The 60948-nt window shown below is 35.0% G+C and overlaps 3 protein-coding genes, 1 long non-coding RNA gene and 2 pseudogenes across 12 annotated transcripts; 1 reads left to right on the plus strand and 5 right to left on the minus strand.

Moving 5' to 3' along the window:
- Window positions 1–1192: 1192 nt before the first annotated feature.
- On the minus strand, window positions 1193–7860 carry LOC147409027 (xanthotoxin 5-hydroxylase CYP82C4-like; annotated as a pseudogene). The gene is made up of 2 exons (XR_015172387.1): window positions 6859–7860; window positions 1193–1974 (listed from the first exon to the last, which is right to left on the minus strand). The product of XR_015172387.1 is annotated as a xanthotoxin 5-hydroxylase CYP82C4-like (transcript).
- Window positions 7861–10657: 2797 nt separating this feature from the next.
- LOC147409028 (cytochrome P450 CYP82D47-like) lies at window positions 10658–15243 on the minus strand. Its single transcript, XM_086459063.1, has 2 exons — window positions 14333–15243; window positions 10658–11396 (listed from the first exon to the last, which is right to left on the minus strand). Exons 1-2 carry the CDS (start codon window positions 15230–15232, stop codon window positions 10773–10775), a joined length of 1524 nt encoding a protein of 507 aa, XP_086315189.1. The 5' UTR covers window positions 15233–15243; the 3' UTR covers window positions 10658–10772.
- Window positions 15244–24259: 9016 nt separating this feature from the next.
- LOC147409029 (cytochrome P450 CYP82D47 pseudogene) lies at window positions 24260–33722 on the minus strand (annotated as a pseudogene).
- A 4788-nt stretch (window positions 33723–38510) lies between these two features.
- LOC147409030 (cytochrome P450 CYP82D47-like) lies at window positions 38511–46652 on the minus strand. The gene is made up of 2 exons (XM_086424731.1): window positions 45649–46652; window positions 38511–39160 (listed from the first exon to the last, which is right to left on the minus strand). Exons 1-2 carry the CDS (start codon window positions 46603–46605, stop codon window positions 38537–38539), a joined length of 1581 nt encoding a protein of 526 aa, XP_086280857.1. The 5' UTR covers window positions 46606–46652; the 3' UTR covers window positions 38511–38536.
- A 4914-nt stretch (window positions 46653–51566) lies between these two features.
- Window positions 51567–58798, minus strand: LOC147409031 (uncharacterized). Of its 8 annotated transcripts, none has more exons than XM_086424757.1 (8): window positions 58240–58796; window positions 58059–58143; window positions 56040–56482; window positions 55170–55306; window positions 54927–55082; window positions 54718–54833; window positions 52300–52385; window positions 51567–52153 (listed from the first exon to the last, which is right to left on the minus strand). In XM_086424757.1, the coding sequence occupies exons 2-4, from the start codon at window positions 58113–58115 to the stop codon at window positions 55291–55293; spliced, it is 516 nt and encodes a 171-aa protein (XP_086280883.1). In that variant the 5' UTR covers window positions 58116–58143; window positions 58240–58796; the 3' UTR covers window positions 51567–52153; window positions 52300–52385; window positions 54718–54833; window positions 54927–55082; window positions 55170–55290. The 8 variants fall into 8 exon arrangements, 4 of the variants coding, with proteins under 4 accessions (XP_086280883.1, XP_086280884.1, XP_086280882.1 ...); XM_086424758.1 differs by having other exon boundaries at window positions 56179–56482; window positions 58240–58788; XR_015172411.1 differs by lacking the exon at window positions 56040–56482 and having other exon boundaries at window positions 58240–58765.
- LOC147409032 (uncharacterized) lies at window positions 52149–53997 on the plus strand. The gene is made up of 2 exons (XR_015172414.1): window positions 52149–52280; window positions 53764–53997. It is a non-coding gene; the product is annotated as an uncharacterized LOC147409032 (long non-coding RNA).
- Window positions 58799–60948: the final 2150 nt, after the last annotated feature.

Below are 60948 nucleotides of genomic sequence, written 5' to 3' on the forward strand. Positions count from 1 at the left end.
ATAGATACATTTCGACAATGACAACAAAGTTGAGCTCATACTATTATTATTTTTTATTTTTTTGCAATACATAATTATAAGGTTACACATATAGCCCAAGTGGGAGATTGTTGGATTCTTAATCCAACGTTGGACTTATATGTAAATAATTATGTGTTACAAACTGTTATATAAGGTTAAACCCATTTTAAAAGAGATCTACTAAGGTTCAAGTAATTTGGGCTTTAATGTATTTGATAGAGTGTGAGCCTTTAATATGTAGAAAGTTAAGGGTAATTTCTATGTTTATGATGGGCTAAAATAAAAATATTAAAGAATAATAGTGGTTAGTTATATATATATATATATATTTATATAGCAATTATGGTCTCAAATTACATGTTCTATTCCACTCTTTCTGACTTCCCATTATTAGAGAGAGAGAGAGAGAGAGAGAGAGAGAGAGAGAGAGCAAAGAAAAAGCATAAAAGGATTCTCTAAAAAAAACATGTTGATCTGGAAGGCCAATCGCTTGGCTCTAAAGAGTAATTGGGCGCTATGGATTCAAGCACGCTTCCGCATATTCGTCTTTCATTCTCTTGGTGATTTGACATAGAGGATCTTTGATAAATTAGTTTTTTTTTTTTTTTTTTTAAATTTTAAATTAAGGTTTGGGTCTTGTTTTCTATCAAAGGCTAGTCTGACTCAATTTGGAATTGCCACCAAAATTTGAGACGCCATTGGAGATGCTCTTATAGAGCTTTTGGGGAATTAGGAGAGTGCCACGTCAACCAGACATTAAAATCACAATGTTGAAAATTGATTGTAAATTGGAGGTTCACTGACAGTCCATTTTTGAAGTCGTGGATCATGTGAAAAAAAACTCTTTTTTTCGATTTTTTTTATTAAATCAGATCTAGGTCATTAACATCAGAGGGTCACGGTGTTATTTTTCTTCAATGTTTACTGTCAAACTTGTATAAAGTTCTACAAGGAACAAAAGAAAAATTGTCTACAAAGTATCTGCACCCACCAACAGATAGGGTGCCTCCATGGAAATTTGCTTAGTAAAGAAAGTGTTTTTCTAAGTACTTTTATTGCTAAACAAGACGAAAAAGTACAGTGCAGTTCACATACAGCATAGAATTACTAACAAAGATAGGAGCTACAACAAGTTCACAACCTTCCATAATTAATCCTCTTACTATTTTAATATTTATATTTAGAACACACTAGCCTCAAGCATGGGTTGAGGTCCATCAAACACATGGTCTAGATTCTAGGAATTCTTGAGAAAGAAGTACCCAAGGTTCGGCTAGTGTTGGAGAACCTCAATCATGGGTTGGGCTAGTGTTTTCCCATATATTTTTATCATTCATAAAATTTAGAAGGGAGTCGCGGGGTGATTAGAACTTCAAGTGGGGTTGCTTTTTGATGACTGAAGCCTGGACTCTCGGACATATCAATTGATTTATTTGATGGTGTCTTCAATTCAAACCCATGTAGTAGACGTGCGAGAGTCAAGTGCACCACTCGAAGGCCCAATGATATCCTTGGGCATGACCGTCTACCAGACCCAAAAGGGATCAATTCAAAATGCCGTCCCCTAACATCCACGTTTGCTTGGCTTGTGAGAAATCTCTCTGGTTGGAATTCAGTAGGATTGGACCATATGCGCGGGTCTCTTTGAATTTTCCAAATATTTACTATTAGACGTGTGCCTGCAGGAATATGGTAGCCATCTACGGTGCAATCCTCAATGGCCTCATGTGGTATTGACAATGGAGTGGGTGGATACATGCGCAACGTTTCCTTGACAATGGCTTGGAGGTACACAAGTTTCCTTATATCTGCTTCATCCACGGGTCTGTCCCTTCCAATGTGGCAATCAATTTCATCTTGAGCTTTCTTCAAAATGTGTCGATTGTTCAGTAATAAGGAGAGTGCCCATGTTAGAGTGACCAATGTGGTATCGCTCCCACCAAGGATTAAGGTCTGCAAAGCCAAAGCAATTTTTTAAAAGAAAATCATGTGGCTGGTCAAAGCCTCAAAAATTTGGGGGTCAAGATATATTTTCAGTTTTTTTCCTCCTGTTTTGGTTGATACAATAATAGTTGACTGTCCTAGAGTCAAGTCAACTTGTCCTTTTAACTTTTAAAGAGACCTTTTGGTTCACAATTCAGTGATTCACACATGATAGTCAATGTTGGATTTTACTAAGTCAATCGCTTGCATGAAGTCGTGTGTGTTGAAGGAATCCCCGATTTACAAAAGTACCAAAATTAACATGAGTGAATTATGGTTATACATGCATTAGTTTGCACTTAGTCTATGTCGTATGTATAGTACTTAGCAGATTGGAATACATACTTCCTATGCTGAGCACAAAATACGATTTATACCCATCTAAAATGGTAACCAAAGAGAAAATAAATGAAGTATATTGTAAGAATAATGCTGAAGTCACATCAGGCTGGAACTTCACATCACACTTTTTAACGTGAAAGTGTATGAAAATAAAAGATGCTTTTCATTGAGATACGGCTGAAAAAGCATCTATGGTTCTTATCCACTTTCACGTCAAGAAATGTGATATGAGGTTTCAGCTTAAGGTCACTCTAGCACGACTGTACCTCAAATTTGAGAAAGAGTGTCCTGGGATGACTTTAACATTGTCCTTCAAATCTCATTTTCTCCATGTGGGAGTGTGCAGGAATCATAGGTGCTTTTTAACTCAAATTGAGAAACTATTAATGATCTATATGATTTAATTCATAGGGATATGTGTCCATCATACTTAATCTCAAGAATGATCAGGGATGGAGATGATACGTCTTTTAAAGAAAATGGAAGGAACCAACAAATAAATACTAGTAAATATCCTCCGTGTTCATGAGTATTTTTGTGTGGTAAACTTAAAAAGTACTTTTACATTGGAGGTCCTTTAGTAGGTGGTATCATACCTAGGACTAGGAGGAGATCAAAGTAAGAGGAAGAGTATAATCATAAATCTTGAAGTGTGAGGATCTAAAATCATGACCACAATAATCTACAATTAGATATATTTGGAACAAAACCAAGTGGATAATAGATAAAACCCATTGATTAAAAGAAGTTTTATTATTATTTTTAAGAGAGATTTGCGGACGTATTTGTTGTAATTATATTACAAAAACTCCCTTACTTTATCAAGTTTGTTACAAAACAAAATCTTACTTTATGAATTAGGCTAGCATGACTCAGTAAGATTTTCAATCTTCCTAAGGGTTGTTGGGCCCACATGGATTATCCAATTGAAAATCAAACATACAGATTTCTAAATTTCATGAAAAAATTCAGATTAAAGAATTTTTTTTCTTAAAAATAGTTCCTTTTTTATCTTTATCCTAGGTGTGGAAAAATGATGGCTAACAAACTCCCAAATTTAAAACTAAAAATTAACAGTGAAAATTAACTATTAGTTTAACAAAAAAATTGAAAGTTCTTAGAATTTCTTCCTGTATAACCTTGTGGCATTAGATCATGTTTTTAAATGGCACAAATTAATGTGGGTAGGATCCACTCCAAGGTTTGTTGAGTAACAAATTTATCCTCATCAATTTAAATTTTCCGACGTGGATTCCCACTTCAAGGTTTGTTGCATAACAAAATACATAAAGTAAGGTTCATTAGGTAATGAACTTCATAAAGTAAGGTTCTCTGGAGTTGTCAAAACTCCAAAAGAGGTTTTTGTAATAAAAATGCAACACTTGGGTCTGCGGGGTAAATCTCTCTATTTTTAATTCATGTATACTTTTTGTTATCACTAAAGCTCGAATGACACAAATCGGGACACAAGGGTGACACAAATGACATGGTGGAATGCACATAATCGTAGGTGCATTTTCACTCGTATCTCGCAAAAAAATATCTTCAGTTATGTGTGTGCCACCACGTCATTGTTTGACCGTTGTGTCCCTATTTGTGTCATCTCAACACAGCTCTTTTGTTATTTAAGACCTCTTATTATTTCATGAAAAAATAAAAATAAAAAGAAGGGAGCCTACAAGTAGGCATAGCTGGCGGAGACAAGTCCACGATTAGTACTTTATTTAAAATGGCATGGGGATGCCTTCAAAACAAGCGGGCTAATCAGATTGATCGATCAAATGATCCCATGAGATCCGTGAGGAAAAAGTTGGTGAGAAAAAAGATTTCACTACTACTAGTACGAAGTGAGTGGAGCTTTCATAAGTTAAGTAGTCACAATTGGCAGAGACAGCTAGTACAAGTACGAAGTGAGTAGGATCAGGGTTTTAAAATACGTTTAGACGTCTCGAACGAGACAAATTCATCTCAGACAAGTTTATCAATACGTTTGGACGTATCTTTCAACAATGTGAAAACAATTAATGATTTTAAATCTCATCTGATATGTTTGGCTATTCTATCGGACGATAGAGAAACGTATCGATTTAAAACCATGAATAGGACTACTTTTCTAATCTCAAGTCAATGTAGGCCCACTTTTCCATTCAGCATTACATGTGTTATTGCATGAGGTAGGAAAATGTTGAAGTGACACTAAAATTGACATCGTTTCACATATTGCTGATGTGGAGGTGTGTTCAAAATCAAAGATTATTTTCACTCGTATCTCGATGAAAAATATTTATGATTTTGTACACACATCCACATCAACAATGTGTGAAACGATGCCAATTTTAAGGTCCCTCCAGAACTACTCTATCAAGATAAGAGGAGAAGCACAAATTTCCTCATGGAAAATGTTGGAGTAAATTAACATTCACAATGTGAAAAAGCCTAAATTTGATGATCTTAGGCCACCAAATTTTCATAAAATTTGACAGACTAAGGGTCGAATTTTTCATTGTCAATTTTTTTTTCGACGGTTTGAAACTGTCAAATTAATGCAGGCTGATAGAATTTCGACAGCTCTAAGCTATCAAATCTGGGAGCATCAATAATTTTGACAGTCTTAGACCGTCAAAATTTAGTTTCTAAAATTCGTAGGCCTTCGCCCATCAATTTTTTCTATTGAATTTTCCAATTTTCACGTAGTGATTGTTTCACACATTACTAATGTGAATGCATGTACGAAACCGTTGATAATTTTCATCCAGATACGAGTGAAAAGCATTTATGATTATGTGCGCATCTGCACATCAACAATGTGTGAAACGATGTCAATTTTAATATCAATCCAGCACGACTCTTTCTCATTTAGTGATGTAAGTAAGAAAAAATCTAGTGTCCAACGTGTTGAGTGTATATTTTCTTCCACTCTCGGGTGAATCATATACCAATTAAGCCCTGTGACCCTCTTGTATTAATACTTCTCCCCCTCTCCAATAGATCGATCTTTTGGATTAGTTGGTTGATTAACAAATTATCAGAGAATTAGGTTTGTATAAGTTATGGGTTCGATTCATTCCACCCTTATGGGTGAGAGGCAGATCGGTCACTTGGAGTAGTTGGTTGGTTAACAAAAAGAAGCTTGTAATGGGGGGGATAAGTATGGTCTTCCTAAGATTAGTAAAGCTCTCTTTCAAAATCAGTTTTCCTATATTATCCTCATGCACTAAGTTTTCTATAAAATAAAAAAATGAAAGAAATTGGCAAAGAAAAATGGAATTGAAGAAATAAATAAGTCTATAGTGTTGTGTAAATGTTTTGTATTCTGTTGCGCTATGCAGAACTGCAGGGGTGCACTAAGTTTTTAAGGGTCACGGAAAAGACAATCGTATAATATTTTCTAAGGGGTTTTTTCTATTTTTGGGAGTTTTTGTTTTGAGAAGTTTTACATGTTTTGATAACTCTCGATTATATAAATAGAGATCTCTAGACCTGTAAAACTTATGAGAAAATAGTGATTGTTCCTATGCCTAAGTAGCTAAGGGTCTAAATTTGACGAGTTCATCCAGACCTAGGTCTAATGACATATTGGTTTAGGTTCCTAACACTAAGAAATTCTTTTAAAATCCTTAAGAAATCTCTTCCTATCTCAATCTTTGGTACATAAAACATTAAAGGACTTTTCTAACAATATTGTTAGAGGTTCTTCATCAGACAAATGGTTACGGCAGACCGTTTGTCTAAGATGGAGAGCCTCCAAGGTTGGTTGAGGCTGTGTTTTGGAATTTTCTAGCATCAACCCACAATTGAGGTTCTCTAATAAACATACGGTTGAGATAAGAGGAGAAAAAAAAAAAAAAACAAATTACATAGAAGATTAATTTGTGGCTGTCCTATAAGGATCAATACAATTTGTTCAGGATTTTTTTTTTTTTTTTTTTTTTTTAAGCGGGGTTAGTGGTTAGCATGAGAAGGGGTTCAAGGGGTTTTACCCTCGGACCTTGGGAACAACCTCCACACAAGGTCTTACCATTTAGCTAAGTGATCCTTCTCGGGAGAGATATTTTTCTTGGGAATCCCAAGCATCTCAACCGTTTATTTGATGGGGAGCCTCAACTGTGGGTTGAGAGGTTGAGGCTAGTGCTTATCCTTTGTTTTCAAAAGTGGATCAAAATGCACAAAACCTAAAATAAACTCCCCATTTATGTTTCGAAAACACAATCCTCGACTCATGTTTGAGGCTCTCCACCAAATAGATTGTTGTTGAGATGCTAGCACATCCATATTTTCCTCTTATCTCTGCCGTCTGCCTGATGGAGAGCCTCAACCACTGTTGAGACTAGAAAATGATAAAACTGACTTCCTACAATACTGCGCTGATGTGGTACTGTGCATAGAACAATATATGCTTTTCCTTGAGATACAATTGTTGTACACTCGAGGAAAATTGATGTGTCTCTATAAACACAGTGTTGTAGGAAATCAGTGTAGCACGACTATTCGTTTTTACCAAAATGTACGTACCAAGCTTGTTGCCTTAGTAGCAATATGGGCCTCATAACCAAAGAGCTTTGCACCCTTAAGGATTGACAACATCACGTCCATGAAGTCTCCGTCCCTTTGTTCATCTTTTGACAATTTTTTTTGTTGATGCTCCGGTAGCCATCTCTCAAGAAGATCATCCAATTCTTTTGCAGTTTTTTTCATGGCTTTCTTATGACCTTGCACATCCAACCACCCTATGAATGGCAAATAATCAGACAGCTCAAACGTCCCCACAAGGTGAAAAAAATCACTCATGGCTTTTTGGCACTGTCGCGCCTCCTTCTTGTCCTCATATGCAGCGCTACCACCAAAATATCGATATCGCTTTCCAGCAACCATCCTAACAACCATGTTGAGGATCAAATCATCCAACCATTGCTTCATCTCCACCAAAACACCATTGCCTTGTTATTCTTCACCCACAATTGGTACAACCCCTTTATACACATGTCAACCTCGGAAGCCCGTGCATGCTTGAGCAACTCGAGCCTATGTTCCGAGAGAAGCTCGAGTGTGGCTATCTTGCGCACTTCACGCCAATATGGCCCGGAAGGGCATAAGGCAACTATGGAGTTGTTGTAGCCCATAATCTTCATGGCCACTGAGCTTGGGCGGGTGGCAAAGGCCTTATCATTAGTAGTGAAACACTCTTTTGCCACCTCCCAACTACTCACCACTAGTGCTCTACGTACGCCTAGATGGATTGTTAAAGCCGGTCCATACTTGTCGGCCATGGCTCCCAATGTAAAGTGAGGAAGGAGGTGGCCACCTAGCATAGGAAGATGACCGATGATCGGCCATGCTCCACCCACTTCCGGAGCCTTCTTACTCTTACTGCTTGCATTTCTTCTGCATAAGAATAGATAACAGAGAAAGAAGAGGAAGGCAAAGAAAGAAGTCATAGTAGCAATGAATGGGTAGTGATGAAAGGAGTCCATGGCTTTGTGAGTACTTCAGTTCAGTATGAGCACTACTTCTTCACCTCATTTTATAGCTTTGAAAAAAAAAAAAAAAATTAAAATCTTGAATTTGTTTATAACTGAGATTCTTAAAATATTAGATTAGACTTAAACCATTAGTCCATGTTCTCAATGTTCCCCTCATGAAAATTAACATAAAATTTAAAAATCTAAACTTTCGTATTATATCATGAACTTATTGTCTACTTTTTTTTTTTTTTACCAAATGATGTTGACAATTGAAAAAGTTCCTAAACTGGCCATTTTTTCTCCTTTAATTACCACGGTATCCTCTTATAGTCTAGTGAAAAATGGTCTTAAATGCCCTCATCTCTAACCTCCGAATACCTTTGGTTTTTCTCCTCGGGAAACATGATTCCCTCACAATACCTTTTTTTTATGGGAAAGTGCAGTTGTGTATCATGAGGAATGCAGATATATGATTCTCAAACCTGTCATGTCAGAGTAGTCAATTGAGTTTGCGATGTTCGGTAGTAAGATTATCACAATTCAAGAAGAATCGTGATAATCTGACAACCCCACCAAACAGTGTTTCCTGTGATTTAAGCATATATGTGCATTGAATGACATTCCTAATTTACAAAAGTACCCTTATTTGTTATAAAACTACCTTTGCATGCTTGATGTGACATGCACTGACGAGTCTGTGAGCAAAAAAAAACACGTCTTGTTTAAATTGTCCAGATTAGCACGTTGGAGATTTCAGAACACGTTTTTTACATTATTTGTTGAAAGCACTTAGGGATAGATCTTTATGTGGCATATTAGATGAACTTCAGAAAAATAAAATATTGGTAAAGATTTCTGATGCCTGATGATATTATTACTTCCAAATTAAGTATAAAATCAAATAATTCAAAATCTATAACAGAACATCTAATGGGGATTCATGACAATGTTATCAAACAATAAAAATTGCGATGATGAAATTCAAATAATGATGATATGATAAGAAATAATCAGACCATAGTAGGGAAATCAAGGTCAAGCTTGGTATATTTAATTGTGAGCATAGGGAGAACAACTCTGCTGCTCCTGAGAGGAATTGTATTGGCACACCAACTTTTATTTACAACACACCAATCTTTTAGAAATTGAATATTAGGATTGATGTGTTATAGTAAAAGTTGGTGTGTAAATATATTGTTCTTATCACCTGTCGGGATTCTACGATGGGCATGTCTTGGTATTTTGAGTTGGAAAATGCTGAAGTAACATTGAAATTGGTATCGTAGGGGATATTGGTGTGCACAGAACCACAGATGCTTCTTACTTGTATCGAGATGCTTCTCACTCTTATCTCAATGACAAGCATCTATGGTTCTGACATATATCTATGTCAGCAATGTCCCCCATGACGTTCCTCAGAATGTTATTCCAAGATTCTTAAGTATTAAGGATCAAGCTCTGAAAAATTTTGAGTTCTTCATGGCAATGTGAAATATTATTATTAATCCATATGTGAATTAGTCTGCCATAGAAGCAAATTAAGGAGATGGTTTGGTTTTGATAATGTTGAAAGGGTGCTTTCTAGCCTACCATTTGGCATGTTTGAAAAGAAAGGAATGGAAGGAAAATGCTGCAATGACACGGGGTGTGTACTGGGATTCTGACAAGTCTGATGAGAGATGTGCACATAATCATAGATGTGTTTCCTCGCGATACGAGTAAAAATCATCTTCGGTTATGTATGCATCTCCACGTCAGAATTGTGAGAATCGCAATAAATCTTGTGTCACCCCAGCACGACTCATCATGGAAAGAAATCTATGACTATATGTGCACTGCCACGTCAACGTAGTATTGAAATTTATGGCTATCTGGCTATAGTGTTTTTTTTTTTTTTTTTATTGTATCTCAAGTTTGACTTACTCAAGTCATATAGCATGAGTCATTTTTTCGCACACGGTGCTTATCACGTCAAGCATACTAGTTTTGTTACTAACATAGGTATTGTAAATTAGTAATGCCATCCAATACATATGGGGATTGAGGATCCCAGATTTTTGTAAGCAAAAAGTTTTTCATTCAAGATTTGGTGCTCATAGTCAAATGTAGAAGAAAAAAAAAATGAGTGCAAAGTTCACAAAAATCTGGGATCCACCAATCACATGTACTCATGTCTATTGAATAACATTCCTATTTTACAAAAGTACTATTGTTAGTTACAAAACTACTTTGCATACTTGACGTGGCAAGCAAGTCTGTAAGCATAGTGAGCAAAAATTCTGTGAGAAGAAAACGACGCGTCAAATATATGTTCAAATATCTGGATGAGAAAGGAGGAAAAAGTATCTCCAACCCAAGTCTTCAATTTTTTTATTCTTTTATTTTTCAAATTAGCATCTTCAAATTTGAAAACTCCAAACCACTTTCAAAAAGTTGATGTTACTAATGTTTATTTTATAAGAAAAAACTTACTTGTAAGGGCAGGTGTTTTACATGATCAGGTCCTTATTGAAACCCAAAATTCTTGGTTAGGATCCCAACTCCTAAGTTATTGGATAGGAATAGATTAGATTTTTGGGTCTAATTAGATATATCAACAGCCCAAAAAATCTCCACCAGTACTAGATAAGCATGTTGAGTTCCCTTTAGAAATAAGATAATTACTTCTATAACTTGTCACATTGATTTATGAAGCTCACATTAATATAGAATTTCCAATAATGGTATGACAGATATCACTCCTCTCATTTATTCCAGTATTTTAATAGAATAGGAACAATGTTTACATGGTGCATTTCGGTAGGAGTTTAAGACACATTGGGCTCCTAACCAATCTTTTTTTTTTTCTTTTTAATAATATGGCATGTAGTCCAATGTGTTTATTGATCTTGAATAAAAACGTGTCACGTAGATAACATCTTTTTCTATAGGTACTGAACCCTGTTATGGATTGTGGCCCTTTAATTAATCATAAAATTTAGAACAGAGTCGCGGGGTGATTAGAACTTCAAGTGGGGTTACTTTGAGATTAGAGAGGCCAGCTCTCTCCGTCATATCCACTGGTGCACCAGATGGGGTCGCAAATTCAAACGCATGCAACAAACGTGCTAAAGTGAAGTGCACTAATTGGAGGCCGAATGAGATCCCTGGGCATGCTCGTCTACCAGACCCAAAAGGGATGAGTTCGAAATGCTGTCCCCTAACGTCCACGTTTGCTTGACTCGTGAGAAACCTCTCCGGCTCAAACTCAATAGGGTTGGACCATACGCGTGGGTCTCGCTGAATTTTCCAGACATTTACTATTAGGCGTGTGCCTGCAGGGACGTGGTAGCCTGCTACAGTGCAATCTTCAATGGCCTCATGTGGTGTAGACAATGGAGCGGCCGTGTACAAGCGCAATGTTTCCTTGACAATGGCTTGGAGGTACACAAGGTCCTTTATATCTGCTTCGTCCAGGGGTCTGTCCTTTCCAACATGGAAATCAATCTCATCTTGGGCCTTTTTCAATGTATGTCGATTGTTCAATAGTAAAGAAAGTGCCCATGTTAGAGTAACCAATGTGGTACCACTCCCACCCAAGATTAGAGCCTGCAAAACAAACAAAAACAATGCTCCAAAAAAGAAAATAAGATTTCTTTTGACACTTAATGCTGGTATAAGAATTGTATACCATCCTTAGACTCCACCCAGCTCGTACCTTTAATTATAAGGCTTTATATATATAAGAGACGATTCATGGGACAATAATTGTAACAAAATCTATGACAATGATTTTTGTCTTGTATAAGTCAAAAGTTTTGGAATGGGCTGATTTTTGATGAGAATGATCTTCTCATCATAAAGATCATCCTAACAACAAATAAGTTCATTTTGAAACTTCTAACCCCATCAAAAGTGGTTTACAAATTGGGGTTAGAAGTTTCAAAATGAACTTATTTTTACGGGGATAATCTCCTTAACATAAAGATCATCCTTATAAAATATCAGTCCATTTTGAAACTTCTAACCCCATCAAAAGTGATTTACAAAAAATCATTGTCATAGATTTTGTCACAATTATTGTCCCATTAACCACCTTTATATGTAGCATTCGATTTCAAAGTCCTAGCCAAAGTGTTTTGTCCTATATAGGATAAAAGCTTCTTAATGGGTTGATTTTTGTGAGAGTGATTTCTATGGTGAGATGACCATCCTCACAAAAACTCAACCAATTTTGAAACTTCTAACCTAGTTTATAAGTTGAGGAATTATGGAATGTTAGTTTATAAACCACTTTTGATAGGATAGAAGTTTTGGAATGGACTGATTAACCCAATTCGAAACTTTTAAGTCATATAGGATAAAGGCTGAAAGGCATACCTTGGTTCCCTAATGTTAGAAAATTTAATTTGGCGCAATCAAAGTCGTTTTATAGGAGGAGTCAATTGAATCCACTGGCCGTTAATCAGACCAAATCATCTAGATTAGGAATCAAGTCATATAGGACAAGGGAGTTACTAATAGTGAGAATTTCAGCTATTTTGTTTCTTTTAATATTCGTGCAGAATTGTATCATGTCCTTCTAGAGGATCAATCTTCTTGTTTCTTTCAACCTTAATCATGGTGAAGCCCTTTATAGCCTTAGTTTACTAGTAAAAAAAAAAAAAAATGTCATGTAAAACAAGAGAAGGTTTTCTTAAGACTCTAACAAGATAGGCAAACGACTACTTATAGCAAAATTTTCTAAACCATCAACCACAAAATTTGCTTCCCTCATATATGTTGAACTTTTAAGTTTACTCTGGATAGAACAGCCTGAATCTTCACCATCCATGGCTCCAATCTCCAAGGAAGCTTTCCTTTTTTTTTTTTTTTTAATAAATAGCATTTCATTCAAAAATAGCACCAAGCCAGTTGAGGTGACCAACCTAACAACACCTTACAAAAGGACGCTACTCACAAGAAATACATCAAATCCCATCCATATTGTAAATAAAATCCTTAAAGAAATCCCCCTAAATTCCTTATAGAGTTTGGACCAACAAAAATAATACCCAAAATGGATATGATCGTATCTGTACAATCTTTCTGTTTCCCCTAAAAACATATGTCTATTTCTCTCAAGCCACACACCCCAACAGATTGCGAATGACGTAAGACTCCACAGCAACCTCTTTACGCCCTCAAACGAGTACCCAATTGACGACCAACAAGTGAAAAGATCCCTTATTGTTTTAGGTAAGCAAGTTAGTTTCAAATAGCTTAAAAAACCGAGCCCAAGTATCATGCATGAACTTATAATGAAGAAGAAGGTGATCCGACGATTCTCCATTATCCATACAAAACATACATCAACTCACCCCGCACAGACCACGCCACATCAAAGGAAGCTTTCCTCCTTTGAGGCCTTTTACTCCATATTATTTTAAAAAGTTAACGAATTTAATTTGTTTCTAGTATTTAAAAATCAACTCGAACACTTAGAACTACAATAGTCCTTTTACCTTCCAATTTCAAGTAGCACAATCGTGTAGTAAAGGTACCTATACAAAATTTTCCCCACTCAAAATGGATCTATACAAATGAAAATCCACGATTATTGATTATGATAATAAAAGTGTAGATGTTGACAATAAAGTTTTTGATCTAGACAATACAAATATTGATCTCGACAACAAATTTGTTGATATTTTTTTTCTTTTTTATCAAAAAAAAAATGCTTAACTCAGCAATAAAAAGTGTTCAAGTTGACATTGCAAATGTGATTCAATTTTATTTATTTTTTGGTTTTTGAATATCAACACTGAATGGATCTTCTTGGAATATCCAAGACTTATATATTATAATTGCGAGAAAAGCTCAAATCAACCATTACAGTAAAATCTTCTAACATTTAAGAATCCTAACTTCGTTCTTCATTTTTTGATACAAATCGATGAAAAAGATCAAAAAATACATCTAAATGTTCAAACGTAGGAATATATCATTCTCAATTTGTCATTCACTGTGAAAAATTGTTGGAAATAATTCCAATCGGTGTTGGAAAATTGAAGAAGATGAGAAATGATAGTTTGAGTACTCCAAAAATATTATAAGGTGAGATGAGGTTGAGAGACCATTTATATAGAAAAAGTTTCCTAAATGGACTAGCAAGACACCACCAAAAAGTTAGGGGCTATTTCCAAAGAAACCCCTCCAATAGGGTCTGTCAAGTAATTTTTGCTAAAAAAGGATTTTTCTTGCCCGTTGGCTCTCCATCAAACTGATGGTTGAGTTGAGATTAATCTATCCCGAGAAGGACAGCTACAGATCTTTAGGATAGCTGTGGTTTTCCTCTTATCTGAAGAGTCAGTTTGATAGAGAACCTAAACAGTGGTTTGATGCTGGTGTTTTCCATAGATATCTATCGTGTGTGTCCAACAACATCTGTGAATTGTGATGAAAGGATAAGAATAAACAGTTTCTCTAATGTGAGTTAACTGTGTGTAAAGGAAGAACCTGATCTTAGCATATGCTTTTCGATTTAATTAGCAAGATAAACGTACCAGGCTTGTCGCCTTGTTGACGGTATCGGCCTCATAACCATAGAACTTTTCATCCTTAAGAGTTGACAGCATCACATCCATGAAGTCTCTATCGCTTTGTGTCTTATTCGACAATTTGTTTTGTCGATGCTCCTGTAGCCATCTCTCAAGAAGATCATCCAATTCTTTGGCAGTTTTCTTCATGGCTCTTTCGTGACCTTGGACATCCAACCACCCTAAAAATGGCACATAATCCGACACAACGAACAATCCTAGTAGGTAAAAAAATTCTTTCATGGCTTTCTGGCACCGCCGTGCCTCCTCCTCGTCTTCACATGTAGCACTAGCACCAAAATATCTCTTCCCAGCAACCATCCTAACAACCACATTAAGTGTCATGTCATCCAACCATTCCTTCATCTCCACCAAAACACCATTGCCTTTGTTATTATTCTTTTCCCACAATTGGTACAACTGCTTTATAAACAAGTCAACCTCAGAAACTCGTACATGCTTGAGCAACTCGAGCCTATGGTTCGAGAGAAGCTCATATGTGGCTATTTTGCGCACTTCACGCCAATATGGCCCGTAAAAACTGAAGGGCATCATGGCGTGGTTGTAGCCCATAATTTTAATGGCCGCGGTGGTTGGGCGGGTGGCGAATGTCTTGTCGTTGGTAGTGAAACATTCCTTTGCTACCTCCCAACTGCTTACCACCAGTACTCGACGTACACCTAGCCGTATCATTAAGGCCGGTCCATACTTGTCAGCCATGGCCCCTAACGTAAAGTGGGGCGGCTGGTGAGCTAACATGGGAAGGTGACCGATGATGGGCCATGCTCCACCTGCTTCAGGAGCCTTGTTACAGTTACCACGTGCACTACTTCTTCTCCTTAAGAATAGATAATAGAGAAAGACCATGAAGGCAAAGAGGGAAGTTATCGTAGCAATGGATGGGAAATGTTGGAGGGACTCCATGCCTATTCAGTTTTCACTACTTCGGGATGGGCATAATTAACTTTAGCTTTAGACTTAAAAAAATAAAAAAAAACCTGCTATAAATACTTCCCATGACACTGCACCCCCAGACTGTGCTGATGTTGCGTGGCAGTGTGCGTATAACCCTAGATTTTTTTACTAACACTTTCCTGACGTTTGTTAGCATTTGGAGTACGGAAAAAATTATATTTTTGAAAAATTCAAGTTTTATTTGATTTTGAATTGCAAAAATCCAATCTAAAATTCAGTAAAAATTTTGATAAATGAAAACTATGTGACATATGCTTCATACATGTATCATCCGTCTCATTTAAATTTTTTGGTAATATGATTGTGATGTTAACAGTGATGGTGTTGAAGAAATTAGTAATGTTAATGGTGAAGGAGATGATATAGTGGTGATGGTAATAATGATAGTGGTGATAATGCAGGTGTTGAAGTTATTGTTCTATTGATTTATAAAAGAAGATCAAAGTCAAGGGAAAAATCATCAATTTAAAAAATTAAGATGTAATCTCAAATAAATGTAAAGGGTCGTGTCATTATTTTTTTAAAGATAAAAGAGACATTTGTCACCTAAAAATATAGATTTCTCCCAAATTTAAAGCACGGAGAGTGGATCCTCTGCAGTGCATTTTTCCTATAGCTCCATGTAGTGCGGTTCAATGGTTTAGAGAACGTCGCGTGCAAGAGACATCAAAATCATACCATTAAAATTTGAGATTTACACTAATCATTCACTTTCAATGCTTCTGATTAGGTTTTAAAAATAACTTTTTTTTTTCAAAAGTAACGTAAATCATCATCATAACATGACAGATTTGTATGTTTGTATTTTTCAACATGGATTCTTCACTATATCAAGTGTACTACAGGTAAACCGCAGTTTCAAAGTCAACTTTGTTACACATCATAACTTACAAATTTACACTTTACAACATATAACAAGTTACAACAGTTTTTTTCTTTTTCTCTCATTGCCAATTTCTTTTGAGTTGGACCCAAACTCATCAGGGTGATGCAAATTCTTCATTGCTTTTGAGAATAAAATAAACTTCTTTTTTCTCAGCTACTACACTTCCTAAAAAAGAGACATCTTTATGTATGATTGGTTGAAGTTTGGACTTTCTGGTTTCATACAAGATTTGAAGCTCATGGTCAAACATACGGATGAGCTGGAAGAAAAACACAGACCATTGCAAATTATTCACTCGAAGGTGCATTTTTTCCCGGTAATCCAAGCCCTTGATAGAAAATTTTCAGTAACTTTTAGTTTGAAGCGAGTTATTGATTATTTCTGAAAAAGGTTTTGATTTTTCAAGAACAACATTTCTTATTAATGTATTTATGTATTTGTAGTTTTGAATCAAAATGTTTTTCTGAAGGAACCAAAAATATTTAGAGGAACATAAATTTCAAAGTCTTATAAATTGTGTTATACTTTACTTTTACTTAAAAATTTATTCCCTCATTAGTAATATTAGAATTTCTCTTTAGAGCTTGTGTAGAACATTTTTTGTCAGTTGTAAACAAGGTTTTATTTGGTTATCACCTCAGTCTAGCAACTTGAATGTCTCGGATTCGACCATTACTTTTCCCATTATTTTTAAAGGAAAAAAATAAAAGTAAAAAATCTTCAATTAAAGCTCAAGTTTCTCCATAAATATATTTATGGATTGAATTCTAATTTTAAAGTATCTAAGCCCTCTTCCATAAATATATTGATCAGCTCCCCCAAAATTACAACTTTTTATCTAGAAAATCAAAAATATTCTAAAAAACAAAAGCAAGAAAATGCATTGAGGATTATTTCTTTAGAAATCGGAATAGAGGAAGAAGGTGATTGAGAAATTGAAATTCTATCAATCAAAGCTATTATCATCTACAAAAAGTAGAAAAGGAGGAGAAAGTGAGATTAGAAGAAAATGTTATTCACCAAAGCAGATCATTTTAATTTTTTTCTAATTGATTTCATGGCAATGACATCGGTTCCAGGTATGTAACGATTCACTCTTAATCAGTTGATAGATTATATGTTTGTTAATGGTAATCCATCCAAATTGATCTTGGATTCATTCATTGATTGAAATTTACGATTAATTCGTTTAAAAAATTGTTAAATTGTTACTATGGTTATGTGAGCACGATGAATGAAGAATTTAAAATATGGTTACATTTTCAACACCTTGGATCAAGTCAAAAAATGTTTTTTTTTTTTCTTTCCTTTATAATTGGGTTACCATGAAATCGATATTCTATAGCAGTGATGTTGGATTCCCGATTTTGTAATCCAATGAGATCAATTAAAATAGCACTAACCAGCTCCGTGACTTCAGCATTAAAGTCCAAGATCTATTAAATTGTGGATATTATCTTATTGGAAGTTTGGTTTAATTTTCTTACATTATTTGATTTGATTGTGGGACCATGTGTAGATGTTTGAATTTAGAAATTTCTTCGGTCATATTAGTTAGGTGCACAATCATCTTTATGAGATAGTGATTGCTGAGAAGAGACTAAACACTAATTAATGGCCATTTAAAAGTTGATTTTTTTTAATTAAAAAATTGAAATTTTCAATCTTTACATGGTTGAAATTTTTTTTTTTTTTTATATTATAAAATTGAAATTTTCAACATTTTAACACAATGTGAAAAAGCCCAAATTTGATGGTCTTGGACCATCAATTTTCATAAAATTCGACAGACCAAGAAGTCAAATTGACGTCGAATTTTTTATTGGCAAAATTTTTTTTAAAACGGACTAAAATTGTCTAATTAATAAAAGATGAGAGAAATTCAATAGCTTTAAGCCGTCAAATCTGGGAACTTCAAGAATTTTGACTGTCTTAAACCATCAAATTTCAGTTTCTAAAATTGGGGGGCCTTGGCCCATTAATTTTTTATGTCGAATTTTTCAGTTTTCACGTAGTGTAAGGGTCAATTTTTTATATTAAGAAACCTTAATTTTTAATTGCAACCGCAACTTTTAAATAAATAAATAAAAATTAAGTTAATAATTGTGGCTGTCAATTTTTATTTTATTTTTAAAAGTCAATAGTAAAAATGTTATTTTGAGAAAGAAAATGTTGTTTGGTAGGGAAAGCCCAATGTAACTCATATTTTATTTTGCATTAACTCCTTTATATATGGGGGAAGCATGTGGGCACAAATATGAATATTTTAATGAAACGTATCTAACAAAAATGAACCTTCCCTCCAAGAAATTAAATAATTATTACTTTGACCCAAATATATACGATATTTTAAAACTCAATCCTCATTAATGCACCTAAGTATTTTTCACTCCATTCTCACACAGAAATCAAACAACTACTTAAATACTAGACAAATTATGTTTTTTTAATAAATTTATTTTTGTCTCTCTCATTTATTTTGCTGTTGAACAATAAAACAAACTGTCCTTTTCTTGAAATCCACCTTATCTCTCTCACCACTCCAACTAATACTTCTTAAACAATAATACACTTGGACAGCATAGAAGTTAGATTCTTAGATTATTTACAAGTTTGCGACCATTGTCTATTTTTTAAATTTGTTCCAAAGAAGTGAGAGATTATGACTTGGAATCCAAGTATCTCTTTCAATCAACATATATATTCAACTTGGTGAATAAAATTAAAAGAAAAAATAGTCCTTAAAAGCAGAGGCAGAGCTAGTAAAGAGCTGGTGGGGGCAATTGCCCCACCAAATTTTGAGACACCCGTATATTTTCAACAAATTACATACCCCATTTTTCCCCACTCCCTCACCTTTCTCCCCATTTGCCCCCACACCCTCACCTCCCTCCAATTTTTGCCCTCATAGAACTTTGAGACACCGCTATATTTTTTACCAATTATATGCCCCATTTGTTTCTATTCCCTCACATCTCTGCCCATTTGTCCTTACACCCTCACCTCCCCCCAATTTTGCCCCCACAAAACTTTAAGACACCCCTATATTTTCAACTAATCACATGCCCCATTTGTCTCCATTCCCTCACCTCTCTTCCCATTTGTCCTTACACCCTCACCTCCCTTCAATTTTTGTCTTCAAAGAATTTTGAGACACCCCTATATTTTCAACTAATTACATGCACCAATTGTCTCCACTCCCTCACCTCTTCAATTTTTTGTTGATGACATTGACTCTTGATCGGGACTTATCAAATTTTAATTGGAAATGACTTAAATATCATTTTCTTCAACTTCTAACAAAAAACCTCTTAATTTCTCCTTAAAACCATTCATCTTCACTAAACAACTAACTATAGTTTGCCCCCACTACAGGAAAATCCTGGCTCCGCCCCTGTTTAAAAGTCTAAATTTTGAGCCAAAATTCCTTTTATTTTTTTATTTTTAAAAAACACGACGGTTTAAGGATCAAAATTTTAATATTTTAATTAGAAACAAAATCGACTCTTAAAAGATCGATTATGATTCCTTTTGATAAATTATGTAAAATTATTATTTAAAAAAAAAATTTAATAGATTTTTATTTTGATAATTTCCCCTTGTATCAATCAAGTTCGGATCCAATAAAAAGTGAGAAATTATGTAAATTATATTATATATTTTGTTTAACTGTATGTAATTTATTTAGTTTTTGTTTATCTAATGGATTTGTTCCTACCTTGACATGAACCAATTGTTATTTGATTAGAGTTTGGATTTCAATCTTAATAGAGATCCAATGAAAACCCTATACAAGAAGTTTCTCATCCAATCATTATCGGATTGGTCCAAGATCAACCTCGATACGATCTATTTGTCAACCTAATGATAGTTAAGTACAAAGACATCATGGGAAGTCTTGTATTCCATTTGGGCTTTAGATAATAAGCGAGGAATGACTAGTTCCGCTGGTCTTATGGAAACTCAAATTCTTCGTTAAGGTCCCAATCAAATACATCGTAATAATGCGATTGCAACTAATCTCTAGGAATCATGTGATTTTCCTCAAATCCTAAGGGTCATGTTGATGGAGATCCTCACCAAAGGGTTGTGGCTAGAAAAGTCCAATTCCGATTAAGGGTTATTTCTCTCATCAGGATAATTTTATACGTTGGATATAACAACACAACCCTTCAGCGTCCATGCCTATATAAGCTTTAAAGGGGAAAAAAATCAATTTTCTTCTAAAAATGGACATCCTAAATTATTCTATTAAGAGTGCTTTATTACATTACGCTTAAATGTTAATATTTATTTTGATTGAACAAAAAGAAGATGTTACCCATGCAGGGGCGGAGCTAATTGCCCAGCAGAATTTTGAGACACCCCCACTATTTTCAACTAATTACATGCCCCATTTGTCCCCACTCCCTCACCTCTCTCCCCATTTGCTCCCACACCCTCACCTCCTTCCAATCGTATTTTTCAGCACAAATAATTTTCCCACCATTCAAGTTCTTCAACTATACAATTAACCATAGTTTGCCCCCACTAGAAGAAAATCCTGGCTCCGCCCCTGCACTCATGTTTATTTTATAAGAAAAAATTCATCAAGGCCAGTTCTTTGAGATTGGATTCTTATTGAACCCAAATTCTTAAGTAGGGTTCTAAGTTATTGATTTTGGGCCTTATCAGATCAACAGCCCTAAAATCTCCACCAGTATTGGATAAGCATGTAGAGTTCTCTTTAGAGATGAGAAAATTTCTTCTATAACATACTACATTGATTTATGAAGCTCGCATACAATATAGAATTTCCAATAAAAGGTATAGCAGGTAACCTCTCATATGTTCCAGTATTTTCATAATTCAATTAATCATATAGTTTAGAAGGGAGTCACGGGATGATTAGAACTTCAAGTGGTGTTACTTTGAGATTAGTGAGGCCAGCACTCTCGGTCATATCCACGGTGCATCAAATGGGGTGGCAAACTCAAACGCATGCAACAAACGTGCCAGAGTCAAATGCACGACTTGTTAATGGTAATCAATCCAAATTGGATTCATTCATTGATTGAAATTTATGATTAATTCCTTTAAAACATTGTTAGATTGTTACTATGGTTATGTGAGCATGATGACTGAAGAATTTAAAATATGCTTTCATTTTCAACACCTTGGATCAAGTCAAAAAAGGTTTTTTTTTTCCTTTCCTTTATAATTGGGTTACCATGAAATCGATATTCTATAGCAGTGATGTTGGATTCCCAATTTTGTAATCCATGTGGGCCTAACGATACTCAATAAGATTTGTTGGCTTGATGATGAGATTAATTAAAATAGCACTAACCAGTTCCGTGACTTCAGCATTAAAGTCTAAGGTCTATTAAATTGTGGATATTATCTTATTGGAAGTTTGGTTTAATTTTCTTACATTATTTCATTTGATTGTGGGACCATATGTAGATGTTTGAATTTAGAAATTTCTTCAGTCGTGTGCACAATCATCTTTATGAGATAGTGATTAGTGAGAAGAGACTAAACACTAATTAACGAGACATTGAATTATATGCTCGTTTTAATGTTTACAATAGGATCAATAGATAAAGTTATCAATGGGATAGATTGGAATCCAAAATCTGATTGGTTCTGATCCATATCTTCGAATCTGGATCAACGATTTGCATTTCTAGAAGGATCAGATTTAATAACATTTAGATTGGTTTTGTATCAAGGGAAATTATATATATATTTCAAAAAATAATATTTTTTTAAATTTTATCAAAAGGAATTAAAATCCGCCATTTAAAAGCCGTTTTTTTTTTAAATTAAAAAATTAAAAATTTCAGTTCTTAAATGGTCGAATTTTTTTTTATTATTATAAAATTGAAAATTTCAAATTTTTAAGGGTCAAATTTTTTTTATTTAAAATAAAATTTTAATTCTTAATTTCAACCGTAATTTTTAAGTAAAAAAAAAAAAAATTAAGTCAACGATTGTGGCTGTCATTTTTTTTATTTTATTTTAAAAAGTCAATTATAAAAATGTTATTTGGGAAAGAAAATGTTGTTTGTGAGGGAAAGCCCAATATAACTCATATTTTATTTCGCAGTAACTCCTTTATACATGGGGGAAGCATGTGGGCACAAATATGCATATTTTAATGAAATACATCTAACAAAAATGAACCTTCCCTCCAAGAAATTAAATTATTATTACTTTGACCCAAATATATAAGATATTTTAAAACTCAATCCTCATTAATGCACCTAAGTAATTTTCACTCCATTCTCACACAGAAATCAAACAACTAATTAAATACTTGACAAATTATGTTTTTTTTATAAATTTATTTTTATCTTTCTCATTTATTTTGCCGTTCAACTCTAAAACAAACTGTCCTTTTCTGGAAGTCCACCTTATCTCTCTCTCCACTCCAACTAATACTTCTTAAAGAATAGTACACTTGCACATCATAAAACTTGACTCTTAGATTATTTACAAGTTATTGACCATTGTCTATTTTTAAAATTTGTTTCAAAGAAGTGAGAGATTATGACTTTTGGATGCCAAATCTCTCTTTCAATCAACATATATAGTCAACTTGGTGAAAAATTAAAAAAAAAAAGGTCCTTAAAAGGTAGAAATTTTTTTATTTATTTATTATAAAATAAACACGACGGTTTAAGTGCCAAAATTTTAATATTTTAATTAGAAAAATTTTGACTCTTAAAAAATCGATTTTGATTCCTTTTAACAAATTATATAAAATTGTTATTTTTTTAAAATATAATTTTTTAATAAATTGTTTTTGATAATTTTCCCTTGTATCTAGCAAGTCTGGATCCGATAAAAGGTGAGAAATTATGTAAATTATATTATGTATTTTGTTTAAATATATGTAATTTATTTAGTTTTCATTTATCTAATGGATTTGATCCCACCTTGACACGAACCAGTTGTTATTTGATCGAGTTTGGATTTCAATCCTAATAGAGGTACAATAAAAACCCTATACAAGAAGTTTCTGATCCAATCCTTATTGGATTGGTCCAAGATCAACACTGATACGATCCATTTGTCAACTTAATGATAGTTAAGTATAGAGATGTCATGGGAAGTCGTGTATTCCATTTTATTATTAATCATGAGGTTTACAAAAGCGATTCATGCATGTCCTTCTTTCAATTACACCCAAGTCTTTATACATTTGGGCTTTAGATAATAAGCGAGGAATGACTAGTTCCGCTGGTCTTATGGAAACTCAAATTCTTCATTAAGGTCCCAATCAAATACATTGTAATAATGCGATTGCAACTAATCTCAAGGAATTCTGTGTTTTTCCTCAAATCCTAAGGGTCATGTTGATGGAGATTCTCACCAGAGGGCTGTGGCTACAAAAGTTCGATTCGATTAAGGGTTGTTTGTCTCATCTGGATTACTTTATACGTTGGATATAACAACACAACCCATCAGCGTTCAAAGCTTTAAAGGGAAAAAAAAATCAATTTTCTTCTGAAAATGGACATCTTAAATTATTCTATTAAGAGTGCTATATTACATTAAGCTTAAATGTTGATATTTATTTTGATTGAACAAAAAGATGATGTTACCCATGCAGAGGCGGAGCTAGTAAGGAGCTGGTGGGGGCAATTGTCCCCGCAGAATTTTGAGAAACCCCCATATTTTCAACTAATTACATGTCCTATTTGTCCCCACTCCCTGACTTCTCTCCCCATTTTCTCCCACACCCCCACCTCCCTCTAATCGTATTTTCCAGCACAAATAATTTTCCCACCATCCAAGTTCTTCAACTATACAATTAACCATAATTTGCCCCCACTACAAGAAAATCCTGGCTCCACCCCTGTACCCATGTTTATTTTATAAGAAAAACTTCTTCAAGGCCAGTTCTTTGAGACCTGGTTCTTATTGAAACCCAAATTCTTGAGTAGGGTCCTAAGTTATTGATTTTGGGCCTTATCAGATCAACAGCCCTAAAATCTCCACCAGTATTGGATAAGCATGTAGAGTTCTCTTTTGAGATGAGAAAATTTCTTCTATAACATACTACATTGATTTATGAAGCTCGCATACAATATAGAATTTCCAATAAAAGGTATAGTAGATAACCTCTCATATGTTCCAGTATTTTCATAATTCAATTAATCATATAGTTTAGAAGGGAGTCGCGGGATGATTAGAACTTCAAGTGGTGTTACTTTGAGATTAGTGAGGCCAGCACTCTCGGTCATATCCACTGGTGCATCAAATGGGGTGGCAAACTCAAACGCATGCAACAAACTTGCTAGAGTCAAATGCACGACTTGGAGGCCGAATGAGATCGCTGGGCACGCTCGTCTACCAGACCCAAAAGGGATGAGTTCGAAATGCTGTCCCCTAACATCACGTTCGCTTGGCTTGTGAGAAATCTCTCCGGTTGAAATTCCATAGGGTTGGACCATACTTGTGGGTCTCGCTGAATTTTCCAAATATTTACTATTAGGCGCGTGCCTGCAGGGACGTGGTAGCCAGCTACCGTGCAGTCCTCGATGGCTTCATGTGGTATAGCTAATGGAGCGGCTGGGTACAAGCGCAATGTTTCCTTGACAATGGCTTGGAGGTACACAAGTTTCTCTATATCTGCTTCATCCAAGGGCCTATCTTTTCCAACATGTAAATCAATCTCATCTTGGGCCTTCTTCAATAAGTGTCGATTGTTCAGTAGTAAGGAAAGTGCCCATGTTAGAGTGGCAAACGTGGTATCGCTCCCTCCCAGTATTAGAGCCTGCCAAGCCAACGACAATAATGCTTGAAAACAATAGAAAATAACATGACGGGTGTCAATTGAGTTCACTGGCCCGTTAAAGACGGGTTTATTTTGAGAACACAGTGATAAACTTGGGCTAAAAAAACTTCTCCTCGTTAAACTTGGGCTAAAGTAGGGCTTTATAATGCCCAACCCAGTCGGACGCTGTCCTCAGGTATATGTTACAGACCTCAATGGGAGACACCTTAATGTGGTGGCTCGCGCATGTTCATAGATGCATCTTACTCGTATGTTGAGAACAAATGAGAAATCTAACTATTTTAATGGAAAACAACATTGGATGACTCCAAATTATTTTAGAAAGTGAATTAATTTAATTGATTTATAGAGTTTGAAAATCAAATCGAACCCATCCAATTTAGCCCTGTAGTTATGGGACTGATTTAAGTTATGGCCTATCTCTTTAGGGCCCAGCCAAACAATTACAATCCTGTCCACTAACAAACCTACGAATCCTCTCTCAGCAAATGGGGGGTAAAAAAAAAAAAGTTGCAACTGGCACCCCAAGTTTTTAAGTTGTTTATTACACCCTCAACTAAAGATTGTTTTAAAAAAACAAAAAAAAAGCCTTTTCAAACATTACAATATAATATCAACATTACAAAACATTGTAACACTCATTCAAACAATTTCACTGGTTATTTGCAATTAAGTTCATATAAAATCCTAAACCCAACAAACAAAAATCTAGCAAAAAAATAAAAGGGAAAACGAAAGAATATCTATTGGCACCCTAACCTTTACTTATTCTCTATCACTCACTTATTTTCTTTAATTTTACTATGGGTGTAATAATTAAAAATTGGGGTGCCAATTGCAGTTTCTTTCTTCCATTTTCGGGATAAGTATGGGGTTAGTGGTCAGCTCTCACAGGATTTGAACTTGATCATGGGATCAACAGTTTTCAAGCTTTACCTTCCTATTGTGTGGCTCTCCAAGAAACTAACGATTCCCAAGAAAAATGTATCCCTACACAAATTGCACTAGTCCCTAGGAGAACCATAAACCTATGGAGAATCCTTGTTTCTCCTCGGCTTCCTATAATTGTAATATGGGGAAAAAAAGAAAAATTACTTAACGATGAATGGAGAATGATATACTCTTAATTTTGAATATTTAGATATATTTCAACGTTTTATAACAAAACATATCAAATAGAAATGATATTTTTTTTATTTTTAAGATTTCATTGTAACTTTGATTCAAGCTTCCATTTCACAATTATGATGTCCGCATTTTGGCTATTTCAAGAAGTTCTCTAGTGCCGAGTTCGGAAAAAATAAATCTAAATCATATTTGTAGTGTTGAGTTCAACATTTTTATTGTCAAGATCAACATTTTTAATTTTCTAGTTCAACATTTTTTATTGTCAAGATCAATCACAATTCACAACAGTAAAAATATTGACTACAACATAATAAACTATTGAATGCGACAATAAAAATATTGGTCTCGTCAAAATATTAAACTCCGCTATTGTTGATCTCCACAATCAATATTAAACTTAAAAACAGTTTTGAACTCTCACTGCAAAATAAAATGTTGAACTTAGCATTAAAATTAGAATAATGTTGAAGTCACCTCAAGAATGGACCTCACATCCCACACCCTAACATGAAAGTGTATGAGAACCATAGATTCTTTCTTCGAAATGCAAGTGACAAACATTTATGATTCCTATCTATTTTCACGTCGAGATGTGATATATGAGATCCAATCTTGAGGTTACCCCATCACGACTCTTAAAATTATTGATCCATGTGGCTTGTATTTGGGGTATGGGAGGAGGGTTTCCCTCCTCCACCCTGGGTGCATTCGATCCAAACTCTTTCATTTTTATCTCAACTATTAGTTTGACGGACAACCTCAACCGTGGGTTGACGCTCGTGTTGTCAATAAAAATCAAGAAATCTTGCGTGTCCAGCAAAGGCTGTGATGGGAGGATAAGAGCAATGTTCTGGAGATAAACTGGGAGGATAGCAACGTTTTTTCTAGAGATAAGTATTGGTCTATCAAGTGTAAGTCATCCTAGCGAATGAGACATTCTGCGCTGACTCGGTTGGACACTGTCCTCACACTGCACTGACGTAGCAGTGCACAGATAACCATAATTGTATTTTCTATACACGTAAAATATCTACAGTTCCCTGTGCACTGCCACATCAGCACAGTAGAACATAGTGTCCAACTAGGTTAGATGAGCATTTTCCCTAGTATATTATAATGAGTGAAGTTGGAGTAGAAATGGCTTGACTGTCGCTCTATAATCAAGTTGGCTAATTTTCAAAAGAAAAATCCTGGGTGAAATTGGGATTTACTACGATTATCACATTTCTGATATGGAATTGTACAGATAACCATAGACGAGCTTTCTTGAAATACAAGTATAAAGTTACGATTATGTGCGCACCTCCACATCAGAAATGTGAGAATCACCATGAATCCCAACGTCACCTCAACATTACTCTTCAAAATGATGGAAGAATCAATCTTTTTTACTAATAATCTTTAAACATTTTAATTAATTTTTTAAATTATGGATAAACTCTTTTAATACATGTGTGTTTGCACACACGACGTTCTAAATCAAAATAATAAAAATATAATAAATTTTGTCCCCAAAAGGGAAGAGATACCACAATTGTGTGGAGAAACTGACTCCTTGGAAAACCTTTAATATGGAATTTCTATTAATCTCATCTCAGCCCTTGGTAGTAGAGTAGGAATGGGTAATTGTTTGATGGGGGTTTAATTAGGATAAATTAAGGATAGTTTTGTGAAAAAGTCGGCAAAATTTTGGAGATTATACAAAATAGGTTTTAAGATTTTTTACCAAACCCCATCATCTTCAAATTATCTAAAAGCCATGTCTTCTTCTTGATGTTTGAATGTTTGAAATATATAAATTTCGAAGGTGAAGCGTAAAATTCTTACCATATTCCCCGATTAATTGATGAATAATCGATTAATTCATTAATTCAAAGAATTTAGCGATTGTACTTGGTAGTAGGGCTGTCAATGGATCAGGTTCGAAATGGATTGAGGTTGATTTGGTACTGATCCAATAAGGATTGGATCGGATCAGATTTTTAACAGAACTCAATATTAAGATCCAGATCCAATCCATTAATAATTGAATCGGGTCCAAATCAAGCCAAACTTGATTTTATATACAAAATCTAAATAAAATTCACAAATATCAATAAATGTATAATATAATTTATATTCTTTCTCATATATTATCAAATCGAGTCCTTGTCTGATCAGGACATGATTGATCCATATCCGATCCAATGAGATATCAAATTGAAACCTTATTCGATTGGATCCTTATAAGAATCAAAATATTGATCCAAGCCCAAAGTTATTGAATCAGAACCAGTAAGATTTCGATCCGACCAGCTGACAGCCCTACTTGGTTGTTGGTATAATGGTACACCGATGCATATTAGAAAAATCATAAAATGAAAAAACTAAAAACAAGAAAAAAACCATCATAGCATTTGCTTTTGTATTTAATCATATCATAGTAAGATAAACATACCATGCTCGTGACCTTGTTGACGATTGATGAGTAGGTTTTATACCTACGAATTAACCACTTTTAGATATAATATTTTGTTAATTTTAGAGTCTTTTAGTTATTTTTATTTAAGTTTAGTTAGTTTTATACTTTTTATGTGTTTGCAAGTTTTTATTTGATTTTTATGCTTATTTTACAGATTATGAACAATATGGAACATTAGGATGGTTGCATACATTTAGGAGAAATTCTAACTCCAAATTGGTTCACTCTCGGAAGAAGGAAGCTAAGCATACAAGCTAAAAAGTCTTCAAGCCGCAGCTTGATAGAAAATGAGGCCACGAGCATCATTTGGATGTGTGCTTGTGCCGGGGGGGGGGGGGGGGGGGAGATGTTATTTCTACACAACCTTTTACTAATGCCACAATAATTCTTATGTAAATCACCAAACAATTTGGATGTGATAGAGGATAAAATCGTGGCATCCACTCACGTGCACATGCCCATCACATATTTGGGCACTAAAGTACAAACAAGGCAGTTGCCGACAAGTGATGTGTAAATTGTAAAATAGACTAAGATGTTTTTTTTATCATCCAATGGCAAATGAGTCTTCTTGGAATTTGCATGAGAAATAAATATTTTTTATTCAAACCTCTCCATCAATTGAAGGATTGAGATGGTGGAGCACTTTTAAAATACCTTCCTAAAAGAGATTTCTTAGAAATTAGGTGTTAATTCCTAAAATAATATTGTAGAGGTAAATTCGAGTTTTACCTCTAGCTAGTTGTTTTGAAAAAATGTTTTCTTACTTCTCCATGATGGCATCGGTGTGATACCTACTAATAATCCTCCAAAAATAAAGTTAAAGTTATAGAAAAGATTAATAGATATTCACTCAAATCGAGAGGAAACCTCCTCAAAAAAATCCCTAATTCTGGGTCATCCCTTCAATATGTAAGATTTCCTTAGGATTAGGATTTTCCCTTTATTTAAGATTTGATCATGAGGGATCCCACGATCACAGTGATCCTAAACTAAATAGAAACATTCCTTATCATGTTCCATTATTCTTGGGATTTCTCTAAGAATCTTAGAGTTTGATACACACGATATGGGATCGTGCGAATATATTGACTTGGTCTGCCCTACCAACATGATAGATCACTATTTATGTTCTACCCTTCTATTGGGTTGGATTTGATTGAAACTAAATTGGAACCTTCCTTATCGTTTAAATTGTCCACATTAGCACGTTGGAGATTTCGGAACATGTTATTTACATTATTTGTTGAAAGCGCTTAGCGATGGATCTTTAATGTGGCATATTAGATGAACTTTCGAACCAACGCACATAAAAGGAAAAAAGAAAAACTTGGTAAAGATTTCTGATGCCTAATGATATTATTACTTCCAAATTAAGTCTAAAATCAAATAATTTAAAATCTATGACAGAACATCTAATGGGGATTCACAATAATGTTATCAAACAATATCAATTGCGATGATGAAATTCAAATAATGATGATATGATAAGAAATAATCAGACCATAGTAGGGAAATCACGGTCAAGCTTGGTATAGTTAACTATGAGCATAGGGAGATCAAGTCTGCTGTTCTCGAGAGGAATTGTATTGGCACACCAACTTTTACTTACAACACACCAATCATTTAGAAATTGAATATAGAGATTGATGTGTTATATGTAAAAGTTGGTGTGTAAATATAAACTTTATTGTTCTTATCACATGTCAGGATTCTATAATGGGCATGTCTTGGTATTTTGAATAGGAAAATGCTGAAGTAACATTGAAATTGACATCGTAGGGCACATTAGTGTGCACATAACCATAGATGCTTCTCACTCGTATCTCTACAACAAGCATCTATGGTTCTGACATACATCCACATCAACAATGGCCCCCATGATGTCCCCCAACAATGTTACTCCAACATGACTCTTTTGAGTATTAAGGATCAAGCTTTGAAAATTTTTGAGTTCGTAGTGGTAATTTGAAATATTATTATTAATCCATATGTGAATTGGTCGGCCATAGAAGCAAATTAAGGGGATGGTTTGGTTTTGATAATGTTGAAAGGTACTTTCTAGCCTTCCATTTGGCATGTTTGGAAAGATAGGAATGAAAAGTTCTTTCAAGATATGTTCCATTATAAAATGTTTATCTTTCACTAGATTGAAAATGATGTTTGAGTACTACTATTTTCCAATACAAGAAAAAGTTGAAAGTTCATGTGAGAATATGAAATTGCTTTCTCACGGGGTGTTCCTCTTCATGTTCCTAGACATAATTTAAATAAAAGAAAATTGCATGATCCCAATAATTAAAGACTTGGGTATACTTTATCTCAAAAAATATATATATATATAAGGGTTACTTTCTATATCTTCATTGAAGAAATTCCTATCATTAAGACTTTAATTGAACTAAATCACTCTTATTAATTTATATCTTAAATCTTAGGGTGAATTACCATTTTCTGAGTTGAATTTGGTGAATTTACGATTCCAATTAATCGGTCGAAATCATAAGTTTTCAAGTGATGGGATCACAGGTTCAAAGAAACTCGTTGATCCCCCCAATAGGAAAACCTCACTTAAAACCTATTAAATTGTCACTTCAAAACCTCTGATATTATTACTGTTCATGTTTTAGTACTTAAAATGAATACTAAGTCGAAATCGTAAATTCATCAAAAGTTTATCACGTTTTCTTAATTATATATAAATTTTAATTACCAATACTTCATAGTATAAACAAAGACAGGGCTAGAATGGAGCTAGTGGGGGCAATTGCCCCCACAGAACTTTGAGACACCTAATTGCATGCCCCATTTGTCCCTCGTCCCTCACCTCTCTTCCTATGTGCCCCCACAACCTCCCCTCCCCTCTATTTTTCTTGTTCATGACATTGCCTCTTGACCGATACTTCTCATATACTAATTGGAAATGACTTAAATATCTTTTTCTTCAACTTCTAATCAAAAACTTCTGAATTTCTCCTTAAAACCATTCATTATCAAGTTCTTCGGCTATACAATTAATCATAGTTTGCCCCCACTACAAGAAAATCCTGCCCTAAGTATAGAAGATATTAATTGATATATATCACACATACTTCTCTATAATACATCAACATTGCTTAACAGCTCTCCTCCTCAAATTATTATTGGTAAAGCTTCAGAGGGAGTCGTGGGTTGATTACGACTTCAAGTGGAGTTGCCTTTAGGTTAGTGAGGCTTGCACTCTCAGTCATATCCACAGGTGCATCTAACAATGTCTTGAACTCAAACCCATGCACCAAACGTGCCAAAGTTAAGTGCACTACTTGAAGACCGAATGAGATCCCGGGGAATGACCGTCTACCCGACCCGAAAGGGATGAGCTCGAAATGTTGACCTCTAACGTCTATGTCCACGTGGCTCATGAGAAATCTCTCTGGTTGGAACTCAGTAGGATTGGACCATACACGTGGGTCTCTCTGAATTTTTGAAATATTTATTAATAGAGTTGTACGTGCAGGGACGTGGTAGCCAGCTACGGAATATCCAAGACTTATACATTATAATTGTGAAAAAAGCTCAAATCAACCATTACAATAAAATCTTCCAACGTTTAAGAATCCTAACTTCGTTCTTCATTTTTTAATACAAATCGATGAAATAGATCAAAAAATACATTTAACTGTTCAAAAGTATGAATATATCATTCTCAATTTGTCATTACTGTGAAAAATTGTTGGAAATAATTCCAATCGGTGTTGGAAAATTGAAGAATATGAGAAATGATAGTTTGAGTACTCCAAAAATATTATAAGGTGAGATGAGGTTGAGTAACTATCAAGACACCACCTAAAAGTTAGGGGCTATTTAGAAAGAAACCCCTCAAATAGGGTCTGTTAAGTAATTTTTGCTAAAAGAGGATTTTTCTTGCCGGTTGGCTCTCCATCAAACCGATGGTTGAGTTGAGATTAATCTATCCCTAGAAGGACAGCTACAGATCTTTAGGATAGCTGTGGTTTTCCTCTTATCTGAAGAGTCAGTTTGATGGAGAGCCTAAACAGTGGTTTGATGCTGGTGTTTTCCATAGAAATCAACAAATCTATAGTGTGTGTCCAACAACGTTTGTGAATTGTGATGGGAGGATAAGAATAAAATGTTTTTCTAATGCGAGTTAACTGTGTGTAAAGGAAGACCCTGATCTTAGCATATGCTTTTCGATGTAATTAGCAAGATAAACGTACCAGGCTCGTCGCCTTGTTGACGGTACCGGCTTCATAACCATAGAGCTTTTCATCCTTAAGAGTTGACAGCATCACATCCATGAAGTCTCTATCGCTTTGTGCCTTATTCGACAATTTGTTTTGTCGATGCTCCTGTAGCCATCTCTCAAGAAGATCATCCAATTCTTTGGCAGTTTTCTTCATGGCTCTTTCGTGACCTTGGACATCCAACCACCCTAAAAATGGCACATAGTCCGACACAACGGACCATCCTAGTAGGTAAAAAAATTCTTTCATGGCTTTCTGGCACCGCCTGCCTCCTCCTCGTCTTCACATGTAGCACTAGCACCAAAATATCTCTTCCCAGCAACCATCCTAACAACCACATTAAGTGTCATGTCATCCAACCATCCCTTCATCTCCACCAAAACACCATTGCCTTTGTTATTATTCTTCTCCCACAATTAGTACAACTGCTTTATAAACAAGTCAACCTCAGAAACTCGTACATGCTTGAGCAACTCGAGCCTATGGTTCGAGAGAAGCTCATATGTGGCTATTTTACGCACTTCACGCCAATATGGCCCGTAAAAACTGAAGGGCATCATGGCGTGGTTGTAGCCCACAATTTTAATGGCCGCGGTGGTTGGGCGGGTGGCAAATGTCTTGTCGTTGGTAGTGAAACATTCCTTTGCTACCACCAGTACTTGATGTACACCTAGCCGTATCATTAAGTGGGGCAGCTGGTGAGCTAACATGGGAAGGTGACCGATGATGGGCCATGCTCTACCGGCTTCGGGAGCCTTGTTACAGTTACCACTTGCACTACTTCTTCTCCTTAAGAATAGATAATAGAGAAAGACCATGAAGGCAAAGAGGGAAGTTATCGTAGCAATGGATGGGAAATGTTGGAGGGACTCCATGCCTCTTCAGTTTTCACTACTTAAGGATGGGCATGATTAACTTTAGCTTTAGACTTAAACAAAAAAAAAAAAAAATACTTCCCATGGCACTGCACCCCCACACTGTGCTGATGTGGCGTGGCAGTGTGCATATAACCACAGATTTTTTACTAACACTTTCCTGACCTTTGTTAGCATTAGGAGTACGAAAAAAATTCGATTCATGAAAAATTCAAGTTTATTTGATTTTGAATTGCAAAAATCCAGTATAAAATTCACTAAAAATATTGATAAATGAAAACTATGCGGCATATGCTTCATACCTATATTATCCATCTAATTTTAATTTTTTGGTAATATGATTGTGATGTTAACAGTGATGGTGTTGATGAAATTGGTGATGTTAAGGGTGAAGGAGATGATATAGTGGTGATGGTAATAATGATGGTGGTGATAATGAGGGCGTTGAGATTATTGTTCTATTAATTTATAAAAGAAGATCAAAGTCAAGGGACAAATCATCAATTTGAAAAATTAAGATGTAATCTCAAATAAATGTAGAGGGCTATGTAACTATTTTTTTTTTTTAAGATAAAAGAAATATTTGTCACCTAAAAAGGTAGTTTTCTCTCAAATTTTAATGCACGGAGAGCGGATCCTCTGCAGTGTAGTTTTCCTATAGTTCCATGTAATGCGGTTCAATGGTTGAGAGAACTTCACGTGCAAGAGACATCAAAATCATACCATTAAAATTTGAGATTTACACTAATCATTCACTTTCAATGCTTCTTATTAGGTTTTAAAAATAACTTTTTTTTTTCAACATTGACGTAAATCATGATCATAACTTGACTGATTTGTTAGTTTGTATTTTTCAACATGGATTCTTCACCATATCAAGTGTACTACTGGTAAACCGCACTACAGAGGATCTGCTCCCTAAAGCATTGTGGCTTCAAAGTCGACTTGTATTACACATCACAACTTATAAATTTACACATTGCAACATACAACAAATTACAACAGCCTTTTTTTTTTTTTTTCTTTTTTTCAGCTCATTGGCAATTTGTTTTGAGTTGGACTCAAACTCATTAGGGTGACGCAAATTGTTCATTGCTTTTGAAAATAAAATAACCTTCTTTTTTCTCTACTATTACACTTCCTAGAAATGAGACATCTTTACGTATGATTGGTTGAAGTTTGGACTTTCTGGTTTCATACAAGATTTGAAGCTCATGGTCAAACATACGGATGAGCTGGAAGAAAAACACAGACCACTGCAAATTATTCACTCGAAGGTGCATTTTTTCCCGGTAATCCAACCCCTTGTTAGAAAATTTTCGGTAACTTTTAGTTTGAGGCGTGTTATTGATGTATTTTTTAAAAAGGTTTTGATTTTTCAAGAACAACATTTCTCAAGAACAATATTGCTTATTAATGTATTTATGTATTTGTAGTTTTGCATCAAAATGTTTTTGTGAAGGAACCAAAAATATTTAGAGGAACATAAATTTCAGTGGTTTTTAAATTGTGTTAATGGTAATCAATCCAAATTGATTTTGGATTCATTCATTCATTGAAATTTTCATTTAAAAAATTGTTAGATTGTTATTTTGGTTATGTGAGCATAATGAATGAAGAATTTAAAATATGCTTACATTTTCAACACCTTGGACCAAGTCAATATTAAAAAGGTTTTTTTTTTTCCTTTCCTTTCTAATTGGGTTACCAAAGAAATCGATATTCTATAGCAGTGAAGCTGGATTCCCAATTTTGTAATCCATGTGGGCCCAACGATACTCAATAAGATTTAGTGGCTTGATGATGAGATTAATTAAAATAGCACTAACCAGCTCCATGACTTCAGCATTAAAGTCTAAGATCTATTAAATTGTGGATATTATCTTATTGGAATTTAGGTTTAATTTTCTTACATTATTTGATTTGATTGTGGGACCATATGTAGATGTTTGAATTTAGAAATTTCTTCGGTCATATTCGTTAGGTGCACAATCATCTTTATGAGATAGTGATTGGTGAGAAGAGACTAAACACTAATTAACAAGACACTGAACTATATGGTCATTTTAATGTTTACAATAGGATCAATAGATAGGGTTATCGACGGGATAGGTTGGAATCCAAAATCTGATTGATTCTGATCCATGTCTTCGAATCTGAATCAACAATTTGCATTTCTAGAAGGATCAGATTTGATAACATTTAGATTGGTTTTGTATCCAGGGGAAATTATATATATAATAGTAATAGTTTTATAAAATTTATCAAAAGGAACTAAAAACGGCCATTTAAAAGTCGGTTTTTTTAAAATTAAAAAATTGAAATTTTCGATCCTTACATGGTCAAATTTTTTTTATATATATTATAAAATTAAAATTTTCAACCTTTTAACACAATGTGAAAAAAGTCCAAATTTGATGGTTTTGGGACGTCAAATTTCATAAAATTCAACAGACCAAGAGGTTGAATTGTCGTCAAATTTTTCATTGTTAATTTTTTTTTTTCAACGGGTCGAAACTGTCAAATTAATGAAGGATGAGAGAAATTCAATAGCTCTTAACCGTCAAATCTGGGAACATCAAGAATTTCAACGGTCTTAGACCGTCAAAATTCAATTGTCTTAGACCGTCAAAATTCAATTTCTAAAATTTATGAACCTTGGCCCGTCAATTTTTTATGTCGAATTTTCTAGTTTTCACGTAGTGTAAGGGTCAAAAAATTTTATTTATTAAAGACTTAATTTTTAATTTCAATCGCAATTTTTAAATAAAAAAAATTTAAGTCAAATATGCATTTACTCCTTTATATATGGGGGAAGCATGTGGGCACAAATATGCATATTTTAATGAAATATATCTAACAAAAATGAACCTTCACCCCAAGAAATTAAATAATTATTACTTTGACCCAAATATATACGATATTTTAAAACTCAATCCTCATTAATGCACCTAAGTATTTTTCACTCCATTCTCACACACAAATCAAACAACTAATTAAATACTCGAAAAATTATGTTTTTTTAATAAATTAATTTTTATCTCTCTCATTTATTTTGCTGTTGAACTCTAAAACAAACTGTCCTTTTCTTGAAGTCCACCTTATCTCTCTCCACTCCAACTAATACTTCTTAAAGAATAATAAACTTGGACAGCATAGAAGTTAGATTCTTAGATTATTTACAAGTTAGTGACCATTGTCTATTTTTTAAATTTGTTTCAAAGAAGTGAGAGATTATGACTTGGAATCCAAGTCTCTCTTTCAATCAACAGGTATAGTCAACTTGGTGAAAAAAATTAAAAAAAAAAAAAAAATGGTCCTTAGAAGCCAAAATTTTGAGCCGAAATTCTTATTATTTTTTTATTTAAACACAACAGTTTAAGGACCAAAATTTTAATATTTTAATTAGAAAAAAAAAATTGGCTCTTAAAAGATCGATTTTGATTCATTCTGACAAATTATGTAAAATTATTATTTAAAAAAAAATATTTTTTTTAATAGATTTTTATTTTGATAATTTCCCCTTGTATCAATCAAGTTCGGATCCAATAAAAGGTGAGAAATTATGTAAATTATATTATGTATTTTGTTTAACTATATGTAATTTATTTAGTTTTTGTTTATCTAATGGATTTGTTCCCACCTTGACACAAACCAGTTGTTATTTGATCGAGTTTGGATTTCAATCTTAATAGAGATCCAATAGAAACCCTATACAAGAAGTTTCTGATCCAATCCTTATCGGATTGGTCCAAGATCAACCTCGATACGATCTATTTGTCAACCTAATGATAGTTAAGTACAGAGATGTCATGGGAACTCTTGTATTCCATTTTTTTTATTAATCATGAGCTTTACAAAAGCGATTCATGCATGTCCTTCAATTACACCCATGTCTTTATACATTTGGGCTTTAGATAATAAGCGAGGAATGAGTAGTTCTGCTGGTAATATGGAAACTCAAATTCTTCGTTAAGGTCCCAATCAAATACGTAATAATGCGATTGCAACTAATCTCTAGGCATTAGGTGATTTTCCTCAAATCCTAAGGGTCATGTTGATGGAGATCCTCACCAGAGAGTCGTGGCTAGAAAAGTCTGATTCGATTAAGGGTTGTTTCTCAATTTTCTTCTGAAAATGGACATCCTAAATTATTCTATTAAGAGTGCTATATTACATTACGCTTAAATGTTAATATTTATTTTGATTGAACAAAAAGAAGATGTTACCCATGCAGGGGCGGAGCTAGTGGGGGCAATTGCCCCCGCAGAATTTTGAGACACCCCCATATTTTCAACTAATTACCATATTTTCAACTACTTACATGCCCCATTTATCCCCGCTCCCTCACCTCTCTCCCCATTTTCTCTCACACCCTCACCTCTCTCCAATCGTATTTTCCAGCTCAAATAATTCCCCCCCCCCCCCCCCCCCCCCCCCCCTCCCTCCAAGTTCTTCAACTATACAACTAACCATAGTTTGCCCCCACTAGAAGAAAATCCTGGCTCCGCCCCTGTACCCATGTTTATTTTACAAGAAAAACTTCTTCAAGGCCAGTTTTTTTAGATCGGGTTCTTATTGAAACCCAAATTCTTGAGTAGGGTCCTAAGTTGTTGGATTGGATTGGATTGGATTTTGGGCCTTATCAGATCAACAGCCCTAAAATCTCCACCAGTATTTGATGAGGATGCAGAGTTCTCTTTAGAGACGAGAAAATTTCTTCTATAACATACTACATTGATTTATGAAGCTTGCATATAATATAGAAGTATAGCAGATAACCTCTCATATGTTCCAGTATTTTCATAATTCAATTAATCATATAGTTTAGAAGGGAGTCGCGGGATGATTAGAACTTCAAGTGGTGTTACTTTGAGATTAGTCAGGCCAGCACTCTCCGTCATATCCACTGGTGCATCAAATGGGGTGGCAAACTCAAACGCATGCAACAAACGTGCGAGAGTCAAATGCACGACATGGAGGCCAAATGAGATCGCTGGGCACGCTCGTCTACCAGACCCAAAAGGGATGAGTTCGAAATGCTGTCCCCTAACGTCCACGTTCGCTTGGCTTGTGAGAAATCTCTCCGGTTGAAATTCCATAGGGTTGGACCATACTCGTGGGTCTCGCTGAATTTTCCAAATATTTACTATTAGGCGCGTGCCTCGAGGGACGTGGTAGCCAGCTACCGTGCAGTCCTCGATGGCTTCATGTGGTAAAGCTAATGGAGCGGCTGGGTACAAGCGCAATGTTTCCTTGACAATGGCTTGGAGGTACACAAGTTTCTTTATATCTGCTTCATCCAAGGGCCTATCTTTTCCAACATGTAAATCAATCTCATCTTGGGCCTTCTTCAATAAGTGTCGATAGTTCAGTAGTAAGGAAAGTGCCCATGTTAGAGTGACAAACGTGGTATCGCTCCCTCCCAGTATTAGAGCCTGCCAAGCCAACGACAACAAAGCTTGAAAACAAAAGAAAATAACATGAGGAGTGTCAATTGAATTCACTGGCCCGTTAATCTGGTCCAGACAAGGGTTTTATTTTGAGACCACAAAGATAAAGTTGGGCTTAAAAATTTCACCTCGTTAAACTTGGGATAAAGTAGGGCTTTACAATGCCCAAACCCAGTCGGACGCTGTCCTCTGGTATATGTTATAGACCTCAGTGGGAGACACCTTAATGTGGTGGTTCACGCATGTTTATAGATGCGTTTTACTCGTGTGCTGAGAACAAATGACAAATCTAATTATTTTTTCAACCACAACAGATATTAGAATTTTGTTTTGATGGAAAACAACATTGGATGACTCCAAATTATTTTATAAAGTGAATTAATTTAATTGATTTATTGAGTTTGAAAATTAAATCGAACACATCCAATTTAGCTCTGTAGCTATGGGACTGATTTAAGTTATAGCCTAGCTCTTTAGGGCCCAGCCAAACAATTACAAACCTGTCCACTAACAAACCTACAAATCCTATCTACACTTGGACTACAAAAGTCACTTGGATTACACCCCAATTTTTTAAATTGTTTATTACACCCTCAACTAAAGATTTAAAATAAATTTTTAAAAAAATTAAAAAAGGCCTCTTCAAACAGACAAACTTGCTCAAATTATAATATCAACATTACAAAACATTGTAACATTCATTCAAACAATTTCAATGGTTTTTTGCAATTAGGTTCATATAAAATCTTAAACCCAACAAACAAAAATAAAAGGAAAAACAAGTGAACTTCTATTGGCACCCCAACTTTTACTTATACTTTATCACTCACTTATTTTCTCTAATTTTACTATGGGTTTAATAATTAAAAGTTGGGATGCCAATTGCAGCTTCTTTTCTTCCATTTGTGGGATAAGTATGAGGTTAGTGGACAGCTCTCACAGGATTTGAACTTGATCATGGGATCAACAGTTCTCAAGCCTTACCTTTCCATTGTGTGGCTCTCCAAGAAACTAAGGATTCCCAAGAAAAATGTATCCCTACACGAATTGCACAAGTCCCCAGGACAATCACAAACCTATGGAGAATCCTTGTTTCTCCTCGCCCTCCTATAATTGTAATGAGGGGAAAAAAGGAAAAACTACTTAATGATGAATGGAGAATGATATACTCCTAATTTTGAATATTTAGATATATTTTTCGATCTATTTCAACATTTTATAACAAAACATATCAAATAGAACTGGGATTTTTTTTTTTTTTTTAAGATTTCATTGTAACTTTGATTCAAGCGTCCATTTCACAATTATGATATTTGCATTTTGGCTATTTCAAGAAGTTCTCTAGTGTCGAGTTCAGAAAAAATATATCTAAATCACATTTGTAGTGTTGAGTTCAACATTTTTATTGTCAAGATCAACATTTTTAATTTTCCAGTTCAACATTATTTATTATCAAGATCAATCACAATTCACGACAATAAAATATTGACTTCGACATAATAAACTATTGATTGGGACAATGAAAATATTGGTCTCGTCAAAATATTAAACTCTATAATTGTTGATCTAGACAATCAATATTAAACTTGAAAACAGTTTTGAACTCTCACTGCAAAATAAAATGTTGAACTTAACATTAAAATTAGAATAATGCTGAAGTCACCTCAAGAATGGACCTCACATTGAACACCCTGGCGTGAAAGTGCACGAGAACAATAAATGCTTTCTTCAAAATGCAAGTGAAAAACATTTATAATTCCTATCGATTTTCACGTCAAGAAATGCTATATGAGATTCAATCTTGAGGTCACTCCAGCACGACTCTTAAAATTATTGATCCATGTGGCATGTATTTGGGGTATGGGAGGAGGGTTTCAATCCTTCACCCTGGGTGCATTCGATCCGAATTCTTTCCTTTTTATCTCAACTATTAGTTTGACGGACTTCTCCCTGGGTGCATTCGATCCGAATTCTTTCCTTTTTATCTCAACTATTAGTTTGACGGACAACCTCACCCGTGGGTTGACGCTCATGTTTTCAATAAATATCAAGAAATCTTGCGTGTCCAGCAAAGGCTATGATGGGAGGATAAGAGCAAATTTCTGGAGAAAAGCTGGGAGGATAGCAACGTTTTTTCTAGAGTATGGGTCTATTAAGGATCAGTCATCCTAGCGAGTGAGCCGTTCTGCACGGACTTGGTTGGACACTGTCTTCACACTGTACTGACGTAACAGTGCACATATAACCATAATTGTATTTTCTATACAAGTAAAATAAGTAAAATATCTACAGTTCGGCACAGTATTGAACATAGTGTCCAATTAGGTTAGTTGAGCATTTTCCCTTGTATATTATAATGAGTGAAGTTGGAGTTGAAGTGGTTGACTGTCCCTTTGTAATCAAGTTGGCTAGTTTTCAAAAGGAAAATCCTGAGTGACATTTCTGACATGGACTTGTACACATAATCATAGATGTGTTTTCTCGAAATACAAGTATAAAGTTACGATTATGTGCGCACCTCCACATAGAAATGTGAGAATCACCATAGATCCCAAAGTCACCCCAGCATTACTCTTTTCAAAATGAGGAAAGAATCAATCTTTTTTACTAATAATCTTTAGACACTTTAATTAGTATTTTAAATTATAGATAAACCCTTTTAATACATGTGCATTTGCACACACCTCCTTCTAGTTCGAAATAATAAAAATATAATAAAATTTTGTCCCCAAAAGGGAAGAGATACTGCAATTGTGTAGAGAAACTGATTCCTTGGAAAACCTCGAATATGAAATTTCTATTAACCTCATCTCAACCCTTGGTAGCTGAGTAGGAATGGGTAATTGTTTGATGGGTAACGTTAACATTCTATTACCAACCACGTCTTCTACACCAGGAGTTGGGTAACGTTACCCAACTCCAAGCCAACTCTTCCCTACCAATCAGTTTGATTGGTAAATTATTGCCATCGGATTTAAGAATCTCTTTAGAATCGTGATAATATGACTATCCCAATTGACTACCCTGACTATCTCACGTGGGAAACTCAATCAACTATCCTGACGTGATAAGTTTGAAAATGGTAGATCTATGCTCCTCGAGATACATGACTGCACCTCCCCATAAAAAAGTTTTTTGGATTTTGAAAAGGATCTGACCTGTTTCAATCTAATATCTTATTGGATTGGATTTGGATCAATCATATCCCAATCCGATAATATGTTAGAAAGTATATAAATTATATTATATATTTATTGAGATGTATAAAGTTTATTTAGATTTTATATATAAAATCAGATTTGACCCCATCTGGACTCAACCCAATTGTTAGTGAATAGGATTTGGATCTTAATATTGAGTTCTAACAAATCCCAATTTGATAAGGGTCCAATCCGATCCAAACCCAATCCATTGAGATCCCTAGTTTAAGATCTAAAATCGAATCAAAATGAATCAAGTCAAACTCTAATTGGATCAAGTTTTTATCGAATCTCAATGTTATGGTCTAATCAGATTTGAGTATTATTTTGGAGATAATACAAAATAGGTTTTAGGATTTCTTACCAAACCCCATCATCTTCAAATTATCTAAAAGCCATGTCTTCTTCTTGGTGTTTGAATGTTTGAAAAATATAAATTTCGAAGGTGAAGGGTAAAATTTTTATCTATTCCACAATTAATTGATGAATAATCGATTAATTCATCAATTTAATAGGCTAACCCCTAATTTAGAGAATTTTACCAATTTTTTGAAAAATTCAGAGAATTTTGCGACTGTGCTTGATAGTAAGGCTGTCAATGGATCAGGTTCAAAACGGATTGAGGTTGATTTGGTACCGATCCAGTAAGGATTGGACAGGATCAGATTTTTAACAGAACATAATATTAAGATCCAGATCCAATCCATCAACAATTGAATCGGGTCCAAATCAAGCCAAGCCTGGTTTTATATACAAAATCTAAATAAACTTCACAAATATCAACAAATATATAATATAATTTATATTCTTTCTAATATATTATCAAATCAAGTCCTTATCTGATCAGGACATGGTTGATCCATATCCAATCCAATACAATATCAGATTGAAAACTTATTGGATTGGATCCTTATGAGAATCAAAATATTGATCCAAGCCTAAAGTTATTGGATTAGAACTGGTAGGATTTCGATCCGACCAGCTGATAGCCCTACTTGGTTGTTGGTATAATGGTACATGATGCATATTAGAAAAATCATAAAATTAAAATAATAAAAAAACCGATCGTAGCATATGCTTTTGTATTTAATTATATCATTCAAGGACTGATAGGGTATAATCAGAGCGCGTTCATTAAAGGGAGACAAATTCTAGATGGGGTCTTAATAGCAAATGAATGTATTGATTCTAGATTGAAGTCAGGTAAAGCGGGGGTGGTCTGCAAGGTTGATCTTGAGAAAACTTATGATCACGTTAACTGGCAATTTTTGGAATACATGTTGGGGAGAATGGGCTTTGGTGGAAGATGGATCGCGTGGATTATGATGTGTGTGTCTTCCCCATCCTTCTCGATTTTGGTGAATGGGTCGCCTTGCGGCTTCTTTAGGAGCACTAGAGGTCTCAGGCAAGGGGACCCTCTATCCCCCTTCTTATTTATCATTGTGGCAAAATCACTCGGGAAGATGGTGGAGAGAGGAGTGGTGAATGATTTTTTCTCAGGTTTCTCAGTGGGAGCAAGCAATGTCACTGTTTCCCATCTCCAGTTTGCAGATGATACATTAATCTTCTTAGATGATTCCATGGAGCAGACAAGAAGATTTGGTGGTCTGTTATGTTGCTTTGAAGCAGTGTCAGGCATCCCAATTAATATGAGGAAAAGCAAGGTACTCCCGGTCGGCAAGGTCAGGTGTGTTTCCTTACTTGCGGCCTCGTTGGGTTGGCATGTGGATAGCTTGCCCTCTTCTTATTTGGGGATTCCGTTGGGGGCCCCATACAGGATGGTGTCGATTTGGGAGCCGATAGTAGAGAGAGTTGAGAAAAAACTCGCGATTTGGCAAGCAAATTATCTGTCCAAGGGGGGCAAGTTGACTTTGATTAAAAGTGTCCTATCTAGTATCCCAATCTATTTTCTATCTGTGCTGACTTTGCCCCGTAGTGTGGAGCTAAGGTTGGATAAGTTGTTTCGTAATTTCTTATGGCATGACAGAGGTGGGGGTAGAAAGCATCATTTAGTTAATTGGAAACAAGTTTGCTCAGACAAAAAAAAGGGTGGCCTCGGGATTAGAAGACTCGGAATAATGAATCTAGCGTTGAAGGGGAAGTGGTTATGGAAGTTTGGGTTTGATGGCAATAACTTGTGGAAACAGGTGATAGAAGGAAAATATGGGGCCAGGCGAACAGGGTGGGAGAGTGGCCCAGCTAGACACCCATATGGTTGTGGGATGTGGAAAAGTATTATGAAGACCATTTCTCTATTCAAGTCGAGGCTTAAATACAAAGTGGGTCAAGGGAACAAAGTTAGATTCTGGGAGGATATTTGGTGCAACAATCAGTCCCTTATGGAGTTGTTTCCTTCTTTGTATTCCATATCCGCGAAAAAAAGGTTTCCTATCATAGCTTTTCGAAGATTGGTAGGCGACGAATGGGCTTGGGACTTTGGTTTCAGAAGGGGACTTGACGACTTGGAATTGGCAGAGGTTGGTAGAGTAATTGATGCTGCTTCGTGCTTTGAGCGCCGTAGGGATCGGGAGGATGAGAGAGTGTGGATGGCAAGCAATGATGGTAGGTTCTCAGTATGCTCTTTTTACCATTCCTTGTGTAATGATGATGGTGATATCTCTTTCCCATATGCATCAATTTGGGGCCCGAAGGTGCCAAGTAAAGTGGCTTTCTTCACATGGACAGCTTCTTTAGGAAGAATCCAAACGACGGATTTTTTTATGCGACGTGGGTGGTATGGGGTAAGCTGTTGCATTCTATGTATGGATAGTGGGGAATCTTCAGATCACCTACTCCTTCATTGCAAATTCACGTATGGAATTTGGGCACATTTCCTTAAGTTATTTGGTATATTAACTTGCTTGCCCAAGACAATAAAGGACATTTTCACGAGTTGGACATCGAGTGGATGTTCGTTTGGTGGCATGAAGAGGTTACTTTGGAGTATTACACCATTCGCAATTTGTTGGGGGGTGTGGCGGGAGAGAAATGGCCGTATCTTTGAGGGGAATAAAAAAGATGGCACAGAAATAATTATCTCCTTTTGGGCCTTTTGTTTTGTTGGTCCAAAGTTTTTAGAGAATTTAGGGGGATATTCTTCGAGGATTTTATTTATAACTGGGATGGGATGCTTTGTATTTCTGGTGAGTAGCGTCTGTTTGTAAGGTCTTGCTAGGTTGGTCACCTCGACTGGCCTAGTATTATTTTCTTTTCTTATGAATATATTGCTACTTATCAAAAAAAAAAAATTATATCATAGTAAGATAAACATACCAAGCTCGTGGCCTTGTTGACGATATCGGCATCGTAACCATAGAGCTTTTCATCTTTAAGAGTTGACAGCATCACGTCTATGAAGTCTCCATCGCTTTGGGCCTTACTTGCCAATTTATTTCGTCGATGCTCCTGTAGCCATCTCTCGAGAAGATCATCCAATTCTTTGGAAGTTTTTTTCATGTCTCTTTCGTGACCTTGTATATCCAACCACCCTAAAAATGGCACATAGTCCGACACGACAAACAATCCTGCTAGGTAATTAAAATCTTTTATGGCTTTCTTGAACCGCCGCGCCTCCTCACCCTCGCCTTCACATGTAGCACTAGCACCAAAATATCTCTTCCCAGCAACCATCCTAACAACCACATTAACTGTAAGGTCACTCAACCATCCGTTCATCTCAACCAAAACACCATTGCCTTTGTTATTCTTTGCCCACAATTGGTACAATTCCTTTATACACATGTCAACCTCCGAGACCCGAACATGCTTGAGCAACTCTAGCCTACGGTTCGAGAGAAGCTCAAGCGTGGCTATCTTGCGCATTTCACGCCAATATGGCCCGTAAGAACTGAAGCCCAACATGGCGTGGTTGTAGCCCATTAATTTCATGGCCACGGAGCTTGCACGGGTGGCGAACGCCTTGTCATTGGTAGTGAAGCATTCCTTTACTACCTCCCAACTGCTCACCACCAGTGCTCGATGTACACCTAGTCGTATCGTTAAGACCGGTCCATACTTGTCGGCCATGGCCCCCAATGTAAAGTGGGGCGGGTTTTTACCTCCTAACATAGGGAGGTGACCGATGATGGGCCACGCACAACCCGCTTCGGGAGCCTTGTTACACTTACCACCTGCGCTTCTTCTCCATAAGACCAGATAATAGAGAAAGATTAGGAAGGCAAAGAGGGAAGTGATCGTGGCTGTGGCCGGGAAATGTAGGAGGGACTCCATAGCTTTTCAGTTTTCAACACTACAGCAACTTTAGCTTCATCTGTTGGCTTAGGAAATAATAAATAAATATATAGATAGGGTGATTTTAAGATACCCCCATATTTTTCTGAATATTAGAGATACCCTCCTATATTTTAAAACTGATGACATGCGTCCCTTGACCTCAGTATTTTAAATAGACTAAAGAGAAAAGATTCAAATGCCTTTATTATTATTATTTTTTTTTTGAATAAATTTTTTAACCATTTTCTTCTATTTTAAGATTGTATCTACTTCAAGATTTTAACATTCAAATCACAAGATAAGATATAATTTTTGAAGGAAATAAAATAATAAAATTTTGAATAAAAAAATCAATAATATTTATAAAAAGAGGAAAGATAAAAAATGAAGGATAAAAATAAGGTTGAATAGATTAAAAGTTATCTTGAAGGTTGAAGAACTTGAAAATAATTGATTTTGAAAAATAAAAATTTAGATTTTAGATTAGTGATTAAAGATGAAGGCATTTGAATTTTTTTCTTTTAATCTATTTAGAAGACTATGGTCAAAGTGAGGCATGATCACCCAAAAATATGAAAGATAAGTCTCAAATAACATTTGATGCTCTCCGTCAAACAAACGGTTGATATGAGATAATACACCTAGCGATTTCCTAGAAAAGCAGTAATTATCTCTTTAAAGATGTACTGATCTCTAATAAATCAACCATTTTTCATAAATGTCAACCGTTTGTTTGATGTGAGAAAAATCTTAAAAATTGTGGACTTCAATTCGTTTACGACTCTGCTTTTGACATTATTTGGACAAGACAATATTTTGCCGGCGAAATGGGTGACATTATTATAAAGAAGTGACGCTTGTTTGAACTTTGTCTTTATACGGATAGAAAGGATGAAAAACGCAGGATAAGATGAGACCATTAAACAATAATTCATCGATGCATTTTTCCGGACAACCAAATCCATTGCTTGAATTTTTTTAATAATTGGTAGTTAATTTGGCAGGATGTGTGGTTGTGCGGGGTGGGGGTGAGGGGGAGATGTTATTGCCACACAACCTTTTACTAATGCCACAACAATTCTTATGTAAATCACCAAACAATGTGGATGTGATAGATGATAAAATCGTGGCATCCACTCACGTGCACATGGCCATCAGATGCTTGGGCACTAAAGTACAATGCAGTGGCCGACAATTGATGTGTAAATTGTAAAATAGACTAAGATGTTTCTTTGTCATCCAATGTGGAATGAGTCTTCTTGGAATTTTGATGAGAAATAAATATATTTTATTCAAACCTCTCCATCAATTGAAGGATTCAACTGGCGGAGCACTCTTAAAATACCTTTCTAAAAGAGATTTTTTAGAAGCTAGGTGTTAATCCCTGAAATAATATTGTAGAGGTAAATTTGAGTTTTACCTCTAGTTGTTCTAAAAAAGTGTTTTCTTACTCCTCCATGATGGTATCGGTGTAGTATCTACCAATAATCCTCTGAAAATTAAGTTAGAGTTACAAAAAAGATTAATAGATGTTCACTCAAATCGAGAGGAAGCTTCCTAAAAAAAATCCCTAATTCTGGGTCATCCCTTCAATATGTAAGATCTCCTTAGGATTAAGGTTTCCCCTTTATTCAAGATTTGATCATGAGGGATCCCATGATCACAGTGATCCTAAACTAAATTGAAACATTCCTTATCATGCTCCATTATTCTTGGGATTTTTTTAAGAATCTTAGAGTTTGATACATGCAATATGGGATCGTACGAATATATTGACTTAGTCTGCCCTACTAAAAGGATAGATCACTATCTATGTTCTACCCTTCTATTGGGTTAGATTTGATTGAAACTAAATTGGAACCTTCCTTATCATTTAAATTGTCCACATTAGCACGTTGGAGATTTCAGAACACGTTATTTACATTATTTGTTGAAAGCGCTTAGGGATGGATCTTTAATGTGCCATATTAGATGAACTTTAGAACCAACGCACATTAAAGGAAAAAAAAAACTTGGTAAAGATTTATGATGCCTAATGATATTATTACTTCCAAATTAAGTCTAAAATCAAATAATTTAAAATCTATGACAGAACATCTAATGGGAGTTCACGATAATGTTATCAAACAATGTCAATTGCGATGACGAAATTCAAATAATGATGATATGATAAGAAATAATGAGACCATAGTAGGGAAATCACAGTCAAGCTTGGTATAGTTAATTGTGAGCATAGGGAGATCAAGTCTCTTGTTCCCGAGAGGAATTGTATTGACACACCAACTTTTACTTACAACACACCAATCATTTAGAAATTAAATATAAAGATTGATGTGTTATAAGTAAAAGTTGGTGTGTAAATATAAACTTTATTGTTCTTATCACATGTAAGGATTCTATGATGGGTATGTCTTGGTATTTTGAGTAGGATAATGCTGAAGTAACATTGAAATTGACATCGTAAGGCACATTAGTGTGCACATAACCATAGATGCTTCTCACTCGTATCTCTATGACAAGCATTTATGGTTCTAACATACATCCACATCAGCAATGGCCCCATGATGTCCCCCAACAATGTTACTCCAACACGACTCTTTTGAGTATTAAGGATCAAGCTCTCAAATTTTTTTTCGTAATGGTAATGTGAAATATTATTATTATTCCATATATGAATTGGTCGGCCATAGAAGCAAATTAAGGAGATGGTTTGGTTTTGATAATGTTGAAAGGTACTTTCTAACCTTCCATTTGGCATGTTTGAAAAGAAAGGAATGAAAGGTTCTTTCAAGATATTTTCCATTATAAAAAGTTTATCTTTCACTAGATTGAAAATGATGTGTGAGTACTACTATTTTCCAATACAAGAAAAAGTTGAAAGTTCATGTGAGAATATGAAATTGCTTTCTCACGGGGTGTTCCTCTTCATGTTCCTAGACATAATTTAAATAAAAGAAAATTGCATGAACCCAATAATTAAAGACTTGGGTATGCTTTATCTCAAAAGAAAAAATATGTATGTATATATATATATAGATATATATATGTTCCTAGACATAATTTAAATAAAAAAAATTGCATGATCCCAATAATTACAGACTTGGATATGCTTTATCTCAAAAAAAAATATATATATATATATATATATATATATATATATATATGGGCGGTTCAAGGGCCATATGAGAAAACATATGAAAAAACTTTCGTTTTTCAAAATAAGAGTTAGAGGTTTTGGATTGAGCTGATTTTTTGCAAGGATGGTCACTATGATGAAAAGATCATCCTCACAAAAAATCAGTTCAATCAGAAACTTCTAAATCCATCAAAAGTGATTTACAAATTAGTGATAAAAATTGGTAAAAAATCGACGGTCCACATTCTAAATCACTTTTAATGGGGTTAGAAGTTTCAGATTGGGCTGATTTTTTTTTTTTTTGGATGATCTTCCCATCATAGAGATCATCCTCACAAAAAATCAGCTCAATCCAAAATTTCTATCCCATATTTTAAAATTTTATTAAAAACAAAAGTTTTTACATATGTTTTCTCATATGGCCCTTAAACCTGGCCATATATATATATATATATATATATATATATATATATATATATATGTTAGTGATTTCTAACTCAATGATTGCAATCATATGTTTTAATATTTATATATAAGGGTTACTTTCTATATCTTCATTGAAGAAATTCCTATCATTAAGACTTTAATTGAACTAAATCACTCTTATTAATTTATATCTTAAATCTTAGGGTGAATTACCATTTTGTGAGTTGAATTTGGTGAATTTACGATTCCAATTGGTCAATCGAAATCATAAGTTTTTCAAGTGATGGGATCACAGGTTTAAAGAAACTCGTTGATCCCCCCAATAGGAAAACCTCACTTAAAACTTGTTAAATTGTCACTTCAAAACCTCTGATATCATTACCGTTCACATTTTGGTACTTAAAATGAACACTGAGTCGAAATCGTAAATTCGTCAAAAGTTTATCACGTTTTCTTAAATATATCTAAATTTTAATTACCAATACTTCATAGTATAGACAGAGGCAGAGCTAGTAAGGAGTTGGTGGGGGCAATTGCCCCCACAGAACTTTGAGACACCCTTATATTTTCAACTAATTGCATGCCCCATTTGTCCCCCGTCCCTCACCTCTCTCCCTATGTGCCCCCCCTCCTCTCAATTTTTTTGTTGATGGCATTGCCTCTTGACTGGTCCTTCTCATATACTAATTATAAATGACTTAAATATTTTTTTTTTTTCAACTTTTAATCAAAAACCTCTGAATTTTTCCCTAAAACCATTCATTTTCAAGTTCTTCGACTATACAGCTAACCATAGTTTGCCCCCACTACAAGAAAATCCTGGCTCTGCCCTGAGTATAGAAGATATTAATTGATATATATCACACATTCTTCTCCATATTACATCAACATTGCTTAACAGCTCTCCTCCTCAAATTATTATTGGTAAAGCTTCAAAGGGAGTCGTGGGTTGATTACAACTTCAAGTGGAGTTGCCTTTAGGTTAGTGAGGCCTCACTACAAAATTTTAGGTTTTTAGCAGGGGTCAAAAACCGTCACAAATACCAAAAAACCGTCGCTATTATCAATAGTGATGGTCACGTGTAACGCCACTATAGGTGGTGTAGTTAAAGGCCATATTGAGTCCTATAGTGGCAGCCAAAAACCGCGGCTAATTGATTGTATTACCGTCGCTATAGATATAAATGAGGCCTATAGTGACGGTAGTGGTCGCCGCTAATTAGTTTTTTACCGTAACTATGAATACGATTTGAATGCCTATAGTGGCGGTAATGGCCGCCGCTAATAAGATTTTTTTAATTTTTTTTTATTTTAAAATTATTTGTAATTAAATACCTATATTTATACAACCTTTGAATTAAACACAATTACTTAGCAATCTTTGGATACGATGCACTTATAATCAAACAGAACTAATTAACTTTAGAAATTCTCATAAAATTACAAAGGAGTACATGGTAACTAATTTTTGATACATCTCATGTCTCAACCAAACAACTCAACCACCTCATTACAACAACTCTATAAAATAAAATAAAATAAAATAAAAAAAAGACTCTCCTCTTTGTAGACTCTTAGATAACAACAACATCAACTATAACTTACAACATAAAACCTAGTAAAAGCAACAAAGAAGATGAGAATAAGAACACAAGTTCCTTTATCAGGACCTTCAAATGGTTCCCAGATGACGGGGAACCATGCATGGGTCAGTTATGGACCAATAGAAATAACTACCTGTTATCGACGCTGATCCTTCGTTCTTATTTACATCGGAATGGCTGTCTCCCATTACAGAGGGGATAGAGTTTATGGAGTTGGCAGACGTATTTCCTCCGGGAGAGTCTAGAGTTGTGTAAAGAGTGTAGCTCTCATAAACACACCAAACGTAATTTCCATCCTTAGTGATTATATCAACTTCTTCAGATTTCTCCCATTATATTCTTGGATGAAGGGCTGATATTTGAAAAATCCAATATGTTCCTAAATCAGCATTTCAGAAATTAAAGGTGTAGTCTCATCTTTCAATCAACAGTGTCAGTATTTAGATCACATTATGATGAACTGTGAAAATAAATGGATCAACTCTCTCCAAATGCCAACATTTAAGGTAAAACCTCATATATTACCTTAGCTACTTCATTCCCAAAATGCTTCTGGATTTTTGCCATCAACATATGGTCCTTACTTGAGCATAGCAAATTAAACACAGCTCCTGCAAAACCAAATTCAACCATTTGTTGTTAGCTTTATAACAAAATTAATAGATGAATTAAGACCATAGTTTAAGATATCCTTTTGAGAAAAATAGGGCATAAAATGGGACTTCATACCCTATTAAGAAAGGAGCTGCATAGTTTTTTTTCAAGCAACAATTAACAATCTTAGAAGACAAATCTACTCTTAATCATTTATGCACCATCGAAACTGTGCATTCTATAGTCTATGATGGAAATAACATGAGAGACACGTTGTTCTCTGTTTTTTTTCCCATCGGTTCACATTGTTCTATGTTTCTCTCCGTCTTTCATGTATTTGTCTTATAAGTATTAGATGGTTTTTTATTGACTCAAGTTCTCCTCAGCCTTCCCCAATCTCACCAACCTAACCTTCTACGACAACCAATAACACAAACTTCCATCAAAGCTTGTGGCTTCATGGAAAATTACTGTCAAAGAAATGGATTCCAAACAGAAACAAAAGAATAATAATGTAAAGGCCAACATTAAACAAGATTTTAAAAGTTCTTACATAACCTACATATCATCATAGCTGCTTATGTTCATCTGCATAAGCATCTTGTTAGAAAGTTGGGACACTTTGGAATGATCACATGCACACACACACTAGTGGGTGGTAGCCCATGCCATGCATGCCAAAACAAGCATCTAACTCTTCAAACATTTTAATAGATTCTTTGTTACTTATAATAAAATAGGGAAGAAGAATGAAGCTTATTCTGCATCAAGGCTTTATTTTTCCAGGACTTGTGAAGCAACAAATCTTAGAGTATTACTTTATTAAAACCTATATAACTCCACTAAGACTATCTCTAAACCTAACAAAAACATATACAATGCAATTAAAATAGTCTCATCCTTCTGATTCGACATATGTACCAATATCAATGCAACATCCTTATTTTTGGAGAAACTCAAGTACGCATTGTCAATAATTATTGTGCAAATGATTTCTCTAACTAAGGGTTTATAAGAGGTAAGGATTGAGTATGCGAACAAATGATATCCAACCATGTTGAGTCCAAGGTGATTTTTGTTCTAGAGGAGGGCATGAGCCTGAGTGCTTGCATGTTTCAATTACACACCCTTATTCCCAATGGAGACAGCAAGCTGTCTGCAAGATTGGGAATGATAACAAATGTTGAACCTAAGCTATACCTGATCTTATAACATTTTGTAGTGGGTAGACCTGCAGTTGGAATGCCCACCCTTGCCAGACAATTCTTGGAGAGTTAAGCATTCAAGTAGGGATTGGACTTCATTTTAAATTGAACACTATTTTTCTATGTTACATACTCTTATGTTCACGTTGTTGATTAAAAAAATGATAGTTTGTTTATCTTGGCTGAACAGGGTATTGGAATGTTGCAAAACTAGGTGTCTATAAGTCATGAAGGAAGAGAAGTCATCCTAGACCACAAGGAAGAGAGCAAAGTATTTCTTGGACGAGAATAGAAATCCATTGGTGGAGGTGGAGGCCCTACTTTGTGGAATATGCTCCCTGTAATGTGTTAAATACTAACTACTATAATGATCCTTGGTTGTATAACTTATATGTTATGTTTTGGTGCTATCACATTTTTTATTTATGAAGTCCTGAGTAGATTTTAATATGTCTTGACATGGACAATGATTTTTTTCAGCACAAATGCTTAATATTTTCATGGTCTTGGTTTTGTACCTTCATAGACATGTCTTCCTTGTCTGGGTTTTATCACCCATTTTGATAATATAAAAAAATTAGGGTCATTTGTAATTATAGACTAGAAAAGGGCCGACCTACAGTATTGAATCTATTACTATCTCATGCACATAACTACAAGCTTTACCGAAGAATTTAATTGATTGAAGTATTTTTTATTTTATTTTCAGGTATTAAATATATATTGTTTATATTGTCTTATTGTATATGTAAATGTTTGTTTCTATATTTTATTCTTAACATGAACTTAGTCTAAAAATCTGTCTCAATATATGGAATAAATAGTACAGACTTGTCAGCATATTGGGTTTCTGGGGATGCATGTGTTTGCTACTGAAGAAAGTTATGTTAGAGCTTTTATTTTCTTCTTAGGCTCTGTTTGGTTCTTAACATGAAATTTTCTGGAACCTAAGTTGGTCTTTTACAATGTATACACACTAACAAAAAATGCTACCTGAATATAAAGGTAGGAATAAATGGGATTCATATGTATTTATATTAGGCAAAATGAACAAATTATAAGGCAAAAGTCTTCAAATTAGGATAGATGTGCTACAGATCAATGAAGTGTTATTTTTAAAGAAGAAATTGATAAAAAAGCTTACCCTCGTAGCAATCTTCTTGAGTTTATTCATCGTAAAGAAACGCTTGAGATGTGATAAGACAGCAGAGTCTAGAGGTTTATCTGGGGGAACTCCATGATCCACAATCCATGGGTGACCTGTTGGTATAGAAACCCACTTCACTATAACCATTCTACAGCACAGATTTTTTTCCTTTCTTTTTTAATACTAATAAAATTAAAATCACTCACACAGAACTTGATGAACAGTCAGTCTTTCCTTCGGATTCCTTCCAAGCATTTTTCGTGTAAGATCTTTGGCGTTTTCTGAGATTTCAGGCCATGGTTCAGACTCAAACTCTATCTTCTCTTCTACAATCTGTTTGAGGATGGAATCCAAATCTTTGGCTGCATTTAACAAGTGATACAATAAAAAGTTGGTAAAAATACATGGCATAGATAGAAAGAAGTAATATTCTTTAAGGGATGTAGTACCTGCTGAAAAAGGAGTTACACCACTTAGTAAATGGTATAATCAGCACTCCATACATCAGATTCAGGTCCATAATTCTTTTTCAACACCTCCGGTGCATCGTAATAGGGACTTCCAACTGGATTAGAGAAAGTGTCCCCTAAAAGGAGAAAAAAAAGAAGAAAGAAAATTAGCTCTAAATTGTGTTGGAAGTTATGAACCTATAGTGTAGTGGGTAACCACATTGTAATCCCGAATCACAGTTCTTAGTTGCGTGGTACTACAATTATAAATATTAAATCCATTTGATCCAAGTCCAAGAAGATTTTAGAAGAAAAGAAAGAAAGAAATGGATTCATTTTGAAACAAGATGAGGCACAAGAATTCCATAAACTTTGAAGCACAACGCAACTTGTTTTCTATTGGTTCAAAGATTTTGCTTTCAGATGGCTTGTAAGGTCATAGGGTCTTGATAACTGAAAATTTTATAAAGAGAAAGAATGTCCACAGCAAAACAACAGAAAACCCAGCTCTCAAGCATCACCAATCCTATTTTCTCCAAAACAGAACTCAACTAATGTCGACCTATTAGATTTCCACAAAAAACTCAAAAGTATTCAAAGAATTAACAGATGATGGAAGCCAACATAAACAAATCATTCAAATTAATTGTGAATTTAGTACTATTTTGTTTCAAGATTCTACCCACTAAACCTCCCAATTCAAAGATTCAAAAGCATCATCAACCCATAATGAACAAAATCCAATTCCTACAAAAAGATTATGCCAACTTAACCACATCAAAACAAAAAAGATGACACAAAAAATTATCCAACAGAACATAGAATCAAGAACTAAAAACAGAGAAAATTTGAAGAGATCCATCAACCAACCTGGTTTGTAACCAGAGAAAAGCAACACAAGAAAAACAAGAATCAATAGATGATGGAAGCCAACAAAAACAAATCAATTGTGAATTTAGTTTCTTCCTTCCCGGTGGAGACATTTCCAAAGACAATGCTGCAAGACTACCGGGTGAAGTTAGGCAGCTTTTGGTGGAACAATCAGCCCTCTGAGGGTGTTGTAAGCTATGAGGCTCCTCCTTGGGGACATGTACTCTGATTGCTTCAGTTGGGCTTACAAAATAGAAGCCCATAGGGTCACTGGTGGAGATTGTTGCAGATGCCTTTGTTGCTAACTCAAGAAGGTCTTGGCCCTCTGTGACTGCAACTGCAGCTCCCATGGTTTGATCAGCAAGCATCTTACATGCTCTCTCCAGCATGGAATCCATATATCTTCGTTCTGCATCCTTGCGAATCTGCACATGCTTTTCAACCTTCACATGCACACACACACACACAAAATGCAAAATAGATTAGCAGAATATGGTGTAGACTTGGTACTCAAGGCCTGCATAAATTGAGTTGACTCATGGAGTTCCCAGTCCAATGATGAAATTGTTTTAAATATAAATTCTTCCTTTTTGACTGAGGTATCCAGGCCTACGCAACTAATCCTCGGGGGAATGCAAGTATCTTATGCCCAAATCCCCTTCTTTTTTGGGGTTGCAGATTTCTTCTTTAATGTTCTGGTATTTATACTGACAGGCATTGTTTGTTACTATATTCACAGATGAACAAATGGATTACAATTCCTAGAGAACAGAGCAGATTATTTTCACTGTATGTGTCTGAAGTGGATGCAACATGTGGATTGGAGAGATTTTTCCTATGACGAATCATGAATTTTCTAGAGGGACTTGAATGTGTGTAACTCAACTTTGCATTTGGTTTCAGGGAAATATATATATATATATATATATATATAGACAAGAGAGCTTTTTTATTTTGGCGAAATGAGTTGATGGTGAGAACCAATTGTAGAGATCATGGTGGATATGGATTGGGTTATTTGGTCCATTGGATTCAATTAGATATCGAAATGGGTCCATATCAATCCTGATATGATTTTTTAGTATACTCTGATCTAATGTGTATCCTATTAATGAAAATGTTTATGTATCCTAATATGTTTATGAAAATGATTTTATAGTATACTCTAATAAAGAAAGTCAACTTGTATTGTTGGCTGTTGAGTCCTTTATGATATGAACCACATGTATACCTCATGTGTGAAACATCAAACATGTGAACATCTAATTATAGAGCCGACACACAAAATCGGAAAAAACTTTGAAGCACTCATCCCTCACTTCAAAAGTTCAGTAGAACCCTCTCTTTGAAGCGGCCTGGTCGCTTCAAAGTCGGACCCCACAAAACCTGAGTGCCTTCCATGTTCAAACTGACATGGAAAGTTGTCACTGCGTTACCCAACCTAACAACGTTATCCCCAAAATGCTGACAAACCCGTTACATATCATCCCAAAACCAACTTAATCCAATGCACATCTCTATCTGGGAACAACTTACTACATGAGTATATATCATGTTCAAACTGACAGGGTAAGTTCTCACTAAGATCACACCCCAGCCTAACACAATTATTTCCAAAATGCTTATAGAAGCATTACATCATCCCAAAACTAACTTAATCCAATGCATCTCCACACAGGGAGGCTTAATATCTTCTTACTTTGTTAATGGTCTGACTTGCTTCCGCAGGAAGGCTTTGGACCCATGGCTTGGTTTGGTTGACATACTACAATGCATTTTTGCGTTACGGGTTCAAGTCTAGCTTACACACACACACACACACACACAAATTTATAACAAGGATTATCGAATGAGTCTAGCAATCACAAAGTAAAATTTCCAACAAAAAAATCAAAATCCTGAAACAACAATAAGAATTTTCATACAAAAGTATATTATCGAAGTTCATCAATAGAAAGAAATAGAGACAATAAAAAGAAGAAAAAAAAAAAGACATGAAATTAAACCAAGAGAAAGCACCATCATCACACGAAACAGAGGCATCGCAAACTGAAGCATCAGAAGTCGAAACCTCATTTTTCACCGAATCTACCTTCTTTACGATCTCCCAATCCATGAAATTCAAACTAACATTATTAAAATTCAAAAAAAAAAAAAAAAAAAACAAATGAAGAAGAAGAAGAAAGTAAGAAAGCCTAACCTTAAAGGTTAAAGGAGGGTGAATTGGTTGATTTGATTGAGATCTTTGTTTGATTGAGAGCGAGTTCAAAGTTCGTCAGATTTTAGAGAGAAACCTTGAGAGGAGTAAAGATTGGCCAAGTCGATGAGAGTTGAGGCCAATTGGAGATCTAAAGGAGATGAATTTAGGGTTTCGAGCTTCGAAATTACAGATTTGAGAAGAGAAATAGCTCCGACATCCCCTCCATCGATCAAAGAACTAGGAAATTTGCGATTTCGATTATCAAAACTCCAGAAAATGTAAAGAGGAACTTGATACAGAGAGAGAGAGAGAGAGAGAGAGAGAGAGAGAGAGGAGAGAGACTTATTAGACTGAAAATTTTCCTCCATTAACATCGAAACCCTAGATGTACAGGAGTTGTGTTGAACTTGATACACAGAGAAATAGAGAGAGAGAGTGAGTGAGTGGTACAAAATCTGTTAATACAGGGAGAGGGAGAGAGACGGTTTTTTTCGAAATTTCCTTTTTTTTTTTTTGCGCGTGGGCTGTGTCCTATGGTGACGCCTATTTTGGCCGCCGCTGAAAATGGGTCGCTAAAAGCCACTATTTTTGTTGTAACTGCACTCTCAGTCATATCTATAGGTGCATCTAACAATGTCTTGAACTCAAACCCATGCACCAAACGTGCCAAAGTCAAGTGCACTACTTGAAGACCGAATGAGATCCCTGGGCATGACTGTCTACCCGACCCGAAAGGGATGAGCTCGAAATGTTGACCTCTAACATCTATGTCCACGTGGCTCGTGAGAAATCTCTCTAGTTGGAACTCAATAGGATTGGACCATACACGTGGGTCTCTCTGAATTTTTGAAATATTTATTAATAGAGTTATACGTGTAGGGACGTGGTAGCCAGCTACGGTGCAGTCCTCCATGGCCTCGTGTGGGGCGGTCAGTGGACCTGCTGGATACAAACGCAAGGTTTCCTTGACAATGGCTTGTAGATATGGAAGTTTCTTTATATCTGTATCGTCCACGTGTCTATCTTTTCCTACAAGGAAGTCAATCTCATCTTGGGCCTTGTTTAGGCCCCGTTTGATTCAGCTGTCTGAATCTGCTATCAGCTTCTGCTGTCAGAATCTGCTGTTAGAAGCTGCTGTCAGAAGCTGAAACATTGAAAAGCTTGTTTGTTGCAGTTTCGTAAAAGTGCTGTGCTGTTGATCAGAATCTGGTAATTATTGTTTGATACAGCTTCTAGAAGCTGCTGTTTAGGGTAAAATGACCAGAATACCCTTAAGGTTGATAGAACACTCAAAATGCATAAAAAATTACCAGAATACCCTTATAAATATATAATTACACTAAATATAACTTAGAACACACATACACAGAAAACCTTGTCACAGTATCAATTTGGGAAGCAAAGAAATAGTACCTGATATGAAACAACAGCAGCATAAAATCCAAGAAAAATAATTTCTGCAGTTTAAATGATTTCCGAGTAAAAATAATTTACTCTAACAAAAGATTTGTGTTCAAATTTTATATCAACAACTAAGCAAGTAGCTTAGTGCTCAGTTGCCCAGAAACTTTTTTGTTCCTAGTCGTACAAAGGATGGCAGGACACCTTATGAAGCCTTCTCAGCAAAGAGAGTGACTCTTGGCCAAGAGGAATGTATGTTTAGATCCATGCATCTGGGTTTTCAAACCCCCATAAGTCCCTATACAAGAAGGTGTGTATGATTAAATTGATCTATATGAGACCAGCTAGTGTTTACATGCATCAAGTTCGAATTTTTATTATTATTATTATTCTGAACTCCTAAAGGTTTTCAATCAAGTTTTGCAGACAAAAAATTTTCTATTGTCTAACAATTTACAGCCTTGATATCCTCATGCATGCGTGTATTAACCTTATGTAATGTAATCACGTTTATGGTTCAGTCCATTTGCAATTCAAAAGTATAATTTGGCTTCCAACAATTACAATGAGCTGCAAAATAATCAAACCACCACAAATAACATCAGTAACCAAACAACAACAAATAACTTACTCGTGTCCCGACACAATCAAAAGTAAATCATAAGTAACTTAAGTTCATGTTTTATGAACATACTTGATTTTTAACTCATATTTTAAAAGTCAATAGTAAAAATGTTATTTTGGGAAAGAAAATGTTGTTTGTTAGGGAAAGCCCAATATAACTCAAATTTTATTTTGCATTAACTCCTTTATATACGGGGGAAGCATGTGGGCACAAATATGCATATTTTAATGAAATACATCTAACAAAAATGAACCTTCCCCCCAAGAAATTAAATAATTATTACTTTGCCCAAATATATACGATATTTTAAAACTCAATCCTCATTAATGCACCTAAGTATTTTTCACTCCATTCTCACACAGAAATCAAACAACTAATTAAATACTCGACAAATTATGTTTTTTTAATAAATTTATTTTTGTCTCTCTCATTTATTTTGCTGTTGAACTCTAAAACAAACTGTCTTTTTCTTGAAGTCCACCTTATCTCTCTCCACTCCAACTAATACTTCTTAAAGAATAATACACTTGGACAGCATAGAAGTTAGATTCTTAGATTATTTACAAGTTAGTGACCATTGTCTATTTTTTAAATTTGTTTCAAAGAAGTGAGAGATTATGACTTGGAATCCAGGTCTCTCTTTCAATCAACATATATAGTCAACTTGGTGAAAAAAATTAAAA

The sequence above is a fragment of the Akebia trifoliata genome, chromosome 2 (assembly GCF_017979445.1).
Source record: "Akebia trifoliata isolate Shusen 1 chromosome 2, ASM1797944v1, whole genome shotgun sequence".
Taxonomy (NCBI): domain Eukaryota; kingdom Viridiplantae; phylum Streptophyta; class Magnoliopsida; order Ranunculales; family Lardizabalaceae; genus Akebia; species Akebia trifoliata.

Coding starts and splice junctions, on each gene's coding strand:
- LOC147409028 (XM_086459063.1), bottom strand. CDS start 15,232: ATGGTCTTTCTCTATTATCTATTCTTAAGGAGAAGAAGTAGTGCACGT. Junction 11,397..14,332: donor TCAACAAGGCGACAAGCCTG/GTACGTTTATCT, acceptor TTTGTTTTGCAG/GCTCTAATCTTGGGTGGGAG.
- LOC147409030 (XM_086424731.1), bottom strand. CDS start 46,605: ATGGAGTCCCTCCTACATTTCCCGGCCACAGCCACGATCACTTCCCTC. Junction 39,161..45,648: donor TCAACAAGGCCACGAGCTTG/GTATGTTTATCT, acceptor TTGGCTTGGCAG/GCTCTAATACTGGGAGGGAG.
- LOC147409031 (XM_086424756.1), bottom strand. CDS start 58,115: ATGAGGTTTCGACTTCTGATGCTTCAGTTTGCGATGCCTCTGTTTCGT. Junction 56,483..58,058: donor CTCTGTTTCGTGTGATGATG/GTGCTTTCTCTT, acceptor GTGCATGTGAAG/GTTGAAAAGCATGTGCAGAT.